The sequence below is a fragment of the Anthonomus grandis genome, chromosome 16 (genome assembly GCF_022605725.1).
Source record: "Anthonomus grandis grandis chromosome 16, icAntGran1.3, whole genome shotgun sequence".
Classification (NCBI taxonomy): domain Eukaryota; kingdom Metazoa; phylum Arthropoda; class Insecta; order Coleoptera; family Curculionidae; genus Anthonomus; species Anthonomus grandis.
The window spans coordinates 8393794-8462402 of record NC_065561.1 but is presented as its reverse complement, the minus strand read 5'-3'; the positions used below and the strand labels follow the sequence as shown (position 1 = coordinate 8462402).

The following is a 68609-nucleotide window of genomic DNA, read 5'->3' as shown; positions in this document are numbered from 1 at the left end:
TATTGAATCTACTTATTTACATTGTTTACATGTTGTCTCTGTTTTAGTTAGGTGAGTCATGTTTCTTTTGTTTTAAAAACATGCCTCAGGTGGGAGAATGTCACGTCATCCTGTCTGACGTCTGTCAGAGCTATCAGTTTTTATTTTATTATTTCGGTTGGTTTTATATTCTCGGGGCCGGGTTAATAGGTTTTTTGCTTTTTCTGATTTTTATTTAATTTTCATACATTACATAGTCTTTAACCATCTTAAAACTGCCTGATTTTTGTTTGATAATATAAGTGTTTTTTTTTTATCTAAAGTTTTTGGCTTTTATTATTGGACCGAACCGCGTATTGTGTACGACGGGTAGTTTTACATCAATACGCACCCGACAGAAGATGAATATGATGCATATGCAGTGACTGTGGCAGCCAAGTTATGAAAACTTTCAGAAGACGAAAAACTTTATTGTGAAAATATCATAAATACGGCATTATTTAAAGCAGCTTTGAATCAACTTAGCGAACACTCAACATTGTCACAAACTCAACCTCAAAACCCGTATATTCCAAAACAACAGTTTTCAACATTTAATGTCAACTCAGTTTTGCATAGCCAGGCCAGCTTATATCCAAAATCTTTTATTGCTTTGACACCTTTACCGGTCCCCCAAAACTATGACGGGCCTCAAACCCAAAACCAGGATACAAACTGTGACGTGCCTCAAACCCTAAATCGCCCCACATCACGGCATTCTGACTATGGAAATCCTTTACGGCTGCAACTTTGTGACTCCTCTCAATCTCAAAAAAAATATTCTAATCAATCCCAAAACTCTAAGTCTTCTAAATTTCAAAATTTTACCTCTGCTCAAAACCAAAGTTTTGGTTCTTTACAATCCAGAACCCAAAATCCATAATCCAATATCTATTACTCTTCTCACCAGTGATGATGGTATCCAATCTCGAAATAATAACTTTCGTCAACTCAAAAGCTAAGATCTTCCCGTTACCATCCCCAAATAATGGATCTTCGATATGTTCGACTCTCGACCATCTCCGAACCATAATTCATCTCATGAACTGTGACAATTCCCAATCCCAAACTTATATGTTTTATAATGTGACACAATATTTAATGAATTTCACTCCATAAAATGAAGTGAACGGAATTTTCTTTTTGTTTTTTGTACGAAAAGTTCTAATTGTTTTGTGAATTTTTTTAGCCTTTTACCAGAGGTCCTGTTTACTTTCGTTATCAAATCTATGTGCTAAAAGCAAGTTCGTTTTTTTTTAAGTTGTAGTTTGTGACAATATATATAATATAAAAGATAATTTAAGTTTGACTTATAAACAGATTATAAGAATTTCTATTTATGTTACTTAATATAATGTGTATTAAAATTATTATATATAAAAAATCTCACCTTCACATATTTTTTCCTTAGAACCCGATATATAGCTTCACATGTTTTTGGAATAATTCTACCTAATAATTGCGGAGAAATTCTCATTGAGAACTTTTTTTTTTTAAACATTCAAAGGATCGACCAGTCGCCAGAAATCTGAGAGAAAAGAAATTTGTTTAGAAAAAATGCCAAACCTAATTTTACGAACTTAAAATTTTAATCCACTACCTACTTGTATACTACATACAATGATAATATTATTATTTTACCTTAAAGTAGCAATTAACCTTTCCTCGGCTGATATAGCCTGATGAAGTTTTGTATCTTGCTTTGTTATGAATGGTCTTACCATTTCCAGCAACTTGATGAAAGTGTTTTCATCCTTTCTCAGAAAATTCCGGTAGTCATCAGGGTTTGATGTTCTTAGCTCTCTTAATAAATTCAAATCTGAACCTTGGTCTCTGTTTTTCAACCATTTTTTCACCCAAACTTTTTTTTTCTTTTTTACAATATTACCATCATTTTCCATAATTAACACGACAGCTAGTAATTGCTTTTTTGTTAGTGGCATAATTCGCAAAAAGAACTTTATTCAATAAGAAAATCGATGATAATACAAAACTTTTTATTTTACTGTGTATACGAACAATGACTCTCTATATAATGAGATAACCACAACTTCGTTGGCCAGCGTGGATCGCCAGTGAGTCGCCATAACCTCCAACTCAGGCCAACCTCGTTGTCCAACCGCGCTCGCTAGTAAATAGGCCCTTTTAAGGATTAAAATTTTCAGGATTTTATTGGTGCGAATTTTCTGAAAAAGGCTTGTTAAACGAATTTGAAAGATACTTCACAATTTATTTAAATTCATATTTTTTTTATGAGAGCTAGAGAAATTGAATATATTGCATATCTATTAGTCCATAGCAGAAGTGTCGGTTGTCAAAAGGACCCCACTTGGAGCTTATGGAAATTTGCTTTCCGTTAAAATTTTTGATATTGTAGTGTGTTGTATATTTCAATCCCCTGATTAAAAGTCTCCATGGGCTCAACTTCCGAAATCCCATGGTTTCTAACTAAAATAAGTCCCCCTAAACTCTAGAAATCACCCCTATCAAACCAGAAGCTGCGTAATCCATCTAGCTCTGAAAACAAGCATTTACTAGAATATTTAACCTAAAATATTTCACTAACTTGTTTAAAAATTTTCACTATTCCAAGACTGTCACAAATGTAACTGACGGAAAAAAAAAATCTTTATTTTCCTTAGCAACTATAAATAACTAAGCAAGTATAACAATAAATACAGTTCACCCAGGATATCTGTATTGATGAAAAGAATGCGGAAAAAGATTCAGGTTGTTATTTAGTTTTTTCCACGTCTAATCTTCGGAATTGCTGTTTATGTTGGTAGTTTCCGTTTTAAATTATAAACGAATTGTAGATTTGGCAAACCCTAATGGGCAACATTTTGAACACTTATTGGAATAAAAACTGATATTTTAATGTTTTTGTTTTCTATCTGAACAAATTAGGATAAACAAAGATTTTTCTAATTTTCTCGAAAACGAATTAAAAAAAATCAAACGTCAAAATAAAAGACTTCGAAAGACCTTTTAAACAAACTATTACTCGATACCCCTTGCCATTCAACATTTTTAAGGGGATGACCCTGGGTGGTAATGGGGGAAAGGGGGTGAAGTAATTTTAGGTTAGAAAGTTGTCCCCCTTGACAAACCTTTTGACGTATTTCGGCGTTTTTTTTTAAATAGTGGTTTTCGATAAATCTGTGGTGGGAAGTTTTCAAATGAACACCCTGTATATTAAACAGTAAGAGAATTTATATTTCCTCCTAAATGTATCTGCACGAAGGTCAACAAATTCTGCAGGTATTTTATTGTAGCACTGAACAGCATTGTAAGAAAACGATTGCTAAAACATAGCACTTCTATGGACCGGCATTATTAACTTATTTCTAGCTCTAACATTTACACCGTGTATATTTGCTCTGAACAACAATGTATTCCTTATGGGCGCAGGTGCCTTTGAGCCGCTAATGATTTTTATCAAAAAGTGGAAAAGTGAAGGATTTTACGATTGTCCATTTTAAGCCAGCTAATTGTTTTAAAATATTGCAAAATATGATCATACTTACGTAAGCCATCAACTAATCTGATACAGGCATTCTGAATTTTTTGTATGCGCATTTTACAATCATTATCTAAGCAAAAACCGTAAACATAATCACAGTAGTTAAAATTAGAGAACACCATGGCCTCACATAGGCTGCGTTTAAGACTTAGGTTAAGAATACCTCAGAACATTTATTACACTTTTAATATTTGTAGTTTTATTTGTATTTCCAAAAAAAACATTAAACAAGACCTTAAAGAATTTAATTTTAAATTATGCCGATTCCTTAAATGTTTGGCATTTAAGGATGATGCAGTCTATCCTCCAAGGGGTTTTGACCATAACCTGCTGCTTTCTAGATATACTGAACGGTCACTTGCAAAGAGGAGAGAAATGCATTCGGTGAAATTCTTGTTTAATTTACTTAACTATAAAATTGACTGCCCATCCCTTTTGCAAAGGATTTGCTTTCATATACCACACCCAGGATCTAGTCCAGCTTTTAACTTGGACACAGCCAGGTCCAACATTCTGTACCAGAGTCCTATTCACTTTATGTGTCAAAACTTTAACACTATTGCTGATTCTTGTGACATTCACCATGACAATTTGGCACTTATTTTAAGTCACCTGCGTATGGTCGGTGGGGGAGGCTAGGTTATTTCGTTTTAAGTTATTTAGTTTTTAACAACATTTTTTTTCTGCTCCTTTGATTTAAATTAATTCCTGATTCTTATCTTAATTTAGTGTTGATTTTTTATTATTTATTTTCTCAAACTCACTACTTTTTTTTATTATATAGCAATTCTTTTATAGTTTAGTTGCATGAATCTAATACAGTTCATGCATTCGTACTTGTACATTTATATATTTAATTGATTTTCCTGTAACTGTGTATATGTAACCTGTTGGAAATAAAGCTTATTATAATAATTATTATTATTAATACTCAATTAACTGTATAGACTTCAATGAAAAGCCGTAATATTTAGGCTTAGCTAGTAAAAGTGCATGATTTATTGTATCGAATGCCTTAGAGAAATCTAACAGCGCCAGAATAGCAATCTGTTGCTTATCAGTAGCGTCCATTATATCATCCAATACGTTTAGTAGAGCTACAGAGGTACCAAAATTATCCCTAAAGCAACACTGCGCAGCCGGAATAATGTCATTATCAAAAAAATAAAAAACCATCTGATGGTAAAGTACCTTTTCAAATATTTTTGAAAGTACTGGAAGTATACTTATAATGCGCAAGTTGTTATAATTTTCTGGGCTAGCAACTTTTGATAAGGGCTTACCAATTAAAATTTTCCATTGATCGGGGAAATAGTGAGCTTCTATACAACAATTTATTATATGGCATATGTACTTATCAATAAAGGGGCTGCAATACCTTAACATTTTTAGTGAAATCTGATCTTCAACAGTTGCAAGATCAAGTGTGAAATGCAGGTTATTATCAAATACACCATTATTATAACGCTGAATTTGTTCATCACAATTCGAAGAATTTTGAAGAAATTGAGAAAAAAAGGTGTTAATTTGATGGTTGGATCAGACAGGTGTTCCGGAATATCGGCATTATTTTTATCTCTACAAATGTTAAACTTTTTAATGAGGACCAAAGCTGACGCTTATTTTTTTCGTTACACAGCAGATCTAGGTGCTTTTTTCTCTTTTAATTATAGCCAGAGTATGATTTTCCAGAAATTTATTATTCTCCCAATCTTTTATATCCCTTGTTACCTTGAATTTCCTTAATGCCTCATTGCGTTGTTTTTGAAAAAGAAGTACCTCAGATATTAGTCAAGGAGCTTTAGGTTTAGTAATTCTTGTTTTTTTATAAGGAGCATGTTTATTAAAAAGTGTTTGTATTAAATTATTAAAAATTACTATTTTACTATCGATATTATTTTGATATAAAATGTTATCCCATGGTAGTAAATATAAATCCTGCAAAAAAAGTTGGTTATTAAAATTTTTAAAGCACCTGTAGTCAGTCGCCTAATATGGGGATAGTCCCTAACATGGGGTAGTTCAATTTTGAGCTAGAACTAGTTGCGACATCTATTATCTGCATTACGTAAGTCCAGTACAACGATATCACAGCTTAAATAATTACATTAATAGCTTAAATAATTACTTAAATAATTAGTCTTCCTTATGCTGTGACGATATATTAGAATGGTCACCCGTCAAAACACCAGCATTTTACTTCTCAAACAATGTAAATAGATGGTGGATGACATTGTTTGGCAGGTGGAATGCTGGTGTTTTGACGGGTGACCATTCTAATATATCGTTGCATTGGATTTTACCAACCACGAAGATGCGCCAGAAGCGCTTATTCCCTTCTTGAAGCAAAGACGTAGTTTGTTTTGACGTTTAAGGTTAAAATAAGTTTGTTTGAAAAATAAAGTTTTTTTGCCGGTTGTAGATTTGGATATTTTAAGCGACTTAAAGGTAAGTTTTAAAACTTTTAATAATACTTTTTAAATTTAAATATTTTATTTTAGATGCCTAAAAAAAACAAAGTTTGGGACAAGCAGCATTTTTGGGATTTCAGCAATTTTAGCTGTCAGACAAGGTCAGATAGGTTACAAAAAGAGTGCGAAAACCCACGATGTGCCCCAAACAACCTTGAAAAGGTACGTAAAAATGGAAGGCAAAGATGTGTGCAGATTGGCATATAGCTTATGCAAAGCTAATAATATAAAAAATCCATTTAGCGTAGCCAAAGAATCTGCTGGGAAGAAATGATTTGCCAGCTTTCTGTCAAGGCACAAAGAATTATCATTACGAACTCCTTAAGGAATATCATATGCACGAATTAAATCCTTCACTAGAGAAAATGTTGCAGTATTTTTTGATTTGTATGAGCCACTTCTTGAAAAAATAAATCATAATCCAGCCAGAATTTTCAACTGCGATGAAACTGGCCTCGCCATAGTGCAACACAAGCACGTTAAAGTCGTGGGAAAAAAAGAAAAAAAACAAATCGGTGCTATTACCTCCGCTGAGCGTGGGTCTTTGTTAACCACAGTTATGTGTTTTAGTGCAACAGGAGTATAAATACCGCCCTTTATAATTTTCCCACATGAAAATGGAGCTTATGAATGGCACTCGTCCAGGATCAAAATATGCGTGCCATATACCTAACTGGATCCAACAAGAAATATTTGTGGAATGGCTTCGCCATTTTATTAATCTGACAAAGCCTAGCTCTGATGATCCAGTGGTTTTAATACTTGACGGCCATTATTCCCACACAAAAAATTTGAAGGTCATAACTGTGGCGTGAGAAAATTATATTCACATAATATGCCTTCCACCACATTCAACTCATCGGATGCAACCATTGGACGTTGCTTTTCTGTCTCCGTTTAAAACGTACTACACACAGGAAATTACAAATTGGCTAAGCTTGAATCCCGAACGTGTAGTAACAGGCTATCAGATAGCAGAACTTTTTGGGAAAGCCTACATAAAAGCGACCACCATGGACACGGCCATCAACGGCTTTAGAAAAACTGGAATGTTCCCTCCTGACAAAAGAAACATATTTAAAGAACATGACTTTGTGGCCGAAGTGCAGGATATGTCTGGTGAAGAACTAGTAGAAGCAGAGACAGTTCAGGAAGAAAATATAGAAATAGAAACAATAGAGGATGAATTAGATAACAACGAGCCAAAAGAAAAAAGCCCCGAGAGACGTAGCTTTGAAACAGGTTACTCCTGCAAATTTAATGCCTGTTTCAACTACTTCTAAAGATGTTATTAAAAAAAAAGAGTACAAGAAGTGGTAAAGATGCGGTTACAACTAGCACGCCCTACAAAGAAGAATTGGAAAGCAGCACGGAGAAAAAAATTACCTTCAACTTCAGGCACTAAAAGAAAAATAAGTTATTTAAAACCAAACCAACAGAAAAAAATTGAACCTTTCCAAAAAAAAAATAAATTGTCAGTGGCTAAACAAAAACGAAAAAATGGGAAATCAGTATCCTGCTGTTCTTCTTCTTCAGACTCGGCTCCTGATCCGGAATATCAAGATTCAGATGACGAGATAGAAAACTTTGAGGAAGATGCTATTTGTATGTTTTGCGAAAGTCCATTTTCTGAAGATGTCAGAGGCGAGGAATGGGTGAACTGCCAAGGCTGCTTCAAGTGGTCTCTTACTTAAGCCGCCACCCCCCCCTCCCCCGCCTCTACCTTAACGATTCTTCTTCAAAAATTGGTAATTGGTATCCCGATATTTGAAACAATGAGTCATCGGTATTAGAGAGCCATATTTCAGATAAAAAGATAATGTCTAAATTATCTTTTTTTTTTTTTTAAATTATTTATATATTTTATTGATTGATTATTATTTAAATTTTGTTTAATTGAAGAAATTTAGTGGCTGGATGGTGCGCCGTATTAGTGTTTGTGTATTTCAATGTAAGATAATAGTCAATGTTATGCCTTTGAGGCTTGGGAGGGAGGCTCATGTGCTTGGCCGGTATTTTGACTTTGACCTCATATTATCATTAGGATTCAATTAGTATTTAATTTGGCTGCTCTACATAACTGTGGAGCTTCTACAGAGTTATATGAATCGGTTCTTTTATAATCGCAGAGTTGTCCTTTATTTGTCACATTTAATTAAAATCGATAATCGATATCTATTACTTTAAGATGTATAATTTGTATTAATTGTGATATATAAAAATGTTTTTGTTTTGATTCGATTTGAAATGCCTCTGTTTCGTTTTCGATGCGCCAACCTGTATTTTATCTTGAACCTTAATAAAACCAGATATACATTTCGATACTTTCAATGGCTTCGGAAATTGCCCATTAATCAAAAATTAATTGATGTGGTATAGGGTGAGATATATTATCCAGAGGCCAGTCTCATTACGTTATCATGATTTTCATCTCTGCATTAATAAAAAAAAGGCTAGAGGAAATAAAATTGTGAGCAGTAACCAAAAAAAAAGTAATAATGTTTATTACTACATGTTAATAGCTTAGAATTTTAATTAATTTTCAACCCATTTTACCACTCCACACAACGGCCTTGATTTCTCAATTGATAACACTAATTTAATCCCATTTCCCCGCCATTCAACCCGATCTAATAATAATCAAAGGTCAAGTGCTGAATCGTCATCGTCTAATATGGCGTGGCTTCTGACAAACTAGCTACGTCAAACCAATGCTGAGCTTTCCGGCATTTCATTATTTCTTTGCCTGACAGTTTTACTTGGCCTTTATAATACCATTTTGCTGCTCCAGATATTATCAGTTTATTTATAATTACAATCTATATGCGAGGTTGCGGCAGGAATGTGCCTGCCTTACCAACAGAATGCCGTGAAACTTTAACTGGATACTCATTTGAATAAATGTCTTTTATAATTTACGTTAGGTTTTATGTCAAATAACAAAATGTTAGGACGGGAAAATTATTAGTTTGATTTACTTTTCAAGAAATATGCCAGCATGGTATCTAGTACTCTGGATATAAATAACAAATAATGAAATGGCGCTGCGGGTTTTAGTGGGGATAAAATTTTTAGGAAATTATTATTTTAAAAGGGATTTTTAGAGTTGATAAAGAAAATGTGAATAAAGAAAGATCGTAAAATAGTACTACTGCCTTTATTAAAAATTAGGATGATGATAATAACAATAATGCATGACAACTTAAAAGAAATAGGTCTTGATGCCATACGCAATTTTCGGGGGTTAAAGAAATTATGATGGATAAATAATAAATAAACAACGTTCTTAAATAATATATGATAACGCTTAATTAATACCTCATCTAGTCACACACATGAATATTCTCATCAAAAATCACGTCAACAAACAAGATCCTGCAAAATCTTGCCCAATTGCCTGCTTACCACTACTATACCTATAAGATACCTCCTGATTGGGTTTTTAATAAGTGATTGGATTTTTTTTAATATTAACATTTGATTTTTTTAATAACATTTTTAACTTGTCAGAGATTTATACAGAGTGGCGCACCGAAAACTTTCCACTTCGAATTTCTCCGAGATTTCATAAAAAAAACAAAAAAGGGGGGTCGCAGCTTTCCTAACTATTTTGAATAAAAATAGAGGTCGAGTGATACATAATTTTGAACGTTATTTAATTCTGATTATAATACCGTCATAAGTTTCAAGTTGCTACTATCATCCTCCTTAATATGGTAGCATGTCATAATCTTTAAAAAGCTACTTTAAACTTAAAATAAAATATTTTACGATTTTCCGATTAAAATTCTTATTATTTAATTCTGTTATCTGGACTGGTGTTTCTACTTAGTCAAGTAACGACTGATTTTTTATAAAAAAGTCCTTTTAAAGCCCTTCTAATGTTAAACAAATTTGTGAAGTGAATTTTTATTTCATGTACTTAGTACTCATATACAGTGCATCCCAAAAGTTACGTCTAAATTCATTTAAAATTCAGGGGTGTGTTCCAAAAAAAAACGCTCGGACCCGTCGATTTTTATTTCAAATTGCGTTTGGTGGATAGGAAGGAGAGGACCCATCGAATGGCTTGCTAGGTCGCCTGACCTACCACCAATGGACTTTTTTTGTGGGGATACCTCAAGTCGAAGGTATTTCTTAATAGGCCAAATAATCTAGACGACTTGAAAGAGAGAATTCGCAGAGAAGTGCGCGCCATAACTCCGGCAATGATTGAAAATGTGCAACGAGACTTTATTGATCGCCTTGGATATTGTCAAGCCGTGAATGGCAACCATTTTGAACATTTAACTTAGTTTTTGTTCTTTTTTTATTTGTTACATGAATCGTCTTTTTTTCGATAACTGTTGACTTTAGGTATATATAGGACATGATGCATGAAACATACGTAGAATTCCACGCGAAATTCAAAGATGAAATTAAAAAAAAGGTGCTTTCATTTGAAAAAATGAAGTTGATGGTCGTAATTTATTTTTGAGCAACCCTGTATATACAAACTTCACGTACAAAAATGCGCAACTTGAAATAAAAATCGACAGGTCCGAGCGTTTTTTTTTGAACACACCCCTAAATTTTAAATGAATTTAGACATAACTTTTGGAATGCACTGTATTTATGCTTAGTAGTCTTAATACTCAAAATGACACCAAATATTATTACAATAGTACTTTGGAATGTTAAAATGTTACCATGCTGTAGACAATATTGCTAGTTATCTTTGGTATCGGTTAAATTGACTATGAGAAGTTTTTCCATATTTTTATTTTGCGAAATATTAAATTTGATACTCTTTAAGAGAGAATTGAAATTATTTCAATTTGGCTTAGAAATAACGATTGTGCTAGATCAACTTTATTTTTCTAATGCATGCAGCTTTCTTCTTAATGGTGTTGTGAACACGCATAATTGCAGATTACTGGATTGTAGGTTACTGGAAGCTACTATTGATCCAGCTTTGACTATTGATATTGAACAAGAACAAGCCTTCGGCCAGAAAATTTAATTTTTTAGCAAGACGGAGTACCTCAGCATTAAGTTTCCTGTAAGCCAATTTTTGGATGAAAATTTTCATGGAAGATAGATTGGACGCAGAGGTTCAACTGAATGGCCTGCCAGATCTCCTGATTTGTCACCTCTTGATTTTTTTGTGGGCCATTTAAAATCCAAAATGTATGCTGTACCCAATTTTTTAGAGGATTTGCGAAAACGAATAGTGTCCGAATCCCAACAAATTACACCTAAAATGTTAGATAATGTGCGCGAGCATTTCGAGCAGTATCTCTACTTTTGTAAAGGAAGTTGGAGGAGCATTTTTAACATTTAATTGATTATAAATAAATTAAATATAAATATTAAAACATTATTATTGGTAATTTAATTTTTTTAAGTACCTTTTTATTTAGTAATGAAAGTGATAATAATAAATCTCTATTTTTAAACTCATCAAGTAAAATCAGGATGAAAAAATATTTGAATCTATAATTAAAAAAAAGGTCAGTTTTTTATCCTTTTTTGAAGTAGACAGGCCTGTTAAAAAATTTATATATAAAAAACTAATAATTTATTTGGACGGTCTTTTGAGTATCATTTATTACGCTATCTTGAAACGGTTACTCTTACGGGTATTAAATTGATACAAAAAAACAAAATCCTTTTTTACAAAATTTCAAGATGTGATATCACCGAATCTGACAAATGAAACAGTAAGTTAAAACTTTGTCTGTCACCCCGTCATCGCGTAGGGATTGATGGCTTATAAATACGAGATTATTTTGTGCCCCTAAAAAAAATCGACGGGTGCGAGCGTTTTTTTGATTTTTTATGAAATCTCGAAGAAATTCGGGGTGGAAAATTTTCGGTGCGCCATTTTGTACAACAGAAGATATTATGAATCATAAAATTAAATTTGAGAGATGCATTATAAGTAACACAACTTAACACAATAGGCATACTGGGGAAACAATTATTTATTAGAGGAAAGAATTACAGGCAAAACTATTTTGATCACCAATATGGCAAGAAATACAGGGGTAACAGGAGTTGAGGTTTTACTAAAGAATAAAAAACTTCTTCATTTACCATCATCGGGCGATAATTTTTTGTTCACTGAAAATTTTTGGCAATATGCATCTAGAAAGAGAACCTATTTTTTGTGAATGATAATATCTTAAAAGATACATTTTATTAAGACAAGTTAAGAGAACTCATTACCTGAATGTAAATAGCTTTACAAGAACAACATCTCAAAGCTCAACTATGATAGACCTTGTAGTTACTAAAGACACATTTCTGGTATGTAATAGAAATTGTGTACATATAGCACCGAAAATTACAGATCACAACATACGCAATAAGTACAAAGTTATATTAAACTGTATAGAAATTATAGGCATATTAATTATATAAATGTTCAATGATTAGACCTCATGAAAACTAAATGGACAGTACTGATATACTACTGGTTGTAGCTACTACATACAGGAAAATTTTAAAAACTTGACATGGCCATATATTAGGAACGAAAAAGTTATATCTTTTTAGCCATATCCAACCACTTCATCTTACTCATCTCATCACTCACACCACTACCGTGCTTTCTTATTCCATTTATTCAGTCTCATGAAACTATTCTGGAACTATTGAATACGCTTGAATCAATTACCATAATTACCTGCACACAGAACTTTTGTAAGGTCTCTCTTTGACTATAAAGTAATTTAAAGTTTATAAATGCCTTTTGGGTTTCTTATAGATAAGCTAGCCTTTTTAATGCATATGTCAATATTTTCTCAAAATCTTAAGTTAAGATACTAAATAGCACTAAATAGCACACCAATATTTTTAGTTACAGTAGTATGTACATTTTATTCTTTCACCCACTACATCAATTTTTACAAGATTTTTATACTTGCCTCTAGACTGAATCCTACGAAAGAGAAGAGCTTGACATTTATTTGTATTTAAGGTTAAACAGTAATCTTTGAAGGGTCTGGCAAGCCGGTAAAGATCTCGGGAAATACTTTCGTTAGCTTCTTCAATTTTATCAGGTAAAAATGACAAGTAAATTTGTGCGTCAACAAAGGTCGAAGGATGAACCCTTGTGGCATGCCGCAAACAAGGATCAAAAGACAGAAAACTGGCCATTGATTTTAATATTTGATACCTACTCCTTGATAAGACAATACGTATTTCTTCCAAAGCCCAAGTAGGTCAAGATCGCCAATAATAATTTATGATTTAGTTTGTTAAGGTATGAAGAATGCTGATAGGTTCGGATAATTGACGTTTAATTAAATTCGGATAAATTAAATATTGGAAGCAGATTTGGAGATTTTCAAGCCTCTGGAAAAGTAGATGATCTATATAATAGTTATCGAGATGCACAATAGATGAGAGAATAAATGGACAATAGCATAGCAGCATAGCCATATCCTGAGGCTCTAAATCTTTTAGATCAATACTATAATTCAAAAATAATATGGTAGATTACATCAGACATCAGACGTCACTCATCATTAGGCGCGCAAAATTTAATGCCTCTAATGGAAGTTCCATTACATTTACCCTTACTATAAAGCGATCAGATCATAAAGCGCAAATAGAAAAAAATATTAATAGGACAACCTGTAAAACGACAGCTGGAAGCAACGTTCTCGATTATTGCCAATATCGAGACAGCCGTTATGGAAACTCTGGAAATTCAACAGGAAAATATGAATAACCTGATGGGGGGGCATCGCATGTCACCAATGCGACCGCCGCTCGTCGTCTTTAATGGCACGACTTGCGTTGCTCCAAACTTCCGCTCAAATCTGCCAGTCGCAAATGAAGCTTCGTTCCGCTCTGTTTTGCCCCAATTTATTTTATCTATGAATTGGCTTGTTATTACTAGCAAATAATGGTGAATTAACTGGAAAAATCGGGTAAACTTATTTAGGTATCTTAGAATTTTTGTTTTTTTTTTTGAAAACTTGCACTATAAATTTATGTAATTATAGCATTAGGAGAATTTTCTAATAGACCACAAATATTATACAAAATTAATCTGATAATGTATAGTTTTAAGAGAAAAAGTTCATATGGAGACATATCCTAAATTGCTTTGTTTTTGACATTCATGATGTTAAAGTTTTAATAAACGTGATTTTATTAATTTCATAGAACTGTGTTGCTTTTAATGAACTTTAAACGACATTGAGCCATATTAGCACATTCTTTTGCTTTTTTTAAATTTTACAAATGATAATTTTGATCTTTACTATAAATTAAGGCCATATATACAGGGTGCGTTAAAAATAAGCTATGGATAAATATGTGTTTTTTTTTCAAATGGAACACCCTGTATTTAATGGCGTTATGGTTTTGAGGACGAGATCTTTACACTAATACCACAGATGTAGTAGCTCCGTGCGGAGCTATTTACATCTGTGCTAATACCTTATTTTTTAAATTTCATTATGGCGTTGTCACATAATTCGTATTTTTATGATATTTTTTAGTTTTTTTTTAAGATGTTTTAAGGGGTTTATTAAAATTTCTATAACAACCGAAATTTTTAATGTAGTTAGATTCTGGTATCAGCTTTATTTTTCAGTAAAAGTCTGAAGTTTTTTTCATACAGAATATCTAATATAAATTTACCAGTTTACTCAAATAAAATATGCAAAACTCGATTTTCGATGTCTACATTTCTTACAAAGTATGTCCTACACCAACTCGCTTTTTTTGAGATATTTTACATTCTTTAAAAAACGATGCCAATAAAATCATATGGATTAACTATGTATAAAGTGCATTTTTTTATCTCGGATCATTGGGTTTTACGTGTAATATTTTCAACCCCATGTCAGAACCTGTTATATTTAATCGATAGGATTGAAACTTAAAACAAGTGAAGTTTAAGTTAACAGACTTTAAAAAATCCCATTATTTTGCAAAAAAAATTGCGAAAAACCTATTTAAAATACATTTTTCTGATGAAAAAGTTTGCTTTTTCTGCATCTCGTACGTAACCTTCATTACCTTTATACTTCAAAGCAGGTAAACAAATATCTGACAGTGACACAAAATAATTTCCTCAAAATCTCAAAAATATATTTTCAAAAATCAACAATAAATAAATAAAACTTTTCAAATAAATTGTTCAAAGTGACCTCCAAATTGAGCCAAGCAAAAGCCCAGGATCGGGGCTTCGCGCCGGCCATTTAGATGGCCCAAAACGTCCAATCCAGTGTCCTGGGAACGTGGCATTCAAAAACTCGGTAACAGTCGCTGCACTATGAGAGGGGACTCCATCATGTTGAAAAATTATCCTGCCATTTTGAACAGCATTTCCTAATGCGGGAATGATCTGCACCTGAAGTAATTCTAAATATTTTGTAGTATTCAGGCTACCCTCTATGAAAAATGGTCCAATTATTCGATCTTTAAGAATTCCTGCCCACACGTTAAGTTTCTGTCTTCTTTGGATATGCGTTTCCTGGATGACGTGAGGATTTTCTCGCGCCTATATTCAAGTATTTTGTTTGTTGACTGTACCATTTGTATAGAAAGTACTTTCGTCTAAAAATAGTATTTTGTTTGTAATTGTGGGGTCGTTGTTAATTCGTTTCATCCACTGTTCACAAAACTGCATTCTAAGAAAATAATCATTAGGCAAGAGTTCTTGAACATTTCTAACTTTAAAAGATTTGTATTTTTCTTTTCTGATTGCCTTATAGCAACTACTCCTACTTTTTCCGGTAACTTCAGCAAACTGAGTAAGACTATTTGTTGGATTTTCTTCAACGGCCAAGCATACCTCCATTTTAAATTCTTCGTCTACTACAGTTTCGGTTTTTTTTCGTTTTAAGTGAGAACTGGCGATGCATCCAATCGTAATAAATTTTTCATGAAACCGTTGTACAGTTAATCTAGACGGGACGGGACGGTTAGGATAAGACACGGCAAAATTATCTACCACTTCTTGCGCCGACATTCCTCTAATGTAGTTTGAAACCATCTCAATACGTTCCTCCGTAGCGTAAATCGACATTTTAAAGAGTTTTTGAACAATTTCAATGGAGCAATTTAAAAATTATTTTGTGTCACTGTCAGATATTTGTCTAGCTGCTTTGAAGTGTAAAGGTAATGAAGGTTACGAGGTGCAGAAAAAGCAAACTTTTACATCAGAAAAACGTATTTTAAATAGGTTTCTCGCAAATTTTTTTGCAAAATAATGGGATTTCTTAAAGTCGGTTAACTTAAACTTCACTTGTTTAAAGTTAAGCTTGTTAAAGTCAATCCTATCGATTAAATAGAACATGGGGTTGAAAATATTACATGTAAAACCCTATGACCCGAGATAAAAAAAATGCACTGTATATTTATACTAACAATTATGTATTAAAACTAACTAATAAAAGTTTAAACTTTTCCTAAAATTAAATTATAACACTACAAACTATTCTCAATATACGGCCTCCTAAGTTTCATACGTCATTAATTCTTTTTAAAAATTAATCACTCACTTTTTCTAATAGATTAGGTGTTAGGGTTCGGATAACCTCTGTAATTTTTAACTGCATATTTTCACTTGGGGGTGGAGTCCTTAACATATCCCCAAAAGAAGAAATTCATCTTAGTCAAATTCGGGGACCTGGGTGGCCATTTGACTAGTCCATCCCTACCTATCCAACTATTTGGAAACCGGTCATCTAAATAGTGCCTTACAACTTAACTGTAATTAGCTGAAGCTCCATCTTGCTGAAACCAAATCCTGTCCTGAACATAATGTGCAGGCAACGTTTCCAACAAATCATTTAGTCCATTTTGTAAAAATTCCAGGAGCATTTCACCTGTCCATGAGAAAAATGCGGTCCAATGACATAATTCCCAATAATCCCTGCCCAAACAATAATACCATCTGTGTTGGTGGTGAGTTTGGCGTGTAAAGAAAGGATTGCTGGTATCATAATAATGAAAATTATGCCTGTTAACGCTGCCATTATTATGACAAGTTGCCTCATCCTAAAAAAAATACTAAACCAGGTTGCTGCATCATATTTTGTGCCCATTGACAAAAAGTAAGTCGTCTTTCATAATCTTGCGGCTATAATTCATTCAATAGTTGAATATGGTTAGAAAGAAGTTGGAATAAGGATAAAAGTGCTCATTTCGAAGCATTCGTGTAATGGGACTAGCACTAATACCAACCGGTAATTCTTTAGCAAGTTGTCTAGTACTTCTTTGGAGCGTCTCAACTACGCTTAAATTTTAGCTACCATCATTTTATTTTCCTCGTTTGTAGCTGGTTTTACCCGTTTCGTGGGTGCCTTCTTTCGGGGTAACGTTGCGCATAAATACTGGATGCCTCAAGTGTATTCGTTTAGTAGCCCCTAAAGCATATATCATTTGGACAAGTTCTTCCCGTGGATAATTCATAATTTGCAAACAATACAATATAATTTCAATCTTTAAAACTTATTTCAGCTCTAATGCAAAATATTTTTTTTAACGATATTCAAAAAAATTGTAAATCAAATGCAACTATTTAAATGTTAAATCAATATTTTTGCCAAGTCTGCCAATAATACAAACAAATTTTTCTAAGCAATCTTGACAGATTTTTTTTAAATACATAGTTTAAATATATACTATAAAATACATACGCTTTTATTGACATCGTTTTTCAAAGAATGTGTTGAGTGTTGAATGTGAAAAAATTAATTATATAAATTAATATAGCTTGTCTCATTTAGATATAAATAACATAAGTAAAATAATTCCTAGTTCATGGAACTTTGCAAAAGTTTATATAAACATAGGTCTCATAGAGGGCATTAAGACATTAAGAATCAATTTCTTAGTTCCTTTTAAATATATAGCATAATTAACATAGTATGTTACTATCAATGGCAAAATAATGTATTTATTTGTAGATGATAGCACCGGTTTTTAAAAATCCTTCTTAAAATGTAGCCAATCATATAGACTGGAAGAAAATCATCATTATCATTTCGAGCTCCTTCAAAAGCCTCTCTCTTAGATCTTGTGCACATTGGATCCAGTTTCCTGCAATCTGCTTTATATGACCAGCTTGCGGTTTGCCTCTACTGCTAAAAGCTTTGGATCTTGATCGCCATTCTATAATCTTTTCATACACCTACCATCTCTCATTCTGGCCACGTAACTTGCCCAGTTCCATTTCAGGCGTACAATATCCTCAAAGGCGTTTTGTACTCCAGTTTTGTTGTCCGTACGGTTTAACTAATAATTTTGTCAGAAAGTTTGATTCAATTATGCCTAGCATTGCTCCTTTCATTTTTCGTTGCATCACCTGTATTTTGTGTTTAACGTTTACACGTCATAGGTATACAGGGATGACACAGTGCTTCAAGACTTTTTCTTAAGACTTTAGGACTGTGCCTAACTTGCCAAAAGCCGCCTATGTTAAACCTATGCTTCTTAGATTCTCCTTTAATTGATTGTTTCGTCCAATATTAATTTCGTGTCCTAAATATTTATCTACGCATGTTTGTTATTTTATATGTTTGCTATACCTTTGTTTTTAATATGTCATGATTGATGTCAGATTTGTCATGAACTGTGTTCGATTTATTTTCATCGTTGTTGTTTAACCTTTTTAGCATTCGTTAGACTTCTTGAATATTATCTGATATCAAAATGATGTCATCTACGAAACATAGGTGGCTTAAACTTTTTCGGTCTGTATTAATCTTCGTGTTCTCCCAGTTTATTTTCTTTAGCATATAGGTACTCTGCAATAAAGCTACGAATAGTTCGGGAGAGAGCTTGTCTCTTTACCTAAATCTTTTCTCAATAATAATTTGTATACTGAAGTTTGACCTTCCTATTGCTGTTGCTGTTGCAATCTTATACAGGATCTGCGAAAAGGTGGAAAATGTCGAAACTATTTAAAACTTTTTGCAGACACCCTGTATATTTAGTTGCTGCAGAGTAGCAGTGGTTAATGGCTACTGTTTCTTAGACTATCTGTTGATCTGAGGAATCAAACGCCTTTTCAAAGTCAAAAACTTTTAAGACGCGCTTTTTCGATGAGAACCTTACCTATTAGTTCTGTTCTAGTAATGGACTATAAACTTAGATTCAAAGAACATGTTACCCTTAAACTAAAAAATGGATATTCTGCCTTAAAAACAATATATCGTCAAAGACATTTTTTAAGCTTAAGTATCAAAAAACTGCTCTGTGATGCTTTAGTACTATCACCGTTAAATTTTTGCGACACAATTTATGGACCATGTCTCGATAACTCCGACTCAGGTAGAATTCAAAAACTTCAAAACTCTTGCTTAAGACTTATATTTGGTATAAGAAGACGGCAACATATTTCTTATAAATTAAAAGAAGCAGGTTGGCTAAATATGCACAATAGACGAATATTACATATTCTATGTTTTTCTTACAAAATTCTTAAATCAAAAACTCCGCCTTACTTACTTGAAAAGCTTACCTATCGTACTGATGTGCATAATCTTAATATAAGACGTAAAAATCTTTTAACAATTCCTTGCCATAGCAAAGAACTCTTTAAGCGATCCTTTTCTTATGTCGTACCAAATTTGATTAATAAGTTCAAAGTAATTAATTTTACTGTCACTGAAAAAACTTTTAAATTAAAAACCAAGCTTCTTCTTTTAAATCAAACTTAATTTTTCTTGAATGCCTTTCTTTATTAAAATACTACGCACATGCTAACTAACTGAATGCAACGTAAAATATTCTATTAACATTTATTATTCAAAAATTAACTGTTTAAAAAAAAAGGAAGAAAAGGGGAAGAAGGGAAAAGAGAAAAAAAAAGAATTTTTTCATTCCGTTTCATCCATTTTTCCCCCTACTGCTTTTTCCCCTCATAAGTATATGCCTACCTATTTGTTTTTTTTTAGTTTGTCTATAAGAATTGTTTTTTTTTCTCTCACTTCTTCTATTATAAGCCTTAACAGAATCCAGGAAGTTGTTTCCTTCTTTTCTGGAAGTCTGAATGCATGGCTTATTATTTGCCTTACTTGTGTTAACTAAATTCTTTATATAACCTATTGTTTTTAATATGCTCTCTTTGTTTAATATTCTAATATTCAATTCCATGTATATAATCATATTACCTTCTGTAATTATGCTTTTTTTTGTATTGGTGGCTAATAAACGTCTTATTATTATTATTATTATTATTATTAGTAAGTGGTCGTTTGTTCCATATCCCATACGAAAACCTGCTTGTTATTTAGAAGAAAAGAATTCTAGTCAGACAGTTGAGAAGATTTATAGGCCTGTAATTTAAAGATCTGCGTTGTCATCTTTTTTATGTAAAATTTGCCGTTGTAAAGAGGTTGTCCCTTTCAGGAGACATTTATTAAAAAAAAAGGTTTTAGGGCTTTTATGAGACCTTGACCGCCCTTCTAAATAGTTTCTACCAGAAGTCCATCTTCACCAGGTACTTTATTATCTTTCATTTCTTTTAGTACAGATGAAATTTTTCGTTCGATTATGTCGGGGATATCTTCAAATTTTTGATTGAAATTTTGAGAATATTTACATTTCTTTTTGCCTCTCGTAATGAGTATAATTCCTAATAAAAGGTTTCTACTGTTTTTATAATGTCGATTTTGTTTCTTATTATTTCTCCTTCCTTATTCTTCACCCTATGAGTTGTTTTTTCCTATCGCAATTCCCATTCTCAGGACTTTCAAGCTTCTGTTTTCCTTTATAATATGTTTTGATGTCTTTTGTGTTCTTTTACCTTTTAGGTTTTCTTATTTCTTTATTTATTTTCTTATTGATGTTGCCATATTCCTTTTTCGTCTTGTCTGTCATCTTTCTCCTATGCTTTATTGGGAGCTTTGTTTTCTCTTGATCTCTCTTTTGGTTCGGGAAGCACTTTTTCACTGCGGTTTTCACACTTTCGATTATGTTTTCCTTAAGGCTGTTTATTGTCATACTGTCAATTTAGATATATAGGGAGACGTTTAATTTTATATCCTCATCATCTCCTCACCTCCAGCTAACCTCACTTTGATATGTCAAATGGGAATTCCCATTATGAGATACATCATTCTAAGCAACATTAAACTATCTATTCAACAGTGCCAAAAAAAATTACATCGGTTGACATATCAGCGAATAGTGACCAAAAATGTCTGGGACTAATGGATATTTTATCGACCCTAAACTTTTGGATTTCAAAGTGTGACACATCATTTTAAAGAGCATACAATCTCCTATCTAACTAAACCGACAAGAAATAAATCAGTTGGCGTACAAGCGAATAGTAGGCAACAATGTGTGGTAATTAAAGACGTTTTATCAACTTAAACTTAGGAAGTCAAATGGTTGCCTTATAGTGTAATACATTATTTTAAATGGCAAACAATTTTTCGCCAATAAAGTTGAAGCGATTTACCAGTAAAAATGTATAGGAATAAACAGTTCATTGAATCCAAATATTTTTTTAAAAATATGCATCTATTATTTGAGAGAAATTAACTAACTAGCGTAGGCGCGCCTAAGAGTACGCACTTAATATTCTTTTCTATATAAAACTACAATAAAGAAAAATAAATAAAGAAAATAGTGAGCAACCAAACATATATTCTATTAGCCAACAAAAAAACACAGTTTAAAGAAAATTATTTCTACATTAAAAATACCACAACCCTTTTTTTAAAAAAATACAAATGCGTACTCTTAGCGCCAGATATGCCAAAGAGTACGCAAAGGTTGGGCTAAGAGTACGCAATATCACAATGTTTAAGAAATGTTTAATTGCATAGGTCGCAATGGAATTGCTTTTGTCCCATGTAGCTTATGCAAATTTCATGCCACCAGGACTTGCAAGTTGCGCACCTGACCCAATCGCCTCCACCGTAAGAATTGCTGTAGTTCTCTTCACATCCAGGACAGACAGCATCTTCTTGATTGCTGTTGATGCTGATGCTCAAAGCTTTCGAAGGCATTTTCTTCTTCTTCTGCTTAGTGCTGTCGGTAAGTTTCCTTTTAATGCTGCTCGTCTTGTTTTGGGAGGTGGATTCTTGCAGTGAGTCTTTATAAGGTGTAGATGATAATATTTCCGACCTAAACAATGTAAAAATATCTTTATTAAATACTAAAAGTAGGAGAGCTTTTATTATTATTGTTGTTGCTGTTATAATTACCTTTTGGAGCGAACACTTCTAATTTGCTCGTGTTTTGCCTTTGCTAGAGGTATGATCATTTTTGGAGTGACTCTAGATGTCCCAGGTACGGCAAGATCACATTTTTTAGGGGAAGAAAACAGTTTAGACTTTACATTTTCGATATCTTCGCTGCCTTGAATAGATTCTGAATTTGGCATCGGGTTATTTAAACACCTGCTATCAGTATTCTTGGTTGGTGTTTTGAGACTAGCTTCGTGTATTTTTGTCGCAGTAACAGGCTCTTTACGTATCCTATCTATCAAAACTGAAATAGGCAAATTGTCATCATCAGAGTCGGAGTCGTGGTTGTATAACACTTGAACATTTCATGTCATTTTCATGATCGTTTGTTGGTTCAATGTGTAAGGCTCGATCAGTTACCTCTGAAGGTGCAAAATCCTCCTCTGTAAACACATCTGGGTTATAAGGATACAATCCTGTAGCACTAAATGCCTTTTCACACATCTGAATTGTTGCAACCTTAGAATAAGCTGCATGAAATAGTCTAGACATTTGTTTCAGAGTCACTGGTCTACCAGGGTTTTGAATCATCCATTTGTCGCTTTCATTCGAGAATGCAGTTTTCAATGGACCAAAAAAGCATTTATCGAGGGTCACTAATTGTAAAGAGTTCCAGGTGATCCAGGTAATCCATAAAAAAGTTCATAGTTCATACGTTTGCGTGGGAAGATAAGAGCGGGGGCTACCCAAGCTCCTGAAGCTCCCATACAACACACAGCTGTTACTAAGTGTCTTCGTTCAGCTGCAACCACTTTTGAAACTGTTTTCTTGCCCCTGGGGGCAAAAACTTTGGGCATTTTGTTAGGGACCGTCGACATCCCGGTTTCATCCATATTAAAAATGCGGTGAGCTGGTGCTTTTGTTTTTTCATAGCATTGTCTTAAATTTTCAAAAAATCTGTTGCACTGAATCTTATTAAAGCCAATTGCTCTAGCCAAACTTACTTTTACTTCGAGAGCTCTAAGAGACAGCAAGTTTCGTTTAGCAAAATCTTTAAGCCAGTGATTACCCGCCATTTTTTGCTCTGGATTAAATATGTGCCTTATTTGGTGTTTAGCTTGGCGTACTGGAATGCAAGTGACTTCAAGTTTTTCATGCGCAATCCATAGAATCGGTTATCCAGATCTTTAATATGATTCGCCAATTCTTTTTTCTGATCGAGAGTAAAAACTGAGTTAAAACGCCGCAAAGATTGTGGAATAGTCCCTAATCTCAATCGTTTCCGTGAAGTACCGTGAGTACTCGTTAACACCCAAGGCAGCAGCAACCGAACGCTTGCTTTCCCCCCGGTCTATTCTAAGTCGCGCCTCGTCTAGCAATTCTTGATTGACATTGACAAAACTAGGATTTTTTTAGATGAATCTATAGCCTAATGAACGTTTAATTTAACTGCTAATATGCATTTTCTAACAAATGTTTCCACACGATATGATTCCTTAAGTATATTCACTTAAATATTACATCAAAATATGCATATTTTACATCAGCATATTTTATATTACTTACGACTATTCGTTTATCAATAATCCCGCTAAAACTTAAATTCACTGGACAACACCTTGACACAAACAACCACAAATGACCATATTGGATTCGACCCGCGGTGTTGCCATATGGCTCATCCGAGGTCTGCGTACTCTTAGGGAATGAGTACTCTTAGGCGCGCCTACCCTATATTGAAAATAGAGGTACTGGGACAATTCGAAAAGGATCCAATATTCTCTATCCCCAAAGTCGCATAGTCGCAAGTAGTATTTTAATTTCAGGAACCCCATTTAACTGGACAAATTTATTTAGACCTCCTCGAAAATACAATATATTCTTCAAGCGTCCAATCTTTGGCATACCAAGTGGATGCATATGGTGTGAAAACGAAAATAACTTGTATTCCCAACAAGATGGAGCTTCCCTGCACTACTCTTTAACAGTTCAAGAGTGGCTTAATGAACAGTTTCCAGGGATATGGATTGGTAGGCGTGGTGCAATTGAGTGGCCCGCACGGTCGCTAGACTTAACACCCCTAGATTTTTTCCTTTAGGGATATTTAAAAAACAAAGTTTATAAAACCCCACCTGAAAATATTAATGATTTAAAGGATCGAATTACTCGCGAATGTAAAGATATAAACGGACAAACACTTGCCAATGTTCGTGAGGAATTTCAAAACAGACTTAATTATTGTCTGGTATAAGGAGTCCGTTTTGAGCACTTAATAAAATAAATTTTGTGAACTGATTACATTGTTAATTTTTTAAAAATCTTTTTACACCCTTACCACGGAATAAACGATCTCACAGAAGCGAAGGCTTGCGTCGGCTCCTTTGATATCCGTGAACCAGTTTTTTATAAGCCGAACTGACAGATGCACTCGGCGCAAATACACTGAGATGAGATATCTCAGTAATTTTAAGATACTCATCTGAGATATCTCAGATGAGTAAAGTTGCAGTAAGCGCATACACTGAACGAAGTGCTTTTATTTTTTAAATCAAAATGGTTATATTCATATAATACGGGAGCAAACTACAAAATTTAGTTACATTTCAAATAGGATTTTTTTTGTTAAGGCTTATATTGGTCCTTGCTTTTTAGAATAATTATAATAATTATTATTTTTATAAAAATTGTTATTTGACAGTTTTGATACACGATAGAGGTGTAGGTTAGTATACTTTTAATTTGTTTTGGAATGGAATTTTTGTGTTAGTTGTTTTATGATAATGGTAAATAATATTTGCCTTTAGTAAGGCACTAGCTGAGAAAAAGTCTGCTATTTGTGTTAATATGTTAACAATATACATATACATATGTACATAGGTAGGTATTTTGAAATTAAATTTTAGCTGGAAGGTTTATACGCAGGTATGTTTTCTCGTATGTTTTAAACACAACACATTTAAGAGTAGGTATCATCCGCTTTTATATATTTATATATAAAAAGATATATGTATGTATTATTATATACATATATAGGTACCACACATACGTCCATATTTTATAAAGGTATTATACGTTGTATAGTCGCCGTCCATTATGATAGTCTGGAACAAAATATAAGATTATTAAGGGTTTTACTACTACTATATTATGCACTTGCATGGGTAAACCAGTCCATAAAAAGACAGATAATTGAAAATTAAAGTCATTATTCTTTATCACATAAAAATACTGTATACCTAAATCAACCTTAATATTTTTATCTATGTACAATGTTATGTACCTGCACGTATGTACACATACATAGATACATATGGTTTAGGTATATAAATATATGTTTATTAAATTAAATAATGTTTATTCTGTATTTATTTGCATGGCACGACAAATTAATTAGGGAATATTCTGAACTTTTCAAAGCTTTTAAACAACCATAATAATAATGAATAATACATAATAATGTAACTTTTCTATACCTACTTTCTTTTATTATTGTTATTGCTCACCTTCTAATATCCCTAGGAAACGAAAATAAACTTTTTCCAGCGACGCTTTTAGCAAAACAACCCATATACGAACAAAAAGTTGGCATTTTAGTGTTTTTTTTTAGTTTTTAGCACGACACAAATGAAAGAAAAAACAAAGTCACAGAGCACAGAGTTAAACTCCAAAATAAGGTAATGTGTAATACCTACTTAACAAAAATAAAATAAAAAACGGCAAATTACAAAATATCGCAAATATACACACTAACGCTCGTACTAATACACTAATTATGACCCGATACCTCACGTGGGCGACGACAGTTGTACCCGTTAGAATGGGGATAAATGGGAGGAGCCTGAACGAAAAACCGGTTCGGTAAAAAGGGCTAGCCTTCGCGTCACATTTTTTAACACCGTTGGGTGGTAATTTGTATGCCCTTTAAAATGATGTATCATACTATAGGATAGCCATTTAACATACCAAAGTATGACGTCGATAAAATATTCATTATTACCAGACATTTTAGCTTACTATTCGCTGGTGCGTCAACCGATTTAATTTTTCTTTCGCACTGTTGAATAGACATGCTGCTTACAAAGATGTGTCACACGATAAGTTTTTCATTTAACATATCAAAGTAAGGTGAGCTGTAGATGAGAAGGTGATTGATAGAACTTTGTCAAATATAATATTAAACGTCCCCCTGTATATCTATATAGACGTGTTTTTTTTTAAAGAAAGTATTAAGAGTGGTTCGTTTTGAAATGAAAGCACTCCCTTTCTATAATTAGTATTAGAGTTACCTGCGTTCTATAGTTATTCTTCCTTTGTTATCAATAAAGACCTTTACGAACTGACAAGCAAATTAAGACCATTGTTGGTAGATTCAATGATCTTCCCCTCAAGCCTTTGGCCTAGGTTTCGGCAGCTCATGATGATGACATAATTACATTAACTGATGACGGAAAAATAACTGCTCTTATATTTGATATGTTAAACCACTGTATTCTTGTATCAATTTTACACTATATTGTATTTAGTATGTCTGCTATAAGGCTAATATAAAATCATATTTAATTAACTGATCCCACGTGCAGTGCAGCAAGTGCTGCTTTATACAATCTTCAAGTACAATTTTATTACTGACCCTAATTATTTGTAATTACCACTTACGCGAGTGATACTCAATTTTATTATTTATTTGTTTTAAATTTATAAGATGTTGCTAATGAGCATATAAACTACGACCTAAAGATCTGATAATAAAATCTAATTTCATTATTCTTGGTAATGAGGATACAAAAAAAAAGATATCCAAGAATGCTTGTATCTTCAGGTCGATAATATTCAAATTCCTTGTGTGACTCACGCCAGGGATCTGGGTTTGGATATTAATAATAATTTACGGTTTCTAAATGTTTTACAGAAAGAGATAAAAATGCTATTATGCGATCCTCTTGTGTTCAGCCACTTTAATGGTTGCGATGTTTACGAGTCATAATTTTGACGCAGGATGGATTCAAAAAGTGCCAAATTCATGTTTGTGCCTTATTTATGAAATTCATCGGCACGAACCTATTACGCTCTTTAAGTGCTTAATATGGCACTACAAATTGTGCTTATGCACACACAATTACGCCTCAAATTTAAGTGCTTAATATGTCCAGTAAGTCGTAGAAGACTATCCATAAATACGTTCTGTTTTAAAAATCTAAAAATGGGGTATTTTTTGAGAGGATTGGATTTAGGGTGGATGTGCGCGATTGACTTTCGCCTTTCTATCACAAGGTATTCTGAAGTACCAGAAGGAAATCCTTAAGAAATCTTTTTCACACACGATTGCTACCAACACTATTATTTTGTTGGCTTGTTTTTGTATTAATTTGTTACTGTAAACGTTGCTTCAATTTGCTTTGACTATAGCTTTAGGAGTGTTTCAATTTGTGTTGTTTTCAATTTAAATAGTCTTTAATTCGCGAACAACTTGGCAACTAGCTGAGGAAGTGAACTTGTTGACTTTTTTTTATGACTACGCGAAATCTTAAAAGCAAGTTTTACAGTTTGGTGCATTTGATTGACATGATCGCTAACTTTATATTTTCGAGTCCTTAGTTAGTTATAGGTTAAGTAATTAATTAGGTTCGGTTGGACTAGGTTAAAAAGTTTTTTTTTCATATCACAACGTAGTGTTGGTTGATAAGCAAATTGGATCTTTCGACAAAAGCCAACGATTTACTCGTACGAAGAAATTTTATATATATTTGTATGTTCCTCTCAAAGAAAATATAAAAATAGATTAGAGTTTATACGTTTAAGTGAGAAATACAATCCAAATATTAACGCTAAACTCTCGTTGAAAACTTCTGGGCCTTACCACACCGAAATTTTTATGTGCCAACATATTATGTTACCAGTGGAAGATTGTAATAGGGCATCCAGTAAAACAGGATTAATCTGTTCATAGATATTATTAAAAGTTCTTATTATTCTAAACAAAACCTAAAAAAACTACCAAAAATAGTAAGCATTGTTGCTTATCATCTGGATAGAAACCTTGGACAGGATCTAAATGGCATTAGTGTAGAAGCTCATTTAGCAGAGGAGTGGAACCTATATTAGTTAAGCAAGGTCGTTGTTCTCTCCACAATAAAGTGCTTCTTTAAACATGGTGTATTATGCATTTCGGCTATAGTCTATTAAGAGCCAACTTAAAAATACTGAGGCATAACAGACCTGTTTAAAGACTTTTCGCATTTTATTATGGATGATTCCGCACAATTACTATTTAGTACACCAATACTTTACGATGACACTCTAAAGACCTAAAAAATAATCTATTATTACGATTAAATTTGACCAAGTATTAGTCTGTAGGTCACTGGAGTTTTAAAAGAAATACTTAATCAGTTATTTTGTATCAATAAAATAGTTAAAAAGAGTTAAATATTCAAATTAATATTATACAGTGCATCCCAAATTATATCTAAATTCATTTAAAATTCAGGGGTGTGTTCGAAAAAAAAACGCTTGGACCCGTCGATTTTTATTTCAAGTTGCGCATTTTTGTACGTAAAGTTTGTATATACAGGATTGCTCAAAAATACAGCATGACCATCAACTTCATTTTTTCAAATGAAAGCACCTTTTTTTTAGTTCATTTTTGAATTCCGCGTGGAATTCTACGTATGTTTCATGCATCATGTCCTATACCTAAAGTCAACAGTTATCGAAAAAAAGACGACCAAACATTATTATTGAAGTTCACCTTACGAGTCACCTTATCTCTGAGAATTTTTATACAGAGCAAAATTCCATTCATTCGTGTTTTTGACAGTTGTACGCCAAACAGATATTGTCAAGTGTGAAGTGTACAAGCAAAGTTGCGGTTTTTACAATGGTAAAGTTAACGGAACGAGAAAAAATAGAAGTTCTGTGCATGGTTGGATTTGATGATAGAACACGTACTCAAAGGGAAGCTGCTCAATTATTCAATGAAATTCATCCTGATCGCCCTTCGATCCGGTCAAAAGGTGGTGAGTAGAATAGAGACTAAATTTAGAGAATTTGGTCATGTTAGAGATCTGCCGAAATCTGGTCGTCCTGCTCGAGATGAAAATGTACAACTTGACGTTTTGCTTTCTTTGGAAGAAAATCCATGCACTCCTCTGTCGCAGATTGGGACAAATTTACACATGGCGAAATCTATAGTTCACCGAATAGTTAAAAAGCACAAATATCACCCCTACAAAGTTATTCCTGTGCAAGAGTTATTTGATGATGATTTTGATAGGCGAAATAAGTTTTGTGAACGCTTATAAAACATGTGCAATCTAAATAATAATTTAGTAACAAATATTATTTTTTCCGATGAAGCCACGTTCTGTTTGAATGGTAGTGTGAACAGACAAAAATGTCGATTTTGAGCAACAGAAAATACGCATTGGATGATGGAGGTAAACACCCAGTACCCTCAAAAACTAAATGTGTGGTGTGGAAGAGTGCGCGGAAGAGTAATAGCTCCCTTTTTCTTTGAACAGACTTTAACGGGACAAGTGTATCTCGATTTTCTCCAATTTGAATTAGTTCCAGCATTACTAGCTTTATTTCCAAATCCATTGGACCCAGACTATCCTGACGAAGAACTAATTTTCCAGCAAGATGGCGCTCCTCCGCACTATGATACCACTGTGCGTACATTTTTGGATGAAACCTTTCCCGATCGGTGGATAGGAAGGAGAGGACCCATCGAATAGCCTGCTAGGTCGCCTGACCTAACACCAATGGACTTTTTTTTGTGGGGATACCTCAAGTCGAAGGTATTTGTTAATAGGCCATATAATCTAGACGACTTGAAAGAGAGAATTCGCAGAGAAGTGCGCGCCATAACTCCGGAAATGATTGAAAATGTGTAACGAGACTTTATTGATCGCGTTGGATATTGTCAAGCCGTGAATGGCAACCATTTTGAACATTTAACTTAATTTTTGTTTTTTTTTATTTGTTACATGAATCGTCTTTTTTTCGATAACTGTTGACTTTAGGTATAGGACATGATGTATGAAACATACGTAGAATTTCACGCGAAATTCAAAAATCAAATAAAAAAAGGTGCTTTTATTTGAAAAAATGAAGTTGATAGTCGTAATTTATTTTTGAGCAACCCTGTATATACAAACTTCACGTACAAAAATGCACAACTTAAAATAAAAATCGACGGGTCCGAGCGTTTTTTTCTCGAACACACTCCTGAATTTTAAATGAATTTAGACATAACTTTTGGGATGCACTATATAAATATATACTAACATTAAATTAACAACTATATTTTCCAAATTTTCTCTGATATGAGATCAACGTATAGTTGGAAATATAATAAATGAAAATAAGTTTAGTGTCGCCGGACCTGAAACTATTAGTTTCTAAATGATACGGTTATCTCCCAAATATTTTTGGACATATCACTAACATAATAAATAGATGAAACAGATGTTTGCTCATAAGCTATTTTATGAAAGCCTGCCGACAATCACTCGTTTTGCTTAGTCCTAGTGTCCAATAGTCCAATCGTTAAGGTGTTCCTTCCTTTCCTTCCTACTTAGTAACCAATAAAATTTTTCCTTTTCAACAATCTCCCTAGATCGGGTCATAGTACAGCTAGCGCTCTTTTAAGTATTAAAGACAATAATCAGCGCTTCAAAACAAAAAAAAACTTTTTATCCATGTGCTAGTAGAATAATTCTACATCCAAAATTATGCGCATGTCAACATTTTATTGCAGGGATACTATTTGCGCAGGCGTGCGTTGTATATTAATAAATTATAAGACTAAGAAAAAAATTACTGAGGTTTTTGTTCTACGCATAATTTAATATTGTTTAGTGGTCTATTTTTCTTGTTTGGACAATGCGGAAGAAATTTAATCATGTATCTTACCGGATTCGTGAGTGAGATTAGCCTAAATTATCCTTTTTGTATAGGCTCTTGTCTACCTTCTTGTACCACCTAATTACTAGTCAACATATATGTACAAAAAACTTTTACCAAGAAATCGTATTCATAATCGTGATATCAGACATAATACACTGACAATAACGTACCAGTCTATGGCTCTCTTTACGCGATCATTTACATACAATGTCTTTTCTCTGTATAATCTCTTTAGACCTATGTTTACTGTGACTTTATATTCTTTTAAAAGAAAGTTTAAATATGTGTTCTTGCAAAAAATAATCTGATTTTTCGAAGTCCAATTTTTGTAATCTATTATATAGTCTTTTCTACTAATTTATTTCTGAAATATGTTTAGGAAGGTTAAGAATTTAAAAGCCAAAAAAAGAGAAATAAATTTAAATTTAGTGTAAAAATCTTTTATTGCATTAATTATTTGTTAAAGTAAAAATTAATGTAATAAAAGACGTCTTAAGTGTGTTTAAAGTCTTTATTAAAATGAAAAAGTGTGACAATATAAAAATTGTATGATGGTGCGTAGCCTACTACTACGACTAGTATATCCATGCATACAGTTGGTATATTTTATTTGGTAATTACGTTTTCTTGTTAATTATTATTCTTTTTATTGCCTAGAGTTAATAAAAGAATATTGATTTAGAAACATAACTGTAATATTTACCAACAAAGCCTTACCGATCAGTAGTATCTGGAGTCAACGTTTTAGAGAGGGCCAAGCTTATGTTATGCATGAGATCTGCGTAGGTGTTGCTTACTTTTACTCTATGTGTTTAAGCGGTGCCATAAGATTGCCGTATCATCTGCAAATAATAAAAAATTGCCTTTTAGATATAGACCAGGCCAGTACTCCAATTTCTCAGGTCATTTATTATTCACAGGAAATGCGTCTTCTTCATCTGCTTCTTTTTATCTGTATTTTTCTTCCCTGCATAATATTCAGCAATAATTCCCCCCCAGATATTGCATATTGCCTAGATACCTGTATTGCAGTTTCCTTATTTTCGCTTGCTCGGTAAGTTTGCTCTCCTCGCTGCTCGTAACTCGTAACATTTCAGCAATAAGTATGATGTCGTCTGTATACCGGATATTGTTAATGGGTATTCCATTAACCTTTACCCCCATTGCTGTTTCCACCAGTGCTCTCTTAATGATTTCTTCTGAATGAATAATAAATAATAGCGGCGATAGTACACATCCTTGCTTTCCATTGCTTTACACTACGTTGTATTTTTACATTTTCTGAGAGTTCATTATCCACTTAGATATTAGCCGTCTGATTGTAGTATAAATTATTTATTATTCTAACACCTTTCAAGCCTACATTTCTACTTCAATTGAACTTTATCAAATAGTTTGTTGTAGTTAAGAAAACAGACATATACAGGTTAATAACCATGCGTCTTTGAGTCAGCACATTAAAGGCAAATAAAGCTCCTTTTGTTCCCATTGTATTTCCGTAAGTCAAATTAGGTTTCGCCAGTTTTTTTGGTAATGTAATGAAATTCGATCTAAGCCGTTCACGGGGAATGATTCCTGTGTTGTCTAATGTATTAAATAGCATCCATATGCCTATTAAATCTTCTATAGGTAGTTTAAGATTTTTTTCAGACATTTCTGCTGGAATTTCGTCGGGTCCTGAAGATTTTGTCGCTTTTATTGCGTGCATTACCTTTTATTTCGTTATTGTTGGGCGAAACTCTTTTTCTGTATCCCTTTCCAATATTTTTTGTTGTTTGTCATCGTCCAACTTTTTGTTGTTTGTCATCGTCCAAAAAGTTGGACGATGAAAAACAAGTCCAAAAACTTGGATATACTGATACCATTTTTCTAGTTTTCCTTCAGTGTCTAGGATTATTTTGCCATCTCTGTCCAGCAAGATATTGGTTTGGTTTCATCTTTTTATACCAGCTAACTCTATAATTTGTTTATTAAAGTTAAGATAATCGTGTTTTATAAAAAATAAGAACATGTTTTAAAAAAGTAGAATTTAACCCATGATAAAGTATCACATCTTTTAATACAAAAAATAATGAAGAATCACTATACAGAGTAGCTAAACAAAAATAAAACGGCAGCCATATCAGGCTCGTAAAGATTTTTAAAAACACCCAGACACGTCAGCTTAGAATACCAGGGGAAGACATTTTCAGAGTATAATACCACCCCCATCTCTCATCCCTTAGCCAGGATGAAACTAACCTCAAAATTTTTGAATTTAATAGGTTGAGTTATACCTTGTTTGAAAGGTCTTTCGATTCTCTTTACGGCTATAACTAGTTTAATCAGTTTTCAAACTATTGACTATTTTAACATTTTATACAGTTTGTTCACAAATAATCGCAATTGTTTGTAAACACCAGTCCAGCAAATTCTAAAATGACCACCCTTAACCTCCATGCAATAATACAGATTTTGTTTAAATCGACATCGCAGATTTCGTAGCATATCAGGAGTTATATGTTGGCATTCAAATGCAATCTTTTCGCGCAATTCTTCTGTTGAAGTTGGTTGGGAGCATAGATTTTTAAGCTTTAGGTGGTTCTACAGGGAAAAATCCAGAGGTGAAAGATCACCCGACCGCGCAGGCCTTTTAACAGAGCATTTCCGTCCAATCCAGCGACCAGGATAGTTCTCATTTAAATAATTGCGGACAGCTACTGCGTAATGAGGGGACGCACCATCCGGTTAAAACATCACCTCGCCTTCAACGTATTGATTGTTATTGTGATTTTCAATAATGTTCGTTACTGCCGGATCGAGAGCTTCTTGTAATAATCTGAGATACATATCCTCATCAAGATTACCGAGTATAAAAAATGGTCCAATAATATGATCGCCATAAATGCTAAAAATTAAAATGTTTAATTTTTGGTGATGTTGAGTGTGTGCTTCGTGATAAATGTGTGGATTGTGGTCTGACCATAACGGCAATTACATATGACGGTTTACAGTGCCGTTTGAGAAAAACGAATATTCATCTAAAAACAAATATTAAACATAGATATAATTGGGATTATTTAATACTCTTTCACTAGTTATTTCACGGAACTTTAAGCTCTGATTGTCGAGTGCTTAGTGTAGGATCCATATTAACATGTCCCAAAATCGCAACCTACAGCTTCGTTCCTTACCGGTTTCTCAACATTCCTTTTTTTATAGGCCATCGATCCTGTTTCCCTAAATTTTGTAATTCGTTTTATGACATACTTTCTTTGCACGTTCTGTTTTATTCACATTCATTGAAAAGTTTCGCTGTTCGAAATGCATTTTGATTGTTTGCAGAAAATAACTCCACTATCTCTATTCTCTCTTGTAGGGTATAAACCATTTTGAATATTACTTTGTTTAACAGGATAAACTAAAAATCAATGATCAGCTTTCACTCTGACCAAGTTCAACTGACCTCTAAAGGGCCTAAAGGGCCTTTTACACGATCAGTTCAGTTCTCATTTCAGTTTCAGTTTCCGTGTTCATTTCATTTCAGTCCGCAAAGAGCTAAATTTTTACACGATCCGTTTTAATCGTCTCAGTTGTCTATTCAGTCCGCTGACGTATCTTTGTTCGCATTTTGTCGAAAACCAGAGAAGGAAATTATAGAAAAAATAATGTTATAGTATTTTTTACACAGTGTTCATAGTAATAATATCAGGTGCTAAGTCGTGGACGAAGACTGTCTTATTGCAATAGCTTTAGCTTTGGCACTAAAGAAGCCGCGGAAGAAAAGAAGCCAATGGAGTAAAGCTTGGTATCTAAAAAGAAACTCATTATCACATTAAATTTAATGAAAGAACTTCGCTTAGAACCATGTGATTGGTTAAACTTTTTACGGATAAATGAAGATGCGTATTTGCTACTATTACGACTTGTAACGCCTATTATAGAAAAACAGAACACCAATATGAAGGAGGCTATACCTCATGAAAGGCTAAGTGCGACATTAAGATTTTTGGCAAGTGGAAGCACTTACCAGAATCTTAGGTTTCATACTGTAATATCAACACCAAGTCTAAGTAAAATAATACCTGAGACATGCCAGGCAATTACTGAGGTACTCAAGGATTATATAAAGGTAAGTAATGCACATAAGTTGAACCGTTTACAACGTGTTTAATAATAAAAGTAAAAACAATTTTCATTAGAGCATATTTGTCCTAAAATAAGTTCATTATGAGGAGTTATATTTGGGGTCCCTTCACTTTGTATTATATTCTGAGGATTTGGGAAATGGGTGTGTGGAAGCTGGGGAGTCGAAAAATGTCCTTGTGTCTGTAGTCGCGTCAGAAAATAATCTTGTGATGGCTGTGGAGTTAATGAAAAGTGGCTCTGCGGTGGTTGAATAGCTGGAGCATGGCTTGATGCTTCTTGTGTTGTTATTGATGAAAATCTATTTAATGTTTGCATAGCCATGTTTGTGGATTCAAATTACGAATTTATAACGTGTGATGTGGGAGCCTATGTAAGCATTTCAGATGGTGGCGTAATTTCCAGCACTAGCTAAGTTTTACGAAAGATTAAGTAACAACCGTCTCCGATAAAAATCCAAAAGGTAGCACCTCCGCGCTTCCATATGTATTTGTGGCAGACGAGGCCTTTGCATTAAGGCGAAACTTTTTGAAGCCATTTAATAAGAAACAGTTGAATTATGAGCGGATGGTCTTTAACTACAGATTATCAAGAGCAAGAAGAATCGTCGAAAATGCCTTTGGCATATTGTCAAATAGATTTCGAATTTTCCATTCTGCCATAAATTTGAGAGACACTAAAAATGTAAATACCTGGGTCCTGACGTGTTATCTCCACAATTTCTTGAATAGGCAGTCCCAAGACTCATACATCATACCCGATTTAAATGACACGAATTCAGAGATATGTGAAGTGCAAGGGCTAGTAGATCTCCAAAATTACATCAATAGCGGCAATGTTAGTAATGATGCTGAATACTGTCGAAATGGGTTCATAGAATACTTTGTAAATGAAAGACGAATGGCAAGATGATTCAGTGCAGAAAACATATTTTGGATATTTTTTTGGTTAACTTAAACAATCTAAGAGCAAAATAGCTTTGTAAAATAAAAAAGGAAAATATATGACGTCTTGATTGCTTCGTTTTGCATAGTTTTTTCTTTATGAATTATTTATGGATTATTTAAACACTTACCGCTCCCTCATTGTCACTGTCGTCATTCATGGTGCTCACATTAGTTTGGGTGAGCTGTTGATCGCTAAGGAATTAAAGATCATAATACCATAGTGAAATTGAGTATATTTCTTCAGTTTCTGCTCTACTCCTCTCACTGCCCTTGACTCTTTTAACTTCCTTGTTAAAAGTTGAGCGCAGGCTATTAATTTTAGATTTTACCATCGCCTTTGTTGCTGCTTCGTTATATTCTTTAAATTTTTCCAATAGGAGACTGTAAGCAGTTCCCTGATATATATACATTATGATAGTTAGGGTCTTTCTTCCTCCATTAACATGGAGACGCTTTATAAATTTCAATAAATTCCACAATAAAATCGTGATCTTTTTGTCGCGGCATAGCGTCAATTTTATACGAGAACTGACTACGTGATTACAAGCATGAAGCGTTGTTGTTTGCACATAGGAATTCTAGGAACTGAAATGAAACAAAATAGGTCTACCGCTCCCGTCATTTGTCAGTCTCTGTTTCAGTTTTCCTATCAGTTATTACTTTTTACACATAGGAAAGACGGACAGTTCCACTGAAACTGAAACTGAAATGAGAACTGAACTGATCGTGTAAAAAGCCCTTAACTGATATTATTATTCATTGTTTATTTGTATTTTGACATTCTTATTTTTTTCCCTCTTAAACGTCGATTTGAAGAAATGAAGGTTAACGGTGGCCATTTTCAGCATTTGTTGAACTAATGTTTATGTACCATTGTTATAAATTAATAGTTTGACAAAGAGTTAGGATTTAATATAGTTTTTCCAAAAACCCAACATTTAATACAGCTTTTCCAAAAAGTGTATAAAATGTTAAAATAGTCAATAGTTTCAGAATCGCTGAAGTAAAATCCTTTAATCTAGGCCGTAAAGAGAATCGAAACACCTTTCAATTCCATTTAAAATTTGTAAGGTTAGTTCAACCCTGGCTAAGGGATGACAGATGGGGTGATATTATACTCTCAAAATGTTTCCCCGCGGTAATCTTAATCGATGTATCGGGGCATTTTCTTTTTAAAGTCTCTACAAGCTCGACATGGCCGCCGGTTCATTTTCGTTTAGCCACCCTAGTATACTACTATATATACTAGTATATATTATATTTTAAAAAGTCGATTTATTTTATTGTAGGAATTCCAAAGAAAATTTTATGTTTACTGTTTTAAAAACACTTAAATTAATAACTGGACTGGAACTGTGTAAAAAACTAAACGATCTAATAAAAACAAAACGCAGTAACAAAAAAACTAAAACTACATCTCTTATGAAATAATTTATAGGACTACGTTGTCAAAAACTCGTAATATATGATAAACGTATGGCCGCATACTAAAAAAATATTACACTTTTAGAACCTTACGAGAATGTTTGAAGAATGTTTCGGAAACGGCCCATTTATATTCAGAATAAATGAAAACGGAACGGGACCCCAACTTTTAACCCAGGTGAGTTTTTATTTTTATACAACGTTTGCACGCAAAGTGAGCGTCACAAAAATGTAAAAGTTTTCAAAAGGAAAATGTCTATTTCTACACCTACGTGAGAGCTATTGAAGAAATGTCAAGGTAAATATTTTTTTGGTATGGTAAAACAACTTTTCTAAATTTAATTTGTAACAAAATGGTATATTAAAACTACATTTATTAAAACTATATGCCTAACGTAATTAGCTTTCAATCTAATTTATTTCTAATTTATTTATAGACCCATCATTCTGTTCAGCAAGTCATATTAAAGTCAGCAATTCGTAAAATTTAAATTGAATATAATAGTCGGTTTATTATATTGATGAAGAAGGGTGATTGTTCATGTTTGCCTTACATTACGTTAAATATTGTTAATATTTCAATTGACATTTGCTCCAACAGCATAGAATAATCTTCCACGTCACGCAACATTTAACAGCTTTATTTAGTCTGTTTTACCTATAATATTCTATTAATAATGTATTTTGCTTATTTTCCTACATTGCCTGATGTTCCAAACTTATTTATTGTTAACCGACCTACTTAAATATATTCAAAGTTACGAATTTGCATATTTACGGTTGCGGTGGTTTTCTTCACAGAACTTTGTTTATTGAAATTGTATAAAGTAAATTTGTTTTGCGGTGTGGTTTTTCTTCAAATATATAAATTTGTACATGACTTTTTATATCCTAAAAAGTTATCACTAGGTGCATTAGTAAATGGTCTTTTTAGATATATTTATTTATATCAATATATAGCAGAGCCAGTTTACAATAAAAATATTAGATAATACAAAGTACTAGATAATATAATAATACAAATATAATACTAGAATTACAAAATAAATATACCAAGTTGGTTATCATTATTTTTTTTCTCCTTTCGAAAAATTTTATGTTATTATTACTTATTTTGTTCTTAAATACCCCAGTTCACACTTTATATACCTGATAATCATATTAATTGAACATGAATGTCTTTTTTTTTGAGTTTATTATTATTTTAGTGGCATTGTGCTATAGGGGCACCGTGCCCAAAACTTTATGCAAATTCATACCTAGGAAGGTTTGCGCCAGTATAGTAGTTTATAATATCTTTTTTTGGTTTCTTATATATTTTATAGTATCGTTTTTTTTTTCTCTTGGTAAAACTTTCATATTTGCACAATTATATAATTTTCCTTTCTTTTAACATTAATTCACAACCACTTTTTGACTGTATTAATATAGAAATGGAGCTGTTTTCATGCAGGTAAATTTGTGAAGAGCTTGAGCTGCTGTTTTGTTTTATTTATTCTTTTTCTTTGCTTTTGTCTTTTGCAGTAGTTAAGTGGGATTAACGTTTGTAAATTTGTTATAATATTTATTTAATTAATAATTAAATTAACACCTACTAATTTTGTAAGCCTATCTCTGGTTCAGTATAGATATAAATAATATTGATAACATAATATCACTTCTTTTAAAACATATACCATTTTTTTTTGTTTTGATAATTTTTTTTTTAATTTAACGCCATTTACTCCTTTAGTTGCATAAGCTTCACTTGGTAATGAAAAATGTCACTATTATGCTTGTATATACCTGTGTTCTTTTATAAAGCATTAAGGTTGCACAACTCAATGTAAGATCGTTTTTCAATAGTTTTCATGAGTTTACCTCATTGGTTGTTGAACATGACTTCGATGTTGTTGTGTTAACCGAGACGTGGCTAAACAATAATTTATCTGTCGATGCACTGAATATCCCTGGGTACTGTTTTTATCGCAAGGATCGATTTGGTAGAGGTGGGGGAGTTGGTGCCTATGTAAAACGTAATCTAAAACATACAACTATTGATTTTAATTTTCAAACATCTGATCAACTAGAATACATATTTTTTAAAATTACACTTCCAAATAAAAATATAATAATTGGAGCTTTTTATCGACCACCTAACACAAATATAAACAATAATATGATAAATGATTTTAAAAACATAATATCTGAGACATTTCTTCAAGCGGATATACTACAAAAGTATACCTGGGAGATTTTAACATCAACTTTTTTATTTATCTAATCCTATACTGAATACTTTTGAGTTTTATGGTCTGCAACAGCTTATAAATGAGCTTACTAGAGTGACGGAGACCTCAAGCACTCTTATTGGTCCTATATTTATCAATAATTTTGACATAGTAAAACAATGTGGAACGATATCTTCAAATGCAATTTCTGACCATTATTTAGTATATGTTAATATGTCTCTTAATACCTCCTAGAATATTCTCTTTTAGATCATTTAGAAATTTTAATCAACTAAATTTTGAAAATTATCTTTTAAATTTGTCGTGGCATCAAATTTTATGGGAAAAGAACTTAGAAAGTAAACTAGAACTTTTCAACCATTTCATTATAGAACTTTTTGATAAACATGCTCCCATAATAGAGGTCCGAGCAACAAAACCAAAAGCTCCTTGGTTAAATGATGAAATTCGTCACCTAAAAGTATTGAGAGATAAAAGTTGGCAAAAGTATAGAAAAACTAGATCGGACGCTGACCATTTACTCTATAAAAATATTCGTAACCAGACATTATCTGCCACTAGAGCTGAAAAAAAGAGATATATTATAAATACTTCTCAATTAAACAAGACAGCTAAACTCTGGAAAACTCTTCAAGCTTTAAATGTTCGCTCACAAAAAAAAAACATTATACCAAGTAACCTCTCAAATCCTAATGAAATTAATAGTTATTTTACATCCTTTTTGCAATTCATATCAAATCCCTCAAATAATCAAATTTTATATTATAACATCCATATATTCAACCCAGAAATAAACTTCAAATTTCCTTTAGCTACAATAGATGAAATACACTCCGCTCTACATAACATTTGAACTAACGCTGTTGGTATAGATCAAATTAATTCAAAAATGCTAAAAATATGTAGCCCTTTAATAGATCATATAATTTTACACATTTTTAACACGGCCATAGAGAAGAAACAAGTCCCAACAATCTGGAAAACTGCTCTGGGAATCCCACTACCAAGGAACAGTCAGCCCTCCCATTTTTCTGAGTTGAGGATCATAAGTATTCTTCCCACCCTGTCAAAAATTGTTGAGCGAATCCTTTATAACCAAATATTCACTTATTTTACTGTTCATAAAATCCTGCCTGATAATTAATTTGGATTTCAAGAGAATTTTAGTACAGTATCTGCTTTAGCATCTGTGCTTGATGATATATTCAGGGCCTGCGATGAAGGCTACATAAAATTTTGGTACTTCTAGACTTCTCCAAGGCCTTTGATACTCTGGATCACCGTCTCCTATTAGCTAAGCTAAAATATTATGGGTTCGACGCGGACTCTGTTTAATTAATTAATTCATTTCTAACAACGATCGCAAAAGGTGGTCTATAACAATAATACGTCGAATGCATTGGATGTTCTGTCGGGTGTGTCACAAGGAGCTATTTTATCACCCCTATTTATTATTTACACCATTGATATAATTCTCGCACGTAAATACTGTAAAACACAAGCATACGCGGATTTTATTTAATCAACAAACTCATCATGAATAAGAAAGGATTTTTTTTCTTTCTTATTAAAGACAAAAAGACACTTAAAATGAGCATGTTGAAGCATTATTTAATAAAAAAAAAAATTAAAAAAAACTAAAAAATGGGAAAAGTGTATCTAACTTGTGTAATAAACCAACCTTATAATATATTTGAAGAAATTATAAATAGGTATTGGCATTGTATGCTCAACTGGACTAGGCTTTGAAATTATTTTAAAATATAACTGTCTACTTTTTAACGAAAATCTCTACCTGCTACTGGATAAAGCTATATTACGGTCTTTTGTATCGCACAGTTTGTCGTTGTGTATAATAATTCTTTAAGTAACTTTTTTTCTACAATGTGTGCGTACATTTAAAGAGCTATTCGCTAATAAGTTGCATGATATTGTTTTATTTTTACTTCAGAGGGATTAGGTAGGTTAAGTAAGAGTAGCCACATGGCTAGACTTCGCCTCTCTTATATCTCTATAGAAATGTATGTATGATAATCACAACTGTAAATAATTTGTTTGTTAAATAAAAGACGTTTATTAATATTATTATTATTATTATTATAAAACTTCACAGAAAAGACAATCATTAACAAAGCTAAATACTTAACACTATACAAGGAACGTAGGTTAAAGTCTAAAATTAACAATTTTAGATTTGAATAATCTTAAGCCGCGGAAAAATGGATGCAAACTACTTTCATTTAAGAAACGCAAAGTACTAGTCGGATGAAAGGCTAAACAAAAGATAGGGTAGTTGACCCTTCTTTGACAGGTGTTAAAAGAAATTGCTTCCAAGATGGTAGGACCATGATATAAACTATTCAAAATCTTATAAAGTGTTAAAGCATGAGAATAAAAGGCTTCAATATTAAGGATATTAAATTGGACACAGATAGCATTATAGTGGATGTAATAATTACAAAAAATATTAACTTTAGAGGCCAAATTACAGATGCATACTCAAGTAAGGAATGAACCAAAGAGTAATAAAGCAATTTGAAGCAGTAAGATGAAAGATTTACACTATCTCTAGTGATAAAACTAAGACTACACATACTCCTGTTAATAATATCCAGAATGTGCGGTAAAAAAGTTAGCTTAGTATCGAAAAGAATACCTAAATCTTTAACTGTATTAACTGACATCAGTTCGTTATTATTGATTGTGCATTGCTGATAATTAATAATTTTATTAAAACGACCAAACGAAATACATATACACTTCTTTACATTCAGTTCTAGACTATTGCTCTTACACCACTCAGCAACACAATTTAAATCGAATTAAGGTAGCTCAGCATCAAGATATGATTCAATGGGTTTATACAGTTTAAAATCATCAGCATAAGCAAGATGCTTTGAATCAACAATTATATCACTCAAATCTCTTATAAACAAGTTAAAAGAGACCAGTCCAATATGCAAACCTTGAGGCACTCCTGAAGATTCTTCAATACCATTAGAAATATAATTATTTATTCTGACCAACTGTGTGCGACCAGTCAAAAAACTAAGACAAAATTCAACCAAAGTCTTACATGGCCCCAAACTTCCTAACCAGATGATCGTGATCAACCGTATCAAACGCCTTTGAGAAATCTGTATACACACTATCGACCTGTACAGAGATCTCAAAAGCACCGATCAAGTCATACTGGTAAGTCAACAAGTTAGGCACCATAGATCTACCGTGAGAAAAACCATGCTGATGATCACTAAGCAATTGTCTACATTGCCAAGAAAATTGAATAAAAAACAACCTGTCAAATAGCTTAGGAGTTGCAGACTGAATACACACATACCTTTATAGTTACAAATGTCAGTTCTATCATTATTTTTATAAATTGATGTTATAACTTACATTTCAATACTCGGGAAACTTGCCTGATGTCACGCAAAGATTGAAAAGGTGATGGAAAGGCTTAGAGATGAGATACCATCAGGGGCAAAAGAATTTTTGTTAGGAAGGCGTGAAATTTCATTAAATATATTCAATAAATAAAAAGAGATGCAATTTAAATTCAGACTGTAATCAAACTTATAGTCAAGAGCCTTGCTGATAGGTTGCCTGTATGTAGTTTTCAAATAAGTCCTAGCAAATAAGCTTAAAATATCCTGACCAGCAACCTCGAGTTCCATATGCATGCTATTAGGGTATGAATTAGACCTACGCAATCTATTGACGTGTTTCCAAAATGAAGAAGAATCATGAGAAATTTCAGTATTTAATCTTTTAATATATGAGTTAAAACATTCATCACGAAGACTTTTACATTTATTCCTCAAATTTGAAAAATTAACATAATCCACAGGATCCTTACTTCTTTAAATTTTGTGTGAGCAAGCTTTTTTTGAATAACAAGAGTCTGTAATTTTCTACTAAACCAAGTGGGGAAAATGCATTTATTAATATCTTGCTGATTAAAAGCAGTCCAATTCATGCTAGCAAGGTAATTATTAATGGCAACAAAATCACAGCTCACATAATCATAATAATAAACATCATACTTAAGATCTAAATCACAATTAATAGGAATACTTAGGATGGTAGTTTGAAACTGGTGATACATTTTCAGTAGCATATATAACTTCAACTTTAGATAAACTTGAAAAAAACAGATCAAGAAATGTACCAAAAAATTTGGCAAGACGTTTACCTGCTCAAGATTAATATAGTTAAAACAACTATATAGCATATTTGCAGATGATATAGACTCAGCCATCTCAACACACAGTCCGTTCACAGAGTTCCTCCATACCGCTAGTTGTGATATTTCATTGTGGTCACCACACAATAAAATATCACAACTAGGATTAATACTCGCAAGATCCATGGATGCAGCGGCAAATTACCCATAAATTGATAAAGGAGAAGCAGAAGGGATGTAGATAGCACGCAAAATGATATTCTAAAAATTATATGCTATATCGAAATAACTATGGTTTGCACCTAGATGTGGAAAGAAATGATAATAAAAATAAGGCCTTTTTAGTTGACCTACCCTGTGCCTGAAGTAATATCGTTTTCGCTTTTGTTACTAGTTCTTTGCCATAACTCTGCTTTTCATTATGACATTTGGTAAATAATTTTAATTTGGTAATATCTCATATATAGACAACTAAAACAACTTCATACACTATATGCTTAGTTGATCTTCCAGCTCTTTCAATTTCAATTATTAAACTTATTTTGGATCGTTTCATTTAAAACATATCAACACAGTCATTTGTTTGTTTTTTCTATGATCAACAGCTGGGGAGAACACTATTTTATAAGGTAACCTAGAAGTTTCTGTGAGTAGTAGAGTTAAGGTAGCTTGGGATATTAGTAAGATCCTCCTGATCACATATCTGAAATTTTTTATAGTATTTTGTATCTTATCATTGATATTAGTTTTCTAAAGAAAAAATCCTAAATGGCTTAATCCCCAAGTGCAAAAGCTTACTATGACAAAAAAGCGAACTCACATGATTTTTAAGGATATTGATGGGCATTTGGCTTACTTAAGTTTTTGTAGGCTCCGAAGTAAGTGTAAAACCTTATCGAAACTTGTTACAGAGAATATGCTACTCGTTGTGATTCTTCCTTGTTGGTTAACAGAAACATCCGACAGTTTTGGACGTTTGTAAATTCCAAACAAAGGAACTGAACTGAAGGAACTGAAAACTTTCCATTTTCATTCTATGCTAAAAATCACTGTAATTTGGGTCTTGAGCTGCCCGACCTTTTTGCAGAATATTTTAGGTCTGTTTTTAGGATTGATACTGACTTAAATAGACCTGAAGATATTTCCTATATTTCCTAAATCTTGGAAGGTCGGCTATTTACCTCCAATATAAAAATCTGGAAATAAGGAATATATTACAGACTATAGATCAGTATGTAACATTAGCACCATTCCTAAGTTATTTGAAAAAATTGTCACTTTATCTTTATCGAACTTATTATCTTGCACTCTCATGGAGAAACAATATGGGTTCCTCAGACGAAAATCTACTGATCTTAATTTGTTAATATATGATAATCTGTCGGAGATTTTGGATTGTTCCGGTGAGATCTACGCAATATATACCGACTTCTCCAAGGTATTTGACAGGGTCAACCATACTATTTTAATTTAGAAATTGGGAGCTGCTGGTATTGGCGGTAGTATGTTGATGTGGATTCAGAGTTACCTTTAAGATCGCACTTAAATAATAAGGGTACACAATTCCAAATCTAAACAAATCACTGTGCCTTCACGTGGTCATCAGGGGTCCCATTTGGGTCCCCTTTTATTTAATGTTTTTATTAGTGACATTTTTAAGTGTTTCCTTTACTCAAGATTTCTTTGTTTTGTTGATGCCCTCAAGTGCTTTATCATTTGTGTCATTCCTTCATGACTGACGCCGACTGCAGGCTAATTTGGCAAGGCTGGCGCTGTAATGTCCATTTTCTCTGTTGCCCAAAGAAGAAAAACAATATGATTTTTGAATATAAAGTGAACAACTCCTCATTAGGTGGAGTGCCCTATATTGGGTACATAGGAGTTACAATTGATCCCTCGCTATCTTTTGTACAATACATTGATAAAATGATATACAAGGCTCTAAGGATGTTAGGATTTGTAGCAATATTAAAAAAATGGCAGGTGAATCGTGAATAAAAGGGTTTTGTCAAAGACACAAAAGTGTAATTCGGCAGCCAGAAAAATGTTCAATGGGTGGAATATTGGGTTTCAATTAAAGCCAGGTAGATCGGTTTTTTAAAAGCTTAAGACTCTTTATGAAAAAAGAAACTACCTATCAAATTCAATATACAACACGGACGAAACAGGGGTACAGTACCTAATAAATTACCCCAGGATTTATCCAGCAAAGGCAAAAAACTTGTCGGAAAAGTAACTAGCGCAGATCGCGGACAACTTGTTAAAGCGGTATGTTGTTTTAGCGTTACGGGGACATATATTCCTCCGGCTATGATATTTTCCAGAAAAAGGATGAAAAATGAGCTCTTTTTAAATGCACCTACTGGTACCTGCAAAATGATATCGGACTCTGGGTTTATAAACAAAGAATTATTTTGTCAGTGGTTGCGGCATTTCAAGAGCTACAGCAAACCTAGTGCCGAAAATCAAGTACTGTTGATCCTCGAGAACCATTCATTCCTCTCACCGTGATTTAGATGCAATAAACTTCTGCAGGGATAACTATATTGATTTACTCTCTCCACCACCTCATGCAAGCCACAGGATGTAACCACTAGATGTTGGTTTCTTTGGCCCATTAAAGTGTGATTACAGTTGAGAGTGTGATAAAGTGGATGGTAAGTAACCCTGGAAAGGTAATAACGCAGATGCAAGTTGCCGGACTATTTAACCAAGCTTACACCAGCGTCGCCAATATCGGAAAATAAGAAAACTCATTCAGAGCTTCCGGAATATATCCCTATAATCCGGATCAGTTTAACGATGATGATTTTGCCCCGTCCTGTGGGACAGACGCACCTTTTAATACTCCAGACGCACCAAATTATACAGAGAATGGCCAGCTCAATGATGAAGTTGTGGTGGAAATAGATGATCCCGAACCTTCCACGAGTATTCCGATACATGCCACACTACCGTTGGATATTGCCAGCCTTGATATAGTCTGTGTAGATGGGGGAACTTATATCAAAGAACTCGACTACTTTTGAGCAAGAGGCTTTAAATCGGTCGATCCCAGCTGCAGAAATTTTACCTTTGCCGCAAATAAAAGAAAAACCAAATCGCTCTAGATCAAGATCACAGAAATCCGAAATACTCTCTAGTACTCCATTCAAGGATGAACTTCAAGAACTTGCCGGAATTAGGAAAGGAAAAGAAGAAAAAAAATTGAAGCAGTAAAGAGAAAACTAGTTGCTACTGGCTCAAAATCACAGAAAACAAAAAAGGTAAAAAAGAAAATTAATAAAGGTGTCGAAAAGGAAGAACGTTGCCCAGGATGTGGAAGATTGTACTCAGAATCTTTTGAAGATGATGACTGGATTTTGTGTTCTTGGTGTAACAGTTGGTGGCATGAATCTTGCACTACATATGTAATGGGAGACTTTGTTTGTTTTAATTATTTAGAGTGACGACTTTAAGCAGATACTAGGTTTTTCATTTTCCTTTAAGGAATATTTTTTAATTTTGTATTACTTTCAATAAACTTTTCCTATATGAAATCTTTTCATTTTCTTAGTAAATAATCAAATATAACATGACGTGCAACCATATTTTAGAGAAAGATATAGAGCGTACTCTTATACATTAGTATGCGTACTCTTATAAATGTTTGTGCATCAGAGCATGCATGTGAAGACTTTTCAAAAAAATTGAATAACTCCTTTTCGTCTTACAATATATAGCATAACATGTTTAAAACATGTTTGACTGTGATTACTTTATATTATAAAATTTTAAAAATTTACACTTCGCCTAAAACTGAGAAATATTTTAGAGTTTTTAAGTGCGTACTCTTATACAACATTACCCTATATTACTAATCTGCTAATAAAAAATTACAGGAATTTTCTATCTAATTTTTATTTTAATTACTATCATTAATATATTTTCTTTATTAAATATAAGGTTTGCCTTGAACGCGGGTGGAAAGAATACAACTCTGAAAACAATGAAAATAACTGGAATATATGGTGGAGGACCTCTGGGTTTTCAGTGAGCCACCACAAAAGTATTTATGCTTGGCAGGTCTGTATAATTTTGAATTTTTTTGGCGATCAATTCATATATTATATTATTTTTTAGTTCTTAAATCATATCCCAAAGGGATCTGCTATATGCAGAAAGGACAACCTGATTCGATATCTAAGATGTATGAGAAAAATTTATGGATCAGTTTACGATTTTAGCCCTCATGGATACAATTTACCGTTAGAATATACAAAACTAGCGGCAGAATGTAGCAAGGGAAGACCTCAAAGTAGTAGAGATGACGATTCCAGGTTTCCAGATGAGAAACCTATATGGATATGCAAGCCCGTAGCTCAGAGTCAAGGCAGAGGGATTTTTTTGTTTAAAGTAAACTTATTTACTACTATAAAGAGCACGTTTTAATAGAAAACAATTGTAGAAACTTAGCGAACTGAATTACGACAGCAACACAGTAGTTCAAAGGTACATCGAAAGACCATTTTTGATCGGAGGATATAAATTCGACTTAAGATTGTACGTTTGCGTACCTTCGTACCATCCATTAACGATATATATGTACAGGGAAGGTCTTGCCAGATTTGGAACTGATAAGTTCAGCTTAAACGACCTAAAAAATCCATTTAGACACCTCACAAATTGCTCCATAAACAAATTAGGACCTGGTTATCCGGAAATGAAGGAAAGAGTTGGATCAGGTTAGTCTTTAAAACAATGTAGCTTGAACTGTGTTGTAAATTTGAAATATTTTTCGCCTGAAAAGTCAATCTTCATGATATCATTATAAAAACACTTATGTTATATAAGAACATTATTTTTATTGAAGATTTTGCTACCTTTAACATACTTGTTGATTAAAAAAATTAGAGATAACGTTTACTTCTCCATTGAGACTTAAGTCAAATCTTATTTTTCTGCAAACTCTTTGAAATACTTTCTTCTTCTTCTTCCGGTTTCATATGCATCCTGCACGTTGGGGATCTGCCGCACATCCCTCAAATGATTTTAAGGGTGTGGTCTTCTTTTGGAGCCACAGGTGCTGTTTTCGCCTTAATCCCCTTCGGCCTTCCTTGCCCTGTAGACCAAGCTTCAGAATGGCTTAGAGAGGCATTGTTACGATGTGTCTCAGGTATGACATCTTTCAGTTTTTAACTATATTTAGAAGTTGTCTGTCTATACCTGCTCTCCGCAGTACTTCCTCGTTTGTAATGTGTCGATCTATGGGATCTTAATAGTCTACGGAGAGTCTACATCTCGAACTTCGATGCGATTGAGTGATCTTATTTTGATTGACCATGTTTCAGCCCTATACAATACGATAGGTCACACGTAGCATTTTTTCACTCTTAGTCGGAGGTCCAAGCACTGCTATAGGAGAATATTCAGGATATTATGCCGTTGACCATACCGATTTGAACCTTAATTTCCTCGTTACAGTTCTACTCGCTGTTAACAACATATCAGAGGTACTTACCTAAAACTCTTCACTTGTCCGATGTTTTGGCCCTCTACCTCGAGTGTAACCACTCGGATTCATCTTTTGATCACCATAAATTTCATTTTCGATATGTTAATATGCAAGCAGGTACCGTCGCCTGATGTCATTTATCTTATTTAATAGGTGCTGAAGATCCTCCAAAGTGGAGGCCAACACAACGGTATCATCGACGCATCTAATATTATTGATAGGTCTTCTATTGACCTTGATATCCCTGGGTTCATTTTCGAGAGCAATCTGAAATATTTTCTCAGCATAGATCTTAAAAAACATCGGAGACAAAATACAAATCTGTAGCAACTCTTGAATATACACCTCGGTTGATACTCTAGTTGTTTTATGATTTGAGTATCTCTCAGATATATTCCAATTGGTCGAAGCATATCGACAGCTTTTTGGTAATTAATAAAACAGAGTATTTTGGTTTGAAGACGGTATTGGTATATGTGAATTGGGTATCCTTCGGTCTTATTTAAACTTAAGTATTTCCATACATTCCTATATTTTCATTAACATTATTATTTAACTACTGAAGAAAAAAACATGTGTTCTATAAAAAACGAAAAACTTGTCTTCTTTTCTACATGTGCTCTGCCTTCTTGTATCTGTCATATGTCATACGTTACCGCGTTGCCACTTGTTATGGTGGAACCACATTGCCGCATTTATTATTTGTCCACAGAAAAACACGTCTTGTTGTTGATGATAGCACTTTTGTACAAGAAGCTTTAGCTAGAACAAAGCTTCTCTTATTCCCAGTCCCCTAATGAAGCCGAACTGCACCTTACCACTCATTTCTTCATAAAATTATACTTACTTATATATATTACTTATATATTTTACTTACTTATATATATCCTAGGATAAATTCTTTGGGGAATGCCCATGGCTCATCAGGCTAGTCCTCACACGGTTTGGGGGTACCTTTCCGGTAATAAAAAATCGATCTAAGGAAATCCTCCGGTTGTTGTTCTTGTTTTGACACTTAGGGCGGCCGTACACGAGCCACTTTTTACAGTCATACCGACCACAATTCTGCGGTCGCGTCTCATGAATTGTGGCAAACTTCGACCGTAGCTCGACTCCCGTGTATGGCATAAACTGTTATTCCTACGATGAGCTGCAGTTCGCCGAGACATGACCGCACAATTGTGGTCGGTATGACTGCAAAAAAGTCGCTTGTGTACGGCTGCCCTTATGCACATATGTCCTGGACTTTAACCGATCTTCAACAGTGCTTCAGCTTGCTCCACTTCGAATCTAAGGATCGTTGGACCCCTTAATTTCATTATGCAAGGTCCCCACGTTGTCTTCTTGTTTATCGTAAGAAAGGCTTAATATCTTCCTGATTTACAATAAGTCTTGGTTTTTTGATTTACAGTAAGTTTTTCTTGATCATTTGTAAATGGTGTTAAGTTGGTATAATCGGTTTATTTCAGTTAGCGCCTATTCTGTGTTTAGGTTTTTTATAAAAATTAAAGCTGTCATGGAGTCTGTGAAGATTTTCAGCTTCTTTACATTAGTTTGTAGTCCAATTCACATCACTTTCAATATCTGCCCGGGACTGAGGACCTTTTTTCTCGTGTTTTCTGTCATGATGAAAAGAATTATGAAAAATTGATCTGGGAAAACTAATAATGATCTTTAATACCGTGGTTTTCCGTTGCCTTCGGTCTCTATATATCGTTGACTGCTGTGGTAATTCCTTTGTCTTTGAGGCCAATTTTTTGACTTCACAACAAAAGAGTGCCCTGCTTGTTTATCCGCCCGTAGCCGTAATCCGCTCCAGCACAAGCTGGAGGTATATCTCTTATTCCGGCCATCATTCGGTCGTCAGAGCCTCGTCAGTTATCTAGCAGCATGCACCGGATAGCATAGTTACCACTCGAGCAGGTGTGGTTAACATTTGGGCTTGTACCTTTTTTAACTTCGCCCCTTCTACCCCTGAAATACTTATTTAAATCATGAATGATGAAATACTTCTTTAAATCATTTTTTAGAGTATATTTCTTAAAGTTTTTCCAATTCTGCTTCAATATAACTAGTCAGAAGAATGTTTATATCATTGTCGATTAGATCGATATACATCAGAAGCTTTATCAGATTCTCCAGACGCAACCTGATAAGCAGAAATTTCCTAGATAGAAAAAAAGAAATATTAATATGCTAAAACATTTTAAGTTAAGGCCTTCACAAATTTTCATTGAAGAATTTCAAATTTCGATTAATTTTTCGCTGTCATAATTGACATATAGTTTATTGACAAGGAAATAATATAAACGGACTTATCTCTATTGGAAGCAATACAAATCAAACATCATTTATTAATGTTGAGGTTTAAAAATAAAATATAAATATTCCACTTTATCCAAAAATCTGCAGAACAGTCGTTGCCAAGTCTTTCAAAACATTACAGAATAATATTAGCCTCTTGCACAGATTGTTATGTTTCATTTAACGGTCAATGGTAGTAAATAGAGCAGGGAATCCGAGAAAATGTGTGAAACCTCCCGAGTACGAAACAAAAATACGTAAAAAAATCCTAGCTTAAAGTTCATAAAAACTTTTTTAGTATTGGTCTAGTGTTTGTTGTATGTTATTAAATGATTAAATGGTTATATAATGAATCATAAGGTATATTTCAATATAATTTTAATATGATTTCTATCAGGTACGAATCTAGGAACGTATTCTGATTTTTTCCAGGAAGCAACGACCTATGATATGATTGTACAGGGTGTCCCGAAATTTTATCGCATTATTTTACCAGCCGCATCTTTGTCTAAAAATAAGACAAAAATTTTATATACAGGAATCTTGAAAAGTGACTCGTTTTCATATTACAGGGTGTTTTATAATTGAAGATGGTTTTTTGTTAATATTTTAGAAACGCCTGGTCATTATTTTTCGAAATTTTTTTGTATACTGCTGTTATTTGTTACTAACGGATTTTATGCTAAAATGAATACAGGGTCGTTTAAAATAAGTGGTCAGCAAAGATAAAAATGTCATAACTTTTTTTCTAGTTACTTTTTAATTATTTGGATAGTAAAATTAAAAAGAACCAACATTTTTACATAAAAAACTCTTGTCTTATTTTGTTAGAAGCCTCCGGTTTCAAGAAAATGTTTGTTTGTTTTTTTGGTATTTTCAGTTTTTTTTTCTTAGCTAATATGTTAATTGTTTTAATTTTTCTCAATTATTTACAATTTTGAAATAAAATTTAAACAAAGAAAATCGTTTTTGATCTTAGAATTAAGGGTTTTTGAATGACAGCTTAATAGATGAAAGAACGTTCAAACATTGATGTAGTATGACGTGGCATTGAAAGTATATTATGCCTTATATTACGACTATGAACCTCAGTTTTGTAAATCATCTTTTCACACAAAGACACAGGTGTGCGTGTTTTAAATAGGCGATATAAAAATACTAATAAATACAACTTAAATATATTCACAATTTTTAGCCATTTAAGTTGTAGTATAGCTTGTGATACATGGTCTTTTCCTAAGATTATTAATAAAACGACAACATGTGTTTTGAATACGCTGCAAGCGATTTTGCGTTATGCTATCTAGACATGGGTAATACATAATTATACAATAATTAATGATAGACATAACCAAGGATTCAGAAAGCTTTTTTCTTGTTTTGTAATTTAAAAAATTTCAATTTGGAATCATGTAAATTATGAGAATTAAGCACTGTTTTTTGCAACTCTATAGTATATTCAGAGCTTATAAGTAACTTTTTGGTTAATTCAAGTTCTCTCTTCAGACAATACACCTCCTTTTCTAGCAAGACATTATCACAGCTGGTGGCGGTTGAATTAAGAATGTGCTTTTTGTTACAATCATCACATAACCAGTGCAAGTTAGGACAATCAACGATTATTTTAAGCCATGAATCTCTAATAGCCACGCAAGAAGCATGAAATGTCAGCAAGCAGCCACTGCACTTAACATACTTATTTATAACAATGAAATTGTCCTTGCATTTACCACATGTATCTACTGTGATATCAGAAGGCATATTCTCATCCCCAAATTACCATGCTCAAATACCAACAGACTCCAATTACGATGCAAAGATTGCGTCAGGAATATCTGCACAATCCGGCAGCAGGGGCAAGACCAAGACAAAGCCAGAGTTACTGCCCCACTTGAGTATTGATATTTTACTATCTCTCAGCGTAGCAGAAACGTTGAATAAAAGCAATCTCAGGTTAGGTTAGGCCAGTAAAATGCTTACGAGATAAATGTTGTTTTTAGGTTTCGAATGCGAAAGTTCGCTATTTTATAAGCGGATACTAGAAAACTATTGAAGATTAGTCACTCAGCAGATGTAACATACTTTGATTGCACTTAAAAACTTATAATTTTACGAAAATCAACGGAGATCAAAACAGATCGATATATTTGATACAGTGTTGCTATCCACCAATTAATTACAAAGTAACTAGAAAAAAAGTTATGACATTTGTATCTTTGCTAACCACTAATTTTAATCGACCCTGTATACATTTTAGCATACAATGGTATAAAATCAGTTAGTAACAATAACAGTAGTATACGATAAAAATTTCGAAAAATAACGACCAGGCGTTTCGAAAATATTAATAAAAAACCATCTTCAATAGGAATTATAAAACACCCTGTAATATGAAAACGATTCACTTTTCAATATTCCTGTATATAAACTTTTTGTCTTATTTTTAGACAAAGATGCAGCTGGTAAAATATTGCGATGTAATTTCGGGACACCCTGTATTGGTTTTATATAACTATTCACTAAAAATTTCACAAAAAAAACTACTTTATTCAAATCGCTATTTTAGCCACTTTCGAAAAACGTTACGTAAATGGGTTATTGTGGAAGGAATAGCACTCAGTTTATCGTGCTCGCAAGTATATCATACTTCATGGAGAAAAACCTCTTGTTGAAGCCTTTTACAAACTGTTTTAACTTTTTAGACTAATATTTTGGCTATTACCTTAAGCGTATACAAAATACTCTGCTGCTCACTAGTGCTGCCTGGATGCTTTTATATAAGCTCTCGAGTTCTTATTCTCTTCACGCATTTAAAAATTGCTTGACAAATTATTTTTGTCTAAAACACTACGTTTCAAGATTTTTTGAAGTGTGCCTTCAGTCTCTTTTCACTTCCTGATTTCATTCTTGAGTGCACCTCAGCCTAGTTGATACCATTACATTATTACATTACCATCTATTCTACCCACCTTAACAGTTTACACTCCTGCATAAGCCTATACAAAAGGTATTTGTATTTAGTTCTTCTAGGTCTAGTGTGTCTTTTCCAAATATCTGTTGCTTTTTGACACATAGCGGCTGGCAAGCGCATGTTACGTGTCAGATAATTTCTGGTTCTGTTTTGCATAAATAAGAAATCAGGTCTCCGTTATACGTTGTCCCTATTTAACTGTCGTATTTACATACATATATACGTACATACAATGAATTTGGTGTTGTCTTGTCTCTTAACCCAGATTCGTATATCTCTCCTTTCTAATGCAGGTTCTAAGCCAATAAAGGGGCTAGCAGATCTTTTTCTAGCAAATTCGTCTACTTTCTTATTTCTTGGTGCATTGCAATGACCAGGACATAGCGGTGTACCACCTAACCATAGTAACCACACAAGTTTTCCACCTTCCTTCTTTAGTTCCAGTAGGCAGTTTGGACAGGGTGCTTTAAACTTCAACTTTAAATAGACAACAGAAGGTGTATTTTAATGACATTTCATTAACGGCTATATTGGGTCAGCAAGGCGTACCCCAAGGCAGTATTCTTGGCCCTCTTTTCTATTCTATTTATACCTCGGATTTTTTCAGTCATCTTAATTTTATGAATGATATTCAATATGCTGATGATCTCCAGCTTTATTATTGTTTTGACTATCAAAATATCTACATAGCTGAATCACGTATCAACGATGATCTTAAAATGTTAAATGGGATGTCATTGTCCTAATAAAACACAATTTCTTGTGTTTGGAAGACTCTCAAAAAACCTATTACCTCATTATTAATACTATCAACTCATTTCTCGTTATTAATCCTTTAGGTCCTTGCCGCAAAAACTTAATAGGGATCTAAGATTTAAAAAATATGTATTCCTAATTCTCTAAAAAAGTTTAATAATTAAGGACACTTTATATTTATAGCATGTTCTTCTTAAATCGACTTGAATTAAAGCTCTGTGATTGTCTCATTTTTGTCTTATTGTGGTTTATGGGTCTGGTCTTTTATTAAAGAATAAGGTTAGCCTTCAGAGACTGCAGAACAGCTGCTTAAGGTGTTGTTATGATCTACGAAAATTTTATCACGTGAAACTTCAAAAAAGATTTGAGGTACATTTAAATACTCTTGTTTATAAGATAATTAAAAATGAACAACTAGTGTATAGTTTTAACAGGCTTATTAGGGGCTCTGAGGTGCATGATCGACGTACTTGCCATTGTGCTAAGTTTGTAATACTAAGGCGTAAAACTTCTCCCTATGAAAGGTCATTCAGCTTTAATGCAGCAAAATATTTCAATGCCCTTCCCAATGAGCTTGGCACCGGTAAACAGCTTTAAGGGACACGCAACTACTGAGATAGATATTTACAGCAATATTTATTTGAGGCACTTACTTATGCGTCCACATTTTTTTTCTTTTCTTTTTGTATACTTTTTATTAGATACTGACTAATGTCAAGTGTCATTCTGGTTTTCGACAGAACTTCGTCAGATCTCAATTAAGGCCTCTTAAGCTGTATGATTTGGGTATTGTATTCTGTTAAAACTGTTCTATATGTATTCCACCTGTCAGATGTTTCGCCTTAATAGATTTCTATTTGACTTTTTTCCTTATCCTTTTAAATGGCCAAGTTACTCACCTGGATGAGTTTCTTGTGACTCCTGGATAGTTATTTTGGTATGATTGTATCTGTGCCTTTAGCCTTTAATTCGTATGTATGTCGGATGATGTCTCCCTGAACTCCATGTCTCGTGGTTAATATCGTTTTATTTTTATACTAGTATATTCTTATAGTATACAGACAGCCAGTATACTACAGGGTGCGGCATAATTGTCTCCCTGTTTTTAAGGCTTAATAAAAGAAATGTTATTTGAAATACAAAGATTTTATTTTTTTATTTTAAAAGTACAACTAAAACATTTTTGTCCTATGTGGTCTTGAAGAGAATATCTGGCAAGTGCCGTCCACCATTATCGAAGTACTGGTGCAAGCGACTTCTGAAGTTTCGCATAACTCTTGCAAGTATTTCTTGGGGTATTCTGCGAATCGCATTCTAGGCGGATTGCATTTTTTTAGTTGTCTAATAGTCGTTGGACGATGTTTAAAGACTTCAGCTTTTAGGTAACCCCAAAGAAAGAAGTCGCAGGGCGTTAGGTCGGGCGAGCGTGCAGGCCAAGAAATATCGCCTCTCAGGGAGAGCAAACGTCCGGGGAACATTTCTCTCAATAAATGCATTGAAACTCGAGATGTGTGAGCTGTTGCCCCATCTTGCTGAAACCAGGCATCTTGCACATTCCTGCAAAGGCTAAGGCGAAAAAAATGTGAATCATCGCTATATAGCGTTCCGAATTGACAGTAACAGCGTGATTTTCTTCTTCAAAGAAGTAAGGGCCGATTATCCCCATTTCAGACACGGCGCACCAAACTGTCACTTTCTCACTATGTAGAGGCTTCTCGTGTATCTCTCTCGGATTATCAGCGGCCCAATACCGAAAGTTTTGCTTGTTTACCCAGCCAGACAAGTAAAAATGTACCTCGTCACTAAAAAAAACTGCGCCCTGAGGTAAATTTTAAAGCATAATTTCACATGCAGCACGCCGATTGCTCCAATCACGTTCTGATAATTCCTGTGCCAGAACCATCTTGTATGGATAAAAACGAAGAATCTTGTGAAGAATTCTTCGCACAGTGCGGTCAGATAAACGAAGGGCAGCTGCGTGTCTCCGTGCAGAACGTCTAGGTGACCGTAAAAATGAGCGTCTCACAGTCTCGATGTTTTCGGGTGTCCGAGCTGTCCGTGGCCGTCCACCTCCTTTTTTGATAACAGATCCAGTTTCTCTGAAGTTCTTGACCCACAACACAATTGATTTTCGGTCCGGGACTCCTTCATTTCGCGGAACCTTATCCGGAACGCTCGTTGCGCAGCAATAACTTACCGATTTTGGCGGAGGTACACTTCCACGGCGAATGCGCGCTGTGCGTTGATCCACATGATGCTTCAGACTAAAACATGTTTAAACAAAACTGTTTCTCATACGGCTCTTAGTGGCGGTACCCCCACTATTCTGCGACGCCGCACGGCATTACGAGGGAAAGTTAAAAATAGGAAGACAGTTATGCCGCACCCTGTATAAGAATATAAAACGTATAGTTAAAATTGAGTTTAGGTTAACCTGGAATCTAGTATTACTCCCACAATACAGTATAAATATCTGGCAGTCCTTAAATGTTCTTAGTCTATTATAACCAATTCATTATCCTAACATCCCATGGTTTTTTTCATTTTGTGTTATGAGATCACACAAACTACTTTAATATTAATAATTGCACAAAATAGATATACAAATATTTTCATTCGTAATTCAAATGATCACTAATTTTATGAACAAAACTGAATAAATGCTAAAGCATATATTATTAAGTTAAATGGAGGCCTAGAATGGTAAAAATACGTTTGGAAGTAGAAGGAAGTAATACGCAGAGGCTAAATATGTTTTAGGGTGTAAATGGACTCTACGGCAGCTAAGACGATATTTTCAACAAGCCTCTACTTCAGATTGGATAATATGGCAAAGAATAACCACCATAGTAATTTTGACAATATTGAGTCAAGCTCATCAAATTCCTCCAACTGTTAACTGTTTTGAGTTTTTTGGATTTGATATTTTGATAGATTCTTCTCTAAGGCCCTGGTTACTTGAGGTAATTAATTATCTATTTACAATTATTACAGTTTTTATAGGAAATCGTTTCCTGTTTGATTAAAAATATATCTTATAGGTAAATTTAAGCCCTGCTTTAAGCAATGATTGTGACGCTGATAGACTAGTGAAAAAGCCAATGCTCCATGATATGTTTGACCTATTAGGATTACCTCTATATAATACGGGATTGTCCATTTTCAATATTTGGCTGGATGATTCTAATAAAGAAAATGAAAAGTAAGTTAACACAAAGTTTATAGACATTAGTGCTTAACCCATTTTATTGAATATTTAGTAACGAAGAAAAAAAGAAAATGTCATTAAAAGAAACAATATCTGCCATCAGTGCTGCCGGAAGGTGGCGCAAAAAATATAAAAGAATGTCGGCTCACCACCAGCATCAAAACTCTCGAGCAAACAAAGGCAGAACTAGATTTCGATCTATGTCTGCTCATAACCAAAGTAGGTTCTATAAACAAATAATATTTAAATCGGTCATTTACGTCATGTTTTACTTTAAGGGACTTACATGAAACTGCCGGACGCTCATTTTGATAGTCATTGTTTGGATTCCGCCTATGCTCATAACGTGCCAAAAGAAAAACCGGTAAGTGAAGAATGAGTAATATTATCATTTATGACCATAAATTTTATAGATTGACGAAATATACATAAAGTCAGATTATAAACCATGGGGGAATGGGCGAGATTGGAACTGCCCAAAACCCAGTGAAGGTGGATGGGTGAGAATTTGGCCATGGGATGGAGAAGAAAAATTAGATAGAAACAATAATGTTAGTAATCATTTTAATAATGCTGGGGTGAAATCTATGGTTAATAAGGTAGGTATTCAAGTTTTGATGTAATGCATATATCTAAACTGATTTGTTATAGATAATAAAATTTAATAAAATTGCTAAGGAGTTGGTAAAGACACATCCAGCAGCTTCCGAGAGTCAGCTATCGGAGTTTCTTCAGCAAGAAATGGATATTACGGGGGAAATATGGATACCACCACTATAAAAATATTGTATTCTATAAAATTAATTTAACAAACTAAGTCTATTCAGTTAAAAGTTTCTCAAAATATCAAACGGTACCAACAAAATTACAATTTAATAATATTTCATTATTTACACTTCTCTTCTAAAACTGCCATTATTTCAATCACTAAAACTGCCATTTTTATTCATGCTCGAGTTTATCTACTTTATTTCAATTTCTATAGAGTTTAATAACAATTTGATTGATTAATAAAAAAGATTATTATTTTCTTAATCAAGGTGCCACTCAAATTTGCATTATGCCAGCCAGCACTCTCTAAAAAAAGAAAAAATAAGTATAACAATAAACATCAAAATATTTTTTCTCTAAGAAATACGATTTTGAAATATCTATTGCAATAAATATCTTGTCTTTATCTTGTCTTTAGAATTAATGTTACCATGTGAGTACAGTGTTTACCTTTTAACTCCATCTATGCAAATAGCAAATTAAATAATATCTCCAATATAAATGTCTGTATTTTATTTACCATATTTTTAACAAAATCAAAAATTAGGGTGGTTAAAATTAAAACCTTAATATTAAGATCTCAGAAACTGTGGCAATGTTAAGAAATTTAACGGCGTTATGTGTGAATTCAAGTGTGTTAAGTTATGTGTTAAGTTAAGTGTGAATTCAAAATTGATCATAGAAATAGAGAAAAGGTATAATGGGCCAAGACCTGTGCCGATTGTCTAATGACCATGGCCGCCATTTGTATGGTAACATCGATGTCAGGAAAACATCGAAGACCGACTTAATCAAAATTAAATAAATAAACACTTCACTTAAAAATTAAAACTTAGTCGAGATTTAAATAGTGCATAGAAATAAAACATTGATATACATCGTCCAGCACTGGTATAGTCTTCTTTCGCGAGAATATAGCTGCATCGCATGTGTTTTTCCTGTTACATATACATTTTTAGAAATATTAAAAAAAACTAACATGCACCCAATACAAAAAATATATTGAAATTTCGATTTGCAAACAGAAAGAACAAAATAAATAACTTCAATTGCTCTGATTCAAAACAAACAAAATTAATTGCCAAAAACAGCTGATCAGCTGTAACAGCTATGCACTTTCTACCGTTATCATATTTTTATGCAATCGATGCACGAAAATAGTCAACTGATTTATTTACACACTTATACTACTAAACACGATTCAGAGATGCGTCTCCAGAGATGTCGTGAGGTGTGCCCGCTTGTATCATTCCGGAATGATGAAGGACAAGTTGTATTGGCGGTGTTACCAATATCGTTACACTATCCCCTCCCTAAGCTCATATTGTTCCGAAATGATTTCAAAGATGGAGGATGTCGATATCTGCTGTAGGTTCCTCTCTTGCAACTGGATCTTTTGTAGAAATCACAATCAACTTACTTCCCAAGTTCTTCCTTACTTCCTAACTTACTTCCCAAGTACACCAGAACTTGCACGCCTGTGACGTTGTAATGACGCATCAAGAACTACTGCTTTCTCTGCGGCCTATTACTTGCCACGCATACAATTCATTTTCTGCACCAGTCTCTTACGTCTTCCTATTGACCCAGTAAAATTTTTCCCAGGGTCTTTGTTACTACAAGGTTTTTTCCCGACACACCGGCATTTAGGCATACCAATTGGATTTCCTCTAGTAAATCCGAAATCCGGCATTTAGGCATACCAATTTGCCTTCTTTTATCTTTACCGTCGTAGTCAACCATCTTTAGCCTCAAGAGTTCATGTTTAATCTGACCAATATGACTTGACATCGGGAATATACTTGGCAACTTCTTCGCAAGTTGGCTTCTTCCCTTCCTTTATCCAAGTTAGTGGTGTCCCCATTGTTCCAAGTATCATCAACGATGGTGGCTCGTAACAACTGATTGAAAATAGCCATCCTGGATTTGGGACAGCACGGCTCATATGCCCGAATTGCTAGCGTCAGTGTCCAGTGCAAATTTTCCTTCAGGTAAGGGATAGCTGAGAATATGTGCGTTTTTCTTTTATTCCTTTTTTGTTAGCCTGGACATTTCTGTTTTGCAAAGTTGGCAATTCTCCGACATAGCTTCGGTAGTAAGTGCATAATACCAAGAATGTATATCCAATTGAATGTGTATACCAAGAATGCGTAACTTACGCTTGTCTTTCGAAACTCGCGAATCTTTGACAGTCTGGACCTTTTCCCGGTCAACCGCAACTCCACAACTAAAAACAATGTGACCCAGATATTGCATAGCCTTTTAAAACAGATGACATTTCTTTGGGCTCAACTTTAGTCCGTAACCTCAGAAACACTTCTTTTAAATTTTTCATATGAACCTCAACCGATTTTCCTACCACACAAATGTCATTAAGGTAAAGTAAACAACTCTTCCAGGACAAACCTCTTAAAATTGTTTTTATCAGCTGTTCAAAACTGGCAGGGGCATTGCACGTTAAATTGCTATAATCTTTCTAGCCTTTTCCCGATCTTGAGGAAACAACTCAATTTATCAGTAACCACTTTTCAGGTCTAATGTGGAAAAGATCTTTGATCCAGCCAAGATGTCCACATCACTGCGAGGAAGAGGATAGCTGTTCTTTAGTCACGTTATTAAGGTTGTCGGTAATCTACGCAAAATCTGGTCGATTCGTTGTTCTTCTTTACCAGTACAGTCAAGTTAAGACCATGGACTCAACAATATTATCAGCCTCCTCTTTTTGGCCAGAGGTACTTTTCACGCTACTGGATGGGACGAGCATTTTCCGTATTGATTTTGTGCTGGACTACGTTGGTCCTTCCTTTCTCCCCAGTATCAAAAACATCTCGATATCTAAGGACCTGATATCTATTAAATTCCTCAGCCTCCTTCTTCCAATTCTTTTGGAATGGCTGACCGGTTGGTTTTCACATAATTTGTTGAAGTATTGCTGAAACTGTTGAGCAATGTGCTAATTCCGTGCCCTTCTTAAATAATACAGGATAGTGATTGTCATTCTTTACCCTTACAGAAATACTCCTTCCAGCACGCACAACGATCTTTTTGACTGTTATCCCTCGATTAACAGCCTCGTCATGCATTGCCGGTTCAAACATGACTATTTCACCATTTGCTTTCTTGAAGATCAACGCATCCCTCCAAAATGATCTCGCTGGGACTCGGACACTGTAATGCCTTTCACGATGCAAAACAATTTCCTCAGGGCTCCCTGCTTAAAGCTTAACTCGAAGCCCTAGCTTCTATTGTGTTTACACAATTTACACAAATCAAACATCCTGTGATTGTAGCTTCTCAGCCACAATCACAGGATTTCAAATGTAACTTTTCCCATGGTGAATATGATGTTTGTTTCACCATGGACATTTGCTCGATCTCCCGTCGCTGTTTGTAGACGCCATTTTGATTGCCGATCCTTCGCTGCAGGTTTCACTATATCCGGTCATATAATTGTCTTTATCACACCTGTGTACAGCAGCACAGTGAGGAGGGTTCCATCCACACCTTTGTAGTATTTACTGGATTTTGCTGAATACATACACACGGTCTTCTTCTTTAGTTTACTGGATTAAAAATAGTCAAAGTAGCGCCTTCTGGACAGTGTCTTCTAAAGTAACCTGCTTTGTTACATTTCCAACACTCCAACTTATGGTCCTGGCGGCTACGTTCTTCAATCGCCTCTTATTACTTGCCAGACATCAGCTTGGCCCTTGTGCATGTTCTTGGCAGCTTCGAATTTAATGGCCTGTATTAGTTCATCTAATAGCTTATGCTTCGTAAATATGCTAGTAGTAAGGCCTGCCTTATTTTACTATCGTGGAACGCTTGAAGTGGCAAACGTTCTATGATTCTTTCCTGGACATTTGTATATGATGGTCGAACCAAACCTGGAAAATCATATTCTTGCAATGACTTTCCTGACTTTTGGCACCGATTTTTCAACTACGTGTGGTAGATATGTTCCTGGTGTGACTGGCCATAACGCAACTTCAAATGCCTTGCCAGGTGGTCGTAGACTTTTTGCTCTTCAAGGGATATTATTTGTAAGATGGCGGCAGCATCTTCTCTCAAAGCCATCGCTTTCCTTAAGTAATGCGTTACGAAGCCGCTCCCGCAATTCCGCTTTATTTCCCGTCGTATCGCAGTCCCTTTCCTCCAGCTCTATTTTAGCTCAGAAACTTTTAAATCTACCAGCTTTGCCATTTTCACACACTTTAGTCCGATTTATTTCATTTCACTATTATTTATTCTTTACCAATGTTCAGTTCACTGATGCCCAATTTACATCCCACACCTAATACCAATGTAGTGTTTTTACCTGTTCTTTAGGTGTGAATTAAAATACTCTTGATCATGTTGTCTAGGGCACTACACACCATTTCTTCCAGTCGTTGCTCCTGGACCCTTTTGATTGAAGGTTTTTAGCACTTTAGTGTAGTATTTATGACAATCTTGAGGAAGAAAAGGATATTTCAAAATTCAGAACCATATTTAACACATTGACGGACGTGTCTTGCAATTGACCCGGCTGCAATTGCAATTGCTGCAATTGCAATTGCAGCCGGGTGTGTAGGGACAGGTCTGCAATTGCAGACGAGTATTGCTGAGTATTGACGAGTATGGCTATTGAAAATCGCGCGTATTCGCATAAGGAATACACGAAAGGTAAATATTGGTGTCCCCTATATATCAAGATTGTTATCAGAGAAGTGTCCCATGAAGGCATTTTATTTGACCTTGAATTCACCGCGTCTCCCACTCTTAGATACTGTACTCATTGCATCGCATCTGCTAACTAAAGCAGTCAGTCATTCCGTAACGTTTGCGGAGTGAGGTCGTTAAGTGCGTTTATAATTGCGAATGTTTTGAGTATTATAGATTAAAACAGAGGTAAGTACATTTAGTCGGATATATTATATTTTACAGTATTTTGTTATTACCATTTACGTTTTATTTTCCGCCAACGTGCGTTTTGTCTTTTATTTTTTACGTTTGGCCTATCTTTGAAATATAATGAGTTTGGAGAGTAGCCATTATTTATAAAAAAAAAATTTACTTGGAATAACTTTGTTGTGAGATAAAAGGCTGTCTGTTATAGTAGATAATAACATAATAATGATATTTGTTCCAGACTATAAAAAATGGACCCCAAAGAAGAACGCAGGTTGCTCAGTCTTTATGATGAAGTTGAAACTGAGCCAGAGGATGAAACTGAAACTGAGTCAGGGGATGAAAATTAAGAACGAGAGATCGACAGTACCAGCCAGGAAGATCCCTATGCTAAATCAGATGATAGAGACCCAGACTATTCACCCACAAATGAGAGTTATTCTGCTGATTTATCTGACGATTCTAACCGCAATCCAACTTCACCACCTGTCGTGAATCAAACTGTAGCAAATGCGGAAGGTTTCAGTTCCGATGAAAGTAATGAATGGGAAGAAACATGATGACATACCAGACTTTCAGTTTGATCATGCTACTGCCGGTGTAAAATCACATTTTGACCATGAACCCGCACCACTTGAAGTTTTCAAGTCGCTTTGGACTGACGAAATAATGGATCTTCTTGTAACTAGTACCAATGGATATGGTCAGAAACTGGTCAGAAAGTCTCGAATCGCCCTAAAGCTAAACATTCTAGAACAATCAATTTTGTCATGTCGGGACGCCGATATAAGCAGTTGCTTAGATGTTTCACCTGCACAAACGAAAAAGATAATACTGATAGGCTTAATAAAGTAAGTGAATTATTGAAGATTTTGCTTGGTAACTATCAGAATGCTTATGCTCCTGAGGAAGCCTTGTCTAGATGAGTCATTATTACTTCACAAGGGAAGGCTAAGCTTTCGGCAATACATCAAGGGGAAAAAGCAAAATATGGAATCAAATTCTACGAGTTGTGCACGACAAAAGGGTAACATCGACATTTATAAATGAAAACAAGCTGAAGAAGCCAATATGACAAAATTACAGTCTCTAGTGTTTAAGCTTCTTTCACTTTTCCTTGACAAGGGACATAACGCTGTCATGGACAATTATTATAACAGCGTCATATCAACTGTCAAACAAATTACTTGAACGTAAAACTCACACAATAGGGACCCTTAGGTCGAATCGCAGGGGAAATCCCAAAAATATTCAAATCCCACCAAAAAGTTGAGCTTGAGGTGGTGAGCTTGAAAGATGAGCATAAATGGCAGCGAAAGGGGAAAGTGTATGTTTCCAAATGGAAAAATAAGCGTGAGGTATTGATGATTACAATCACATTTCATCCAGAAATGATCGAGACCACTAATTCTTATAATCAAATTAAAACTGTTTTTCGCAAAGAATTGGTCTATTTTCAATTGAAAACAAATTCCTACATTGTACTGCCAATGTGCCTCCATAAAACCATTTAATACTAAAATTCAACAGTGCAGCAACCACTCATCGACGAGAGAAAGCCATTATTTTGGACAATGCGTAATATTCAATTCCCCAACCTGTATACTGTATTTCGATTAAGTATAATAGCCACAACAACCTTGATGAGAACAAATTCTCTTAGCAGTTTACTTAAGCGAATCATGGGATCAGGGTTAACGTGCAATTCTATAATATAATAGCCCGTATTTATAAAACTGAAGCATTTACTTTGAAGTAAAAAGTACAAGCAAAAGGTAGTTATGTACACAATTATGCCACCCTATATATAATATTTGCTTATGTATATGCTTACTCAGTTATATTGTATTTCATGCTTTATTTGCATTATTTAGTCTATATAATCACTTGTAATATTAAGTTAAGTTAATCTTCGTTCTTGCTTAGAGTACACTGTATCGCGGCTTGTCAAAGTAAAAGTTTTTTAAAACGTTATTAACGTGACAGAAAACATAACTGGCGCAGTCGGTAGGATCAGGGCAGTTTTCGATTGAGATTTGCACGTCATCGAGACGATCAATCGTAAAAACGTGAGTTTTAACTCTTCGGTCCTGATACGAACGTGGAAGCTGAGATCAAACCTTATCAGAATCGCTCTGAGACGAGAGATCAGTGGAAACACCATTTGGCAGCACGACCACAGCACCTTAGCGACGCGGGGATTCATCTGATTGGAAAAAGGTAAGTGCCAATTTCCTTTCAAACCCTTTCCCTTACTTTGGATTGAGCGAGTGGAAAGTTAGTTTTAAGATTATTGTTATTTTAAAAATTTTATTGAAACATATTTGAAAAACTTATTTTGAATTTATCTTTATCAATTGAATATTATTGAAATTACCATTGAACTTTCTTTTGAGCAAATCCTATTGGAATATACTCTCTCTTTATCGTAAAGGAAGAAAGATTCAAACAATTTAGTAGTAAAATTAATTTTAGAATTGAGTTTATGTTATTTAATTAATAACATTATTTTTATTTTACTCTATGAGTGAACCAAACGTTGACGCATTAGCTGAAGAATTTTTCAGAACTCTCAAATTACAACAACAAAATTCGCATTTAGAAACAATCACTGAACAATCCGAGTTATCTAACACAATGACTACTACAAGATCAAATTCTATAAATTACACTCTTTTAAAAATGTACGTTGATACAATTCACCCTTACAATGGTGATTCTAATACCCTTAATAATTTCATTTCTGCCGCAGATTTTCTATTCGAAACGTATGATAACCAAGAAGATCCTATTTTAAAAAATTACCTAATTAGAACTATTAGAATGAAATTAATTGACCGTGCACTAATATTAGTAGGTTGCCGTATGGAATTATTATCCTGGGCACATATTAGAACTGCTTTATTAGATTGTTTTGGCGATAAGCGTAGTATAGAATGCCTTGAACAAGATTTGTTTGTAGCTATCCCAAATAAGAATGAACAACCGTTAGATTTTGCAAAAAGACTACAAGTATTGCGTAGTGCTTTAGCTCAAAAAATTAATAGTTTTGATGATAATTATATGACAGCTGAAACAAAACTTATTCATCTTAGACAATATGATACTATATGTTTAAGAACATTTATAAGAGGATTAAACAACCCCTTACAAAGTATTATTCGATTAAAAAACCCCAATTGCATAGAAACCGCAATGACAATGATATCAGAGGAAGAAAACTTCCATTATATACAAAATTTATACAAACCATTTATACCGATTAACCATAACAAACAACCAACATTAATGCACAAACCACCAGCATATTCACAGAATAACTCGCAACACAAAAATCATAATAATAATATACAATATTCAAATCAAAATAATTTTAGAACTCCAAATAATAATTTTTATCAACAACATAACTATAGACAGAATTTTATTCCACCTAGTTATCAGAATTTCAATCAAAATTCAAATTTCCCACGAGGTCCAGTTCCAATACAACCTAGGCCAATGCCTCAGAGACCTCTTCCAACCAATCGACAAGTTTTCGGTACCCCAAAGAATGTTTTCAAACCCACAGGTCGAACACCCCTTGATAAACCTGAGCCAATGTCAACCAGAACATCTTATACAATGCCAACAAATTCCAACATTCACCCCAATAATCATTTTAAGCCATCTGGCCCAAGAAATTTCATTTCCCAAGAACTTTTCCAAATGGAAAATAAAAATCTAGAAGAAAATGTCACAACCAATTACCACCCCAGTGAAGATAATGATGATTATTATGGAAATAATACTGAAAATCCTTATCAGTTAAATTCTTACCAAACAAATAGAAATGACCCCTGTACATCAACAGATTACAACGATTTTGAATATGAACCAGAATATTCTTATGATGAGAATACATTCCCTATTCCAGACCAACAAATAGAAAATGAAAATTTTCCTATTACCAACCTTTCGAAAACCCTAACATAACATACGAAGTAAATACACAAGTCACTAATAGCCTCCCTTATATCGAAATTCAAAACCCACCAATTAAACTGTTAATAGATACTGGCTGTTATCCATCAATATTACGACCCTCCATAGCTGAAAAATATTTTCCTGACAAAATCTATCAATTTTCATCTATATTAAAAACCGGAGTTGGAGAAAAAGAAGTTCTCTACAAAGCCAATATTCCAGCTTTTGCAGAATTGCAAACAAACGATTCGATTGATTT

The 68609-nt window shown here is 33.8% G+C and overlaps 1 protein-coding gene across 3 annotated transcripts; it reads left to right on the top strand.

Annotated features, from left to right (window-relative positions):
* The first annotated feature begins 13823 nt into the window (after positions 1-13823).
* On the top strand, positions 13824-59837 carry LOC126745913 (probable tubulin polyglutamylase TTLL2). Of its 3 annotated transcripts, none has more exons than XM_050453964.1 (11): positions 13824-13934; positions 37659-37751; positions 47936-48055; positions 48113-48385; positions 48438-48714; positions 58276-58478; positions 58557-58717; positions 58776-58942; positions 59002-59087; positions 59137-59322; positions 59375-59837. In XM_050453964.1, exons 2-11 carry the CDS (start codon positions 37671-37673, stop codon positions 59501-59503), a joined length of 1683 nt encoding a protein of 560 aa, XP_050309921.1. In that variant the 5' UTR covers positions 13824-13934; positions 37659-37670; the 3' UTR covers positions 59504-59837. The 3 variants fall into 3 exon arrangements, with proteins under 3 accessions (XP_050309921.1, XP_050309920.1, XP_050309919.1); XM_050453963.1 differs by having other exon boundaries at positions 13832-13948; XM_050453962.1 differs by lacking the exon at positions 13824-13934 and adding an exon at positions 16984-17075.
* The last annotated feature ends 8772 nt before the right edge of the window (positions 59838-68609 follow it).

What these genes read in the sequence shown, in the direction of transcription:
- LOC126745913 (XM_050453964.1), top strand. Translation starts at nt 37,671, where the DNA reads ATGTTTGAAGAATGTTTCGGAAACGGCCCATTTATATTCAGAATAAAT. An exon ending in GAGGGATTTTTTTGTTTAAA is followed by an intron (nt 48,386 to 48,437) that starts GTAAACTTATTT and finishes AAACAATTGTAG; the next exon opens with AAACTTAGCGAACTGAATTA. An exon ending in TCTAATAAAGAAAATGAAAA is followed by an intron (nt 58,718 to 58,775) that starts GTAAGTTAACAC and finishes TTGAATATTTAG; the next exon opens with TAACGAAGAAAAAAAGAAAA.